This window comes from Lygodium microphyllum, chromosome 22, assembly GCF_053477565.2.
Source record: "Lygodium microphyllum isolate KBCC chromosome 22, Lygodium_microphyllum_v1.1.10, whole genome shotgun sequence".
NCBI classification, from domain to species: Eukaryota; Viridiplantae; Streptophyta; class Polypodiopsida; order Schizaeales; family Lygodiaceae; genus Lygodium; species Lygodium microphyllum.
Window position 1 is genome coordinate 110671297 of NC_141156.1, and position 72089 is coordinate 110743385.

The following is a 72089-nucleotide window of genomic DNA, read 5'->3' on the forward strand; positions in this document are numbered from 1 at the left end:
CGTCCGTGAAAGATTTCTTGATTTTGAGGAGTTGATTGCTCTTCTAATTTCTGAGGAGCAGAGAAATGGTGGTGCATCTTCTTCAAGAGGAACTTCAAAAGAAACTGTCTTCTACTCAAATGCTGGAAGAGGTAGAGGCAGAGGTAGAGGAGGCCGATCTGGAGGCCGTGGTAGAAATTAGAATATGCTGCAAACTCAAGAAAACTAGTCCTATGGAGGATGACATGGTAACTCTAGAGGCAGGGGGAGCCAAAGAGGTCGTGGTGGATGGCAAAGAGGCCAAAATGCAAACACCAATGTTGAATGCTACTACTGTGGTAAAATGGGTCATATGGCTAAAGACTGCTATAAAAAGAAGAATGACATCATGAATGGAAAATTGCAACAAGGGAATTATGCATCTTCTAGTAGATAGGGTGATGACAGAAATGAGCATTTGTTTATGGTGCAGCACATGAACAATTCTGTACAAGTGCAGAAGAAAGCAACGAACTGTGGTATGTTGACTCAGGTGCGTCAAACTACATGACAGGCCATGCAGAATGGATGCAGGATGCAAGGAAAATGGAAAAACCAGGATTAGTGGAGACTGGTGATGATACTGCACATCCTATTGTGCAGATTGGAAAATTTTCTTTGTCTATCCAGGATGGGAACCAGAGACTTAGGATGCCTTGCAAATGAAAGACACCTTGCTTGTCGTTGAAAACTTGCAAATGAAAGATACCTTGCTTGTCGTTGAAGAATTTTGGCATGTAAGACCAAAATTTTAAGTGGCCTTTGGACAAGAAATTATGGATGGAAGTAGGCAAGAAAGGTGGGAATTTTTAATGGGAATTTTGTGAAATTTATGAAGTTGGAAAGAACTGCCTCTATAGAAGAGATAGTCAGCTATGACTTGTGAAGATTTACAGAGTCTATGTATGTCATAGAGTAAGAGAAGATGAAGTTGATTATGTAAGTGGTAATGTAACTTACTTAATAAGGCTTTAAGCCTTAAAAAAACTTGACGTTTTAGGACAAGAGGACGTCGTGGATGCTGCCGTGGCGTCAAAATTTTCAAAATCAAAATAGAGCTTAAGCTCTTGATTAAGCTTAAGCAAAGCTTTTAATTAAGCTTTAATGAAGCTTGCTAATCACCTTGAAGCTCTAGTTCTTCACAAAACATGGCGCCATGATGTAGGAGTGGGTCTTCTTCAATGTTTGGGAAAATAACATAATTTCTTGACTGTGATAGAGGGGTTGGGGGTTTTGAAGTTGCTATGCTTGCCAGTCATATGCAAAAAGGGTACTAATTCCAGAACCTGCTAAAGCCATTATTGCCTATGGACCCTTTGAGAAGTGGGGTTTGGATTTTATTAGACCTTTTCCTAGTACATAAATAGAAAAGTATTACATCATTACTGTAGTTGATTATATGACCAAATGGTCTGAAGCTAAGGCTACAAGAAATTGCAAGAAAGAGGATGTAACTCAATTCCTCTTATAGGATATATGCTAGTTCCTCTTATAGGACATATGCTGCAAATTTGGGATACCACTAGAAATAGTGATAGATCAAGGTCCTGGATTTATAAATAAGCTATTGAGAGAGTTAACAAGGAAACTAGACTTGAAACACATTTTTGCTACTCCTTATTACCCTCAGTGCAATGGATTGGTGGAAGCATTCAATGGTATGTTATAGAGGATTCTCTTTAAGTTGGTGGAAAATCATCCTAAAGATTGGGACAATTATCTACATCAAGCTTTGTGGGCTTGTAGAACAATGTAGAAGACAAGTACAGGATTCACCCCTTTTCAGTTAGTATATGGTCAAGATGCTTTATTACCTATGAATGTCATGTTTCCTGCGATGGAGTTTGTAAGAAAGCATCAATTAGATTAGACAGAAATGGGAATTGACAGAGGAGTGAACTTGCATACCCTATAGTTGGATAGGCAACAAGCAATGAATTGTTATGAAAAACAGATTGTGAAGAGAAATGAATGGTTTAATACACAGTTGAAGAAGAAGGATCTTGCAGAGGGAATGCTGGTTATGAGATATGATCGTAGCTTGGACTCTACTTTTCAAACCAAGTTTCGACTTAGATGGGAAGGACCTTTCCTCATAAAGTAGAAGTTTGAAAATGGCACTTACTTGCTACAATATTTAGATGGGATTGTTCACAACAGTAGAATCAATGGGTTCCGTCTAAAGAAATATATATGCAGGATCCTGTAACTCAAGGGGATGTAAGTAATGTACATACTGTACATAAAGTAGGTTGCTTCCAGTTTATTGTTTGGGGCAGATTCAATTTTTTGAAATCTGGTGTTGATCAGATGGTTGTAAATGATGGAAAACATATTCAAAGTGTGCTTTGACACCTACTAAAGGTTTGGTGTTGATCCGAGCAAGAATGCAAGAGTTATGGTCTCTAGAAGGTTGATGTCTAAAGTGGACTCTGCATGTAGGAATTTATGATTGCAAAATGTACAGAGCTGTTTCAAGACATCAAGCCAAGGAATTTGACTTTAAATTGTTCTGAAGAGTTGTAGATTGGAAAGAGAGCTACAACTTTCCTTTTGGAAGCCCAACAATCTGATGTCTAGTTAGAAAGTTATGAGCTATTCTGTGATGTGCTCTATGAAGCATATTTTCAGAAAAATCTTTTTGTCTTTGTTAGACGTTTTTGAAGCTTTTAATAAAGGTTTGTTCACACTTTCTATTCCAAATCAGGGGGTGGCTAATCATGGTGAGTGAAAATGAGTGATCGGGGACATGATGCTTCATGAAGTCAAGTGGGGTAACACATGCAAATATCATTTTTTTATCTTTCAAACACTTACTCGTAGTAGGAGTCAGGTTAATAAACGGAAATCCCAAGCGGTATCATGCATGTTCGGCACGTGGTTAAGATATTTCATTTTTGAGACACACGCTTCATGTAGAAAGAGAAGAAAATGTGTTCTCATTTCCGTTTTTGAGTCCCCGAGTGGAATTTCACGTGGCAAGGGGCATGTTTGCCTCTAACAATTAAAGGGAAGCAAGGGGTAGCTTGAAAAACTAAGGGAAAAAGCAAAAACGTGAGTAGTTTTTTTTGGGGAAAAAGAGAAGAGAAGTGTTCGACACAATACAACACAACAAGAGAGAGAGAGAGAGAGAGAGAGAGAGAGAGAGAGAGAGAGAGAGAGAGAGAGAGAGAGAATCTTGCAGGTTGAAGAAGGGAGAAATATGAAGCTCAAAAGAAGAAGAAGAACAAATTATCAGAAGAAAGAGACCATGAAGTTGAAGTTATTGGAGTTGAGAAGCAGGATGGCAGAGCTGCTAAAGTCAATGGGCTGATGCAAGTTCTTAGTTCTCAGATGATGGTAATAAGAGTCTCCTTTTTGTCTTGTTTTCTTCTACTACTTTGTGGGGCCGAGAGTTTGCAGATCAGTTCTAGTGTATGGATATGAGTGAAAGACAACAAAGGGTTGTTCTTCTTCACGATGAGAGTGATGTTTGCTAGTCGTTTAGTGAGGCTCCCTGTCAGCAGAGAAGAATGGAAGTGAAAGGTCTCTACATCTGGAACTAGGTATGCAACATGGAATATGTATTATAGTTGAATGTTGAATACACGAGCTTAGGTTATTGGAAAATCCGAAAGGATTTGCAGCCAAGAAGATAATGGATCGGAGTTTGTAAAGTTCAAAGCTCCCGCGACTCTTCATCAATGCAAGATCGTGCTTTTGGAACAGAGAAGTTGTGTTTGTTGTATAAAGCGTGCAGGAATTTATGACTGCAGACTATGCAGAGCTATTTTAGGGCAGCAGATCAGGGAATTTGACTCTAAGTTATTCTGAAGAATCATGGATTGGAAATAGAGCTACAAATTTCCTTTTTGAAGCTTGGCCATCTAAGATCTAGTTAGAAAGTTATGAGCTGTTCTGTGTGTAATGATCTATGAAGCAGTTTCTGTGTTTTATGAGGCAATTTCCATGCTTTATGAGGAAACATGTGAATTCAACAGCTTCTACAACACCAACTTGGTTTCCCTTAGAATTCATCATGATTATCCATTGATATATCAATGCAAACTTGGTTTTGATGCAGTAATGGAATGTCTATAGCTATGAAATGCTTGTAGCATTTGAATGGGCATGAAAATTTTCCGTATAAAGCTTTGATTCCCTGAGTATTTGGTTTGTATTTATGCGCTCTTTGAAGGAAGAATGACAGAGAGGGTCTACAACTGGTTTTGTACTGCTTGAAGCGATCATGCTTTATAGAATAGTTTGCTGTGTGGGGTTGCCATCCCTAAAAAATAAGAGCTATGTGAATCTAAAAGCTCTTGTTGTCCGAGTCTATGCCATGGTTGTTTCTGAATTAGATCTTCTCTAAAAGTGGTAAAATCTGAGCTTGAAAGTTTGGATATTTAAGTGTTGAGTTGAAGTCTTAGTAAGGAGAAGGTGATTAGGAATTTTTGATCATGTGTTCAATGGAGTTCTCTCTGGGTTTGCCACAAGCTTTCGGGATGGCACCGATTATAAAAGGGAGAGGTGAACAAAGTGAAGGAACAGTGTCTTTGACGTTGTCGGCTTGACGAAGGTGGGGGAGTGTGAACGAGGAATGGACGAAACGAAGCATGAATAATGAAGAATGAAGGGCATAGAAGAAGAAGACCGTGCTTAAGACAAGAGAGAGAAGACAAGACTGTCAGCTGGCACTTGAAAGACGATGAGAGCATTACTGACGAAGCTACGGAAAGGAAGGAAAAGGTTACAAGTGTTGAGAAATGTGCAGTTACATCCACCATAGCCTCTTTGTACACATCCACCATAGCCTCTTTGTACGGGACAAACAAGGCAAAGAAACATACATTTAACAACAAGAAATAGAAGCTAATGACAAAGAAGGAATTGGAGGACAACATTGCTATGAGGAAGGCGGACGAAGGCATTGAAAAAGGTGAAATCAATGTGTTGAAGAGAGCCAATGGTGACAACGTAGTGGGTGTGCTCATACGATGAGAAGAAGATCAACGAGGTTTGCTACGATGACACGAATGGAAGAGGACGGAGAAGCATCGTAAGCTGCAGACGAACCAGAAAGCAAACACGACGAAGAGAACGAGATGCCAGCCTGTTGTTCACTTTTGAACATGAGCTGGCTGCCAATATATGTCCATAGAGAAAAACAAAATCCTCTTCTAATTGCGCTATTTTGGTGACCACCCTGAATTACCGCTTCTCACTACCACCCCTGGTAATTCATTACCACCTCTTCAGCGCGATGATGGCACAATGAGTCTGAGGAGAATCAAAGAATTGCAATTATTCAGCAAGTAGTGACTTCTGTGCCACACCAAGAGAGTGGTGAACATATTCAAGTTATTATGGTGACTTGTGGAAGTTTAAAGACTAGACCTTCTGGATTCTAAATTGGCAAGTAAAGATGTTCTTTGGCGAATGTGTATGTTGGTGGCTTTTCCAAAGGATAGAGAAGATTCAGAATATTTTTGCTTGTATTTGGGCATCACATAGAGAGAGGAAAAATGAAACTTTTTGTGGGAAGTGTCACCACCAAATTTGGATCAGAATTCACACCATGGAGTATGGAATCTCGTCCTTAAATTTGATTGTTTTAGAGAACTGAATAAAACCAGTGCAATAGTTCTACATGCAAAAGAGATATATGTCACTTTACCAACAAATAAGAGAACTTGCTTATGAGTTTCTACTTGCCTCTTAGAAACGATACTTGATCTACCATCAATTCATCATTGATTTGAGTCACAAGCAAACTAGGAAGGAGTCAACAATCTCTTAAACTACTTCTCAAAGGAAATTCCAATTATGTTTGTACACTTCTTGATTTGATATGAGGGTCATCTCCCCAATTCCTTTCCTTGATCATGAGTTTTAACACATGTACCTCAACCATACCATTAAACAATTAGCTTGCTTTCTCATTCGGCTTGATCTTGATTTACTTGGAATTGTACTTAGAACTTTCTGCTTCCATCTCAAAGCATCCTTGTGGTGAGAAACTTTCACGAACCCCCCACGCAAATTTCGTGTGACAATGGGATAGAAAGGAAGAGAGTGAAATAGAAAAGGAAGAGAGAGGAAAGGAACATAGAGGATGGAGTGAATTTTTGAGATAGGGAGAGAGAAATAGAGAGAGGAAGAGGAACAGGGAGAGAAAAAGATAGAGAGGGAGGGAGGGAGAGAATTAGAGAGAGAGGGAGATAAAGAGACAGGGAGAGAATTAGAGAGAGAGGGAGGTAGAGAGAGAAAAGTGATAGAGAGGGAGAGAGAAATAGAGAGAGAGAGAGAGAGAGGTGAAAAGAAGAAACATTAGGAAGTATTTGGACTAAAAAATGGGCCCTTAAAAATAATATAGTTTAAGATGTGGGCATTTTAAATTGTCCAATAGGAAGGCTACATGTTGACATCCATAGAGAGTGAATTTCCTCTCTCCAAATTTTGGGTTTTTGATTAAAAAAGAGGTAGCAGAGAATTAAGAAAAGGGGTGAATAAGTAGTACATAAATTTTGACTTTCTCTCACCTCGTATCTTTCTCTTCTTTTAGCAATTTTTTAATTTTACTTTTTCTTCCTCTCATTAAATCGTTTGACTTAAAATTTTAACATCAGAATATTTTCCCTCTCTTCTCTATTTTAGTAAATTACTATCTCCATTGAAGGTCTCTCGTAAGAATGATTAGGGTTGAGTATTTTGCTTAGCTCTCCACTTTCTTCTCCTTGCAATTCCAAAAATTAGGTAAACATAAGTGCCCATGTTCTTTTACATTTTCTCTTTTTTATTGTTTTTTCAGTAGGGTTTGATGTCATTTCTTACTATTATTATTGTTTTATTACAGATGTTGTTTTGGGAAGGATGATGCCAGGAGGCATATTCCACGGTGGATTCCATGCCACGGTGGATTTCGTGAGGTTTTGTTGTGAATTCCGTAAAATTTTATTACCGGGGCTTGTACACAAAGTGGATTCTTTGTGCGAGAAGTCGATGGGGACGCCTGTCCTTTTTGGGCGTTTTGTTAATTTTGTGTGTACATGGGTGATTCCATAGCAGGTGATTCCACAAAATACATATTTAAATTAATAAACGTTTATGAGTTTAGAGTGCGCACTCGTGATAAATTAAGGTTAGGATTGATTTCTAACCAATTTGTTTATGTAGCTAAAGACTGCTAGGTATTCACTTTTGTCAATTTAGTTGTATTATTTTTCTAACAATTGTGAATGCTTCAGTTGATGTGTAGAGCGAGCACCGGTGGCATTGGGAAGCATTGGAGGTTAGCGTATATTCAAATTATCATCGATTTTTGATGGGCGTATCTTAGGCATGGCACCTATATTTTGTCGCACTTATTTATCAAGGCACTTGATATTTATTTATTATTTTTATATGCGCATGGGCGCACGATTTAAATATTTGTATTGGACATTGTATTTGGGTACAACCTGACTTCTTAGGCGCCCATTAGCTTTAATTCTTTATTGGCACAAAAGCTAACTCAAAAGCTAAAGCGTGGTATTTTGTAATTTGGGCTATTATTTGAGCTTGAAGATGAATAATATATGAAATACATGCTTTTGGAGCGCTCCCACAAGGCATGGGGGGAGATTGCACCCAATTGGTCTCTTGTTCATGTTGTGCAAGCTTTCTTCATTGATTTTTGTGCAAAAAGTAGAGTTCTTTTGTTCTTGGGGACCTTCTGACGCTCACTACGTGCACATATGGCAACCCGATCTGTGCACTAGTGGTATCAAAGTGAAGCCGAGATCGAGAGCTTCCAATCGCTTACCATCTTGCGCGAAGGCGGAGCTCCTGGAACGATCAAGCTCTACAGTCAGTTTTGTCACGAATGGTCAATACCAGCATGTTCCTGGCGGTCAAGAACCCCCTTCTGCACCCTCTAATCGCGAAAGACCAGCTTCTGTAGGCGGAGGACCACGCGGATATCTCCTTCATCAAAGTCGTGATATACAGATAAGATTCTTCACCATAGCTTAAAATTTTACAAAGCTTAAAGGTTAAGCTTAATAAGCTTTATAAGAAGCTTATCTAAAAGCTTCCATAAACTTTTTTTCAAAACGGCAGCAGCGACATGTCCTGGACATCGTCAAAATGGCCGCCAACATACTCCTATACACGAAAATCACACAGGGATCATAAAGCCTTAAGCTCTTAAGTCCTCCGAGTACTCCAAGCTTCCTTAATCCTGCAAGTCACAAAGATCACTAAAGACTTACTCAATAACTATTTAAGAGGCAGTTCACATGCAGAAGTACACGAACCAATCTATTGCTCTCTGGTAGACCCTGTTCACACTTGCAAACTTGCTGAACCAGTTTCAACAAGAACAGAAGTTCATACGCAGTTTATACACAGTTTCTACGCAACATTATTCTCTTGGACGACGGTTGTGACAAAGAATACCGCAAAAGTAAAAGAGAAAGACTACAAAAGGCAAACAAATTTTACAAGCCTTGTATACCCGCTTTTGAGCTACACTCATCCCGCTAATAAGATTTCGAGAGTGTGAGGTCTTTTGGATTTTGCAGGATGACTGAACAAAACATGGACGATCTTATGGCTGAAGGTGATCTACCCGAACCAACGATGGAGCAAAAGTTGGATTTGATTATGATGTAGCTCGAAGAAGAACAAAGAGCCCGACAAGCTTTGCAAGTTTAATTGGCCAATTTGCAACGATCTACCACCGAACAAGATGGACCGCAACCTAAAGATCTTATAAGACGTACCATCGATGTGACACTTGAAGCCCAATCCATTTGCAAAGAAACAAAGATAAGTAAAAGAAACTTCAAATTTCGTACTTTCAATGGATCACGCGATGGAAAGATTGTACTTGCTTTTATCAGTCAATTTGATGATTACTTCCATGAAGAAACATATGCTAAGAAAGACAAAATTAAATGTGTCACTAACCATTTAGTTGATCGAGTATCCTTATGGTGGACTATGGTTCGCAAGAGCGTTGATTGCCCCACTACATGGGTGACTTTCCAAAAGAAATTTTTGCAGAATTTCCTTCCTCCTCAATTCCATGAAAAAGCCATCAAGCAGTGGGATCTTCTACAACAAAGAGATCACGAACCTATTTCCCAATACATTGAATGTTTCTGGAATGCCCTACTGCAACTACGTATGCTCGAAGATGTACCTGAAGCAACTCATAAACACAAGTTTATGTCTAGCCTACTTGGACATTTCTATGCGGAAGTCAATATGTTCAAGCCAACAACCCTTGAAGATGCAATTTCCTTGGCTCATGACACTGAAGACAAGATTCGAGGACGAGACAAGCGACCACAACAATTTCCAACTAATGGTAATTATGGTTCCAAACAATTCAATTTAAATTTTTGAAGATTCAATCAAAGTCATTTTCTTCCATCTTCATTCTGTAAATCTTGGACACGACCACCTGCCTTGCCATCAAACACCAATCCAAACCCTAAGCCATCCTCATAGTCAAATCCCAACATTCCTAAACTTCCTGCTATTACCAATAATGTATCTAAAGAAAAACCCATGGTTTGTTACAAATGCCATCAACCTGGACATCTAGCAGCCAATTGCCAAACCAAAAAGCCACCTATCCATATCAATTATCTGGGAGCTATAGAAGAAGAAGAACGTGAGGAAATGCCGGACTTTACAGAAGATGATGACGACATTGGTACTACTTCGGATACTTTGCCAGGTATGCCAACTTCCCATTCTTTATTAACAATGAAATGTTTTGTGCATGGTAAAGAAAAGACTATTTTACATGATGATGGGAGTACATATGACTTTATTTCTGCAAAGTTAGTTAAAGAATTGAATTTACAAACCGTTTCTACACATTATCACGTCAAAGCTGCATTCCTAGAAATGAGATATAATGGAACACAAGAGGTGCATAATTTAGAAATTAAAATTGGTGAATATATTGAACGAAGAAATTTCCTAGTTGTACCTTTGCAGTCTAGTGACATTATCTTAGGAATGCCTTGGCGTCATCAATACAATCCTAACATAGATTATTCTACGCATTCAATTAAAACTTATTTTCAAGGAAAACAAATCACATTGCATGGTATGCATGCTTCCAATAACTTTCCACTGCTTACTCATACTCAAGCTAAACGTGCATTATGTAAAAGTAGCAGATCTTATTTAATATGGGTGAATGAAATTCAAGCTTTAAAAAAAACAAATGCATCCTAGGCATACACAATTTCTTGCCCAATTTCAAGATTGTTTTGCTACTGATTTACCACCTGGATTACCACCTTCACGTCCTGAAGCTCACAAAATAGATTTAACTCCTGAAACACAACCACCATGTAAAGCACCATATAGACATAACCAAATTGAACAGAAAGAAATTCAAAATCAAATAGAGAAATTGCTTAATAGAGGATTAATTAGATCTAGTAGTTCTCCATTTGGTGCACCTATTTTATTAGTGAAGAAGAAAAATAATACTTATCGCATGTGCATTGATTATCATGCCCTAAATAAAATTACTGTTAAGAATAGATATCCAATTCCTAGGGTAGATGATCTTATGGATAAGTTACAAGGATCTGCCATATTCAGTAAGATAGATCTTAAATCTGGTTATCATAAGTAAGATTGGACAAATCTGATATATTCAAAACTGCATTTAGAACACAATTTGGACACTATGAATTTCTAGTTATGCCTTTCAGTTTAACTAATGCACTAGCCACATTTAGTCGTATGATGAATCACATATTTTTGAAATATCAGTATTGTGTCATAGTTTTTTTTAATGATATATTAGTATTCTGTAAAAATAAGAATGAGCATTATGAACATTTGTCTTTAGTTTTTAAGTTGTTAAAAGACAATCAATTATATGCTAATCCAGAAAAGAGTGAATTCTTCCAAACAGAAATTGAATATCTAGGACATATTATTTCATCAGAAGGTATTAAAGTCGACCCTAAAAAGATAGAAGCAATTTTAAATTGGCCCATACCCAAAAATGTGCATGAACTACGTTCTTTTCTAGGTCTTGCTAGTTTTTACAGAAAGTTTGTGAGGAATTTCTCATTACTTGCATTACCTTTGACAAAACTTTTAAAGAAGGGTATTGTGTATAACTAGTCTGACAATCAACAAAAATCCTTTGATTTATTGAAACATGCTTTAACTCATGCTCCTGTATTACAACTACGTGACTTCAATAGATCATTCTTCTTAGTAGTTACTGATGCTAGTGGATCTGGAATAGGAGCCATTCTTATGCAAGATTCTCATCCAATAGCCTACTCTAGCTGTAAACTCAAACCTTCTGAACTTAAATATTCTACATATGATAAAGAATTGCTAGGCGTAGTACAAGCCTTACCTCAATGGAAACATTATTTAATGGGATCTGAATTTATGATCAAAACTGACCAACAAAGCATTAGATATCTCCTTAGTCAACCACAAATATCTGACTGACACATTAAATGGGCCGCTTTTATTCAAAGTTTTCATCCCCTAATACAATATTAACTTGGAAAAGAGAATGTTGTAGCTGATGCTTTGAGTAGAAGATTGACAATTCATAATATTTATGTGATATCATTTGATTCCCTTATCCCTATGAAAGATACTTATCATCAAGATCTTACTTTTCAAGCTAATTGGAATAAACTAGTTGCAAATAATTGGATTCCTATCGATTGACTGTCTTACAATAATGGATTCATGTTTTATGAAAAAAGATTATGTGTGACTGTTCCATTTCAATCATTTGTTTTGCATGAAATTCATTGTCCTCCATATCAAGGTCATAGAGGAATTATATCTACTTTGCGTACATTGACGGAATATTTTTATTGGCCACATATGGACACTGATGTATCTAACTTTGTATCTGAATGCTTAGTTTGTCAACGAGTTAAAAGACACCATGGTAAACAATATGGTTTACTAATGCCATTATCTATTCCATCACGACCATGGGAACACATTTCAATGGATTTTATCACTAGTTTACCTAACATTAAAGCTAACCATAATAGGATTTGGACTGTTGTAGACAGGTTTAGCAAACAAGCATATTTTATTCCATGCAAGAAAACTTTAATTGCATCTCAAGCTGCTCAATTGTTTTTGAAAACTGTTTTCACTAACTAACCATGGTTTACCAAAAGTCATTATTTTTTATCGTAATTCTAGATTCTGTAATAATTTTTGGATTACTTTGTTTGCTAACTTAGGAACAAAGATTGGTTTTTCATCTGCATTTCATCCTAAAAAAACGGTCAAACAGAAGCTACTAACAGTACTATTTTAGATCTTTTGCGTGCTTACACCATTTCAAAACCACACACATGGGATACACATCTACATTTACTTCAGTTTGCATATAATAATACACCACATACAACTACAAAGAAAGCACCATTTGAAGTTATTTATGGATATCGATTGCCTACACTTGTTGTATCATTATCAAACAAAATTCAAACTGCTGATGATATTGCTAACATGCATGCCACTATTTTTGATGAAGTTAAAGATATGATTGCCAAAGCCCAGCAATCATATACAAAACAAGCAAATAAGAAAAGACAGGCTATGAATTTTAAAGTTGATGATTATGTTTGCTTACGCATAGAAAAACGAAGATTACAAAGTGTAGATAAACACCCAGTTGTGAAATTAGCACCTAGATTTTATGGACCATTTAAGATCATACACAAAATCAATGACAATGCATTTAAACTACAACTACCATAACATTGGAAAATCCAAAACACCTTCCATATCAGTTTATTACGACCCTTTAGAGACCAATTACCAGTACACCTTGTCTATGAAAACCCTCCTTTGCTAGATGATGAAACTGAAATCCTTGAGCCTGAAACTATTATAGATACTGACTTTATGACCACTAGAACTTGTTGTAGATATTCTAGATATTTGGTCAAGTTTAAAAATCATCCTGTTGAAGAGGCCCAATGGATACACGCTAGAGACTTAAATGCTTTCCCCACTCTGTTAGCTCCACATTGAGCTAATAGCAATTGAGGACAATTGCTATCCCACCCCGGGGGTATGATGCCAGGAGGCATATTCCACGGTGGATTCCGTGCCATGGTGGATTCCGTGAGATTTTGCGGTGGATTCTATAAAATTTTATTACCGAGGCTCATACACAAAGTGGATTCTTTGTGCAAGAAGTCGATGGGGACGCCTATCCTTTTGAGGTGTTTTGTTAATTTTGTGTGTACATGGGTGATTCCATAAATTAAGGTTAGGATTGATTTCTAACCAATTTATTTATGTAGTTGAAGTTTGCTAGGTATTCACTTTTGTCGATTTAATTGTATTATTTTTCTAAAAATTGTGAATACTTCAGTTGATGTGTAGAGCGAGCAGCGGTGGCATTGGGAAGCATTGGAGGTTAGCGTATATTCAAATTATCATCGATTTTTGATGGGCGCGTATCTTAGGCATGGCGCCTATATTTTGTCCGCTTATTTATCAAGGCACTTGATATTTATTTAATATTTTTGTATGCGCATGGGCGCACAATTTAAATATTTGTATTGGACATTGTATTTGGGTACCGCCTGACTTCTTGGGCGTCCATTAGCTTTAATTCTTTATTGGCATAAAAGCAAACTCAAAAGCTAAAGTGTGCTATTTTGTAATTTGGGCTATTATTTGAGCTTGAAGATGAATATTATATGAAATACATGCTTTGTGGAGCACTCACACAAGGCATGGGGGGAGATTGCACCCAATTGGTCTCTTATTCATGTCGTGCAAGCTTTCTTAATTGATTTGTGTGCAAAAAGTAGAGTTCTTTTGTTCTTGGGGACCTTTTGACACTCACTATGCGCGCATACGGCGACCGATCTGTGCACCAAAGGAAGGATAAGTCCTCATCTCTCTCTCTCTCTCTCTCTCTCTCTCTCTCTCTCTCTCTCTCTCTCTCTCTCTCTCTCTCTCTCTCTCTCTCTCTCTCCACCCTCCCTCTCTCTATGTTTCTCTCCTTTCTATTGTTTTTTCAGTATATCTTCATGTAAATACTAACTCTTGCTATTGTATTTTTCTAGAGATTGATTTGGGGAAGATTGGATAGGTGTTCATTGCTTTCTCTCTTCCATTCACTCATACACATTCTCTTTCTTCCTCTTTGTGCTTTTCCTTTTCTATTATCTTTACGGTAGTGTTTGATGCTAGTTTTAACTTTCCGATCAATTGTTGTTGCAACAATTAACACAAGAGGTTGAGCAAAGATTATGTAGCTCTAGGTTTTAATAAACAATTATTCAATTTAATCTTTAGCAAATCAACTTATAGGTAAATTCACCAAATTTATGTTGCTTTTATTCATGCAACTATCTAGATATTTTTTCTTATAAGGGATTTATCAATTGAAAAATCTAGTCATAGTTTTCTCATATCTATGATTTCAATAGGTTTTGATGATCATAAGTTTCAAATCTATTGTTGGTACTACAATCAATATAGTGTAGATATTCTATTGTATAGGTAAATTCTCTCTTTTCTATTGTAAAAACTCATGAATAAGTAGTTATTTTGATTGTCATTGAAGTGCTATGTTTCCGTAACATGCATATGTTGTGCAAGGTTTAGTTGAAGCACAAAACTCTTACTCAACTATTTTGTTGTTGATGAATGATTCCTTTGTACTCGATGATATGGATTTGCTAGAAGAGAATGATTCCTAAAATGTGAGAAGGATTGAAGCTTGCTTGGAAGTGAGCTATGGCGGAGAGCAAGAGCAAGAAGAGAGAGAGACACAAATGGAAACTCCAACAGTCACAATGTGTGACCGGGCCTTCCTTTATTCAAATTGTCTCTAAAGGAATAAAGAATAAAGTGATGGTGACGGGCCCTTGCCACCTGCAGTGTGCAGTGGCGGGTACTATCTATGTAGTAGTACACGGGCGGCTAGGCATAGGCGCCTTTACCCCCAACAACCTCCCACTTAAAGGTGAATCTGCCCCAATGAGGAGTGAAATGAAAAAGAAAAGATAGTACAATGTACACATGTACAATAGGATGACAAAAAACGTCATCTCATCCAATGCCCATCAATCTCCTAAGGAAGGCAAAGCACTCAGTAGTGAGGCTTTTCATGAGCAGATCTGTAGGATTTTCGTTAGTGAAGATCTTGACAAGGTTAACAGACTTGTCCTCCACGACCCCACGTATGAAGTGATACCTCACCTCAATGTGTTTCATCTTCGCATGGAAGACCGGATTCTTGGCTAGTTGAATAGCACTCATAGAATCCAAAGGCAGCATAGATATAGTATCAATCCCAAGGTCATGAACCAAACGGCCCAACCATATGGCCTCCTTGCAAGCTTCAATGGCCACAACATACTCGGCCTTAGTGGTAGAGTGAGCCATACACTTCTGAACCTTGGACATCCAAGAAAGAGCACCTTTAGCATAGGTAAAGACATAACTGGAAGTGGACTTCCTACTGTTTGCATGTCCTGCATAATCGGAGTCTGTGTAGCCCACAACTCCTGTATCCTGGCTGCCATAGCAAATACACATATTTGTTGTTTCCTTCAGGTATCTCATGATACCCTTTACGGCATCCCAATACTTTTTGGTAGGTGTAGCCATATAGGATGCCACAACACCAACTGCAAAGGCAATATCTGGACGAGTGGCTATCATGGCATACATCAAACTACCCCACGACTGATGCATAAGGGATCTTGACCATCTTGGTCCTCTACTCATCTGTCTGTGGACAATCAGCCTGTGAAGCCTTCACATAAGAAGGTAATGGACAACCAACAGGCTTTATGTCTTGCATGCAAAAACGCTCAAGGAATTTATGAATGTACTCCCTCTATGAGAGGTAGAGTAGTCCTTGATGTCTGCCATGCTTAATGCGCATACCAAGAATGTGAGAGGCCTATCCCAAATCCTTTATCTCAAAGCTCTTCTTCAACTGAGATTTAAGAGCATCTAGCTCATCATGAGCTTTCCCTGCTATCAGCATATCATCCACATAAAGTACCAAAATAAGCAATGATCCATTAGGGGCTTTCTTCGTCTAAAGACACGGATCCATAGCACTTTTGATGTAGCCCTGTGACTGCATAAAGGCATCAAACTTATGACACCACTCCCTAGGTGCGTGCTTCAAGCCATAAATACTTTTCATCAACTTGCACACTAGGTGCTCCCTACCAAGTTCTGCAAAGCCCTTAGGCTGCTCCATGTATATCTCATCAAGCAAATCCCCATGCAAGAATGTAGTCTTGACATCCATCTAGTACAAGTCCAAGTCAAGCTGTGTGACTAAGGCCAAAACCAAGCATAGGGTGGTCATCTTGACCACAGGAGAAAAGACATCATCAAAGTCAACTATATGCTCCTGTTTAAAACCCTTAGCAACAAGTCTTGCCTTATAAGCTGGCTTGGGGTTTCTAGGGGTACTTTTCAACTTGTACACCCATTTGCATGGCAAAGCCTTCTTGCCTTGAGGCAGTGCAACCAAATCCCAAGTCATATTCTTATGTAGGGAGTCTATCTCAGATTGCATAACCTTCTCCTAGGAGTGAACCCCTGCGCATAGCCTTATCATAGATGAGAGGCTCTCTTGCATCTATAACCAAGACATAATGCATTGAGGGCTCAAATCTATCACGTGGATGTCTATCTCTAGTAGACCGGCTCTGCAACCAGCGGTCCAACACCCTAGCCATGTGTACCAACTGCTGCTGTGGAAGAAGAACCCATAATGCAGTCCAAAATAGTGCAGACAGTTCAAAACTGCTTGCTGCTTTCTAATGTAAACAACCAAAAATACCACCAAAACCAAGGCAAAATGACCATGGAACTGATAGCTAATGATGCTGCCCACCAAGTACCATCAGAAGTACATAAAATCAGGATGACTTAGCATGAAAATTCCACATCAGTATATACATAACTGCTTGCTATAATAAATTACAACCAGGTACAATGAGAGCAAACTGTAGGCAAAATCAATGCACCAAGTCAACCACTGACTCTCAAAGCATAACTAGTATCAAGCGGGCATAAATCAACATATACAATCATACGGACATCGAGCAAACACCCAAGCATGTCAAACAAATCCGTCAGTAAGTCGGCACATCCCATATGTAATAGGGCAAAGTGTACACAACACTAGCAAGACCCGACACAAAGAGGTGTATGCTTAGGGAGTGCAAAGCCCAAATCAGCACAAGTACATTTATGCGGACCATGGCATATCAACCATGCAACATCCAAGTGAAGAAGATCCCAGTCTTAGAAGCCTCAAAGCTCAATAGCACAAACCACCTGCTCAATGTCTGTCAAACATCCAACAATGTTCCCACTAGCACAAAAGCCGTATGGATCAAGCCAAGAAGCTCAAGAAGGGCATATGAGCTCACCAGTGGTGAAAGATCCAAGACCAGACATCAATAAGACATCATGAGCATATAGGCTCTGTAGCCTCCAATTAGAGCATCCATAGACATCAACTGTATCCCAAATACAACTCTAGCAAGCCAAGAAATATTCCAAGTAAGTTCTTGGAAGGTAGATGCAAGCCAAGACAAGTCACTAGTAGCAATCGGCTCTAAACAATGTAAGTAGCATGTAGTAGTGGCATAGGCCAAGCATGTTAAGACCGATCAGACATAGGTAACATACATGCCATATGTACATCCAAGACAGAGCATCAAATGCATTTCAAAGCCAAGATCAAGCTTAAATGAAGATCCAAAACCAAAGACAAGCTCGATGTCGTACCCCAAAGGTCAATACTTCATTGCATATCCCAAAGACATAGCCCAAAACCAATAGGCATAACCAAACTAGAGGTAAAATAACCTGTCAACCAAGATAGCATAAATCCCAACCAACAACAAAGTTTCCACATCCAAACAAGGCCCAATAGCTCTCAAATAGCATATCCGGGCATAAACCATGATGATCAAGCATCAATACATCCAACAGGACACCCGAATGTCAACAAAGAGCATTATGCATAAGCCGTCCCTAATAAAACCTTGCTGCCCAAACAATGTACATCAGTAAATCCCTGCATAAATCAAGATATGGAAGCTCAAACCAAGTCCCAAAGCATCTCAAAACATTGGGCAAACATCCCCAAAGTATGTGGGCATCAAATATCAAGCCTCGAGAGCATGACATAAGCTAAGAGCATGACATTTTCATATTGTAAATCAACTCAGATCTGTTGCAAAAAATGCTGTGATTAGAATTTGGCAGGTCTGACATTGCCATTGTGTTTGGAGCATGCCAAAACCCAAAGTTAGACTCTTACCTTCCCTAAATCGGGTTTCAGATGCCCAAGATATGAGTAAAAATGGGATTTTAAAGCCAAATTTTGAAACAAGTGCAAAAAACGCGTGAGCTAACTGTGGGGGCTACTGGTATTCTGAGGATGAGGTGCAAATGGGGGCATAAAAGGTGCCCAATGAAGCCAAGGAACACCTACAAAGAGCCTATGAGGGCCAGGGAGAGGCAGGAGATGAAATCTTACCTCGGGGGAAGAAGCCATGGCTGGCGTTGAAGCTTTAAGCTCTAGGTCTTCAATTCGGGCTGAATTAATGCCATGCCAAGCTCCATAGTCAAGCTCTAATCCAAAGCTCTGATACCAGTCTTCTTTTCCTCATCCTTCTTCACTTTGATGCTCTCAAATTTGCTTATTCTTTTTTGTCTTTTATCTTCTGGTCTCCCTCAAGCAAAGAGGTCACAATCTTCAAGTTTTGCATGATGACCACCACGACGACTAAAAAAATATTCAAAATCTGCAATTAAAATCATTGATTTCACTTGGATGTAGGAAACTTCATCCATTCTTGCAAATTTAGCAAATAATCTTTCCATGTAGTGTAAATGAGCAACGGGAGTCATGTTACTCTTTATCTTTAAGTTGAAGAGCTTCCACATTAAGACCTTCTTGTTTTTGTCATTGGCATGACCAAGAATCAGCATCAAATGAATGAGATTAGACCAACAGGAGAGTTGAGAGTGATTGTGTCAAAAGACACAAGACCAATAGTGCCAAATAACTCTAGGTGAGTATCATGAGATATTATGTTGGTTGAGCTTGATGTTGAATCTTGAAGTTGAATTCTGTTCTTTCTAATTTGATATGGTAATCTTGGTGGAAATTCAATGGTAAAATAGATCAGAGTGACAATGGGTTGGTTGAAGTGAGATGAGTGAGAAAATACAGTGAAAAATGATCTTTGAGTTGAATGGCTATGGCTACCATAGTTAGGGTTTTTGTAGTAGGCGACTGATTTCTTGTTGATGGCATCTTGTGGAAGTGATCATTTGATGAACCCTCTACTAGAAATTTGTTGATTGCCCTATGCTCATAAGATTAATCGCATTATGTGTAAATGGAGATGGCTAGGAGTGGTGCTATTTTTAATATAGCAAGCTAATAAATTTGCAATGTTGGAGTGGACGTAGCTTAGTATTGGGCTGCAATGTGATAGAAAGCTATGCCCAAAGTCATGGAAGAAGTCTCTAGAAGAAATCATGCAGAGATATGGCCTATATAAAGAGACCCAAGAGCTCTAAGAGAAGAAAAGGAGAGAGATAAAAGAAGAAGAAGAAGAAGAAGAAGAATAAGAAGAAGAAGAGAGAATTATTCCTAGAATAGATGATTTTCTATGATGAGCTCAAGGGGGCTAAGTTCTTTACAAAGATTGACTTGAGATCAAGATATCATTCTATTTGCATGCAAGAGGGAGATGAGATTAAAACAGTCTTCAAGATTGATCTGTTGAGAAAAACAAATGATGTATGACTAGATGTGTGCCCAAAAGAGGCTTGCCCATAAGTGGCTTTGTAAGGAAGATAGACATATGATGTATACTCTAGGAAGAGATGACAGAATCCCACGCTCTAGATATGTGTTTTTGACATGGTATCAGATCTCAGTTGAGCATGCCATAGCTCCATACACTAATTCTCTAGTCTCTCTTCACCTTTGGTCATCTCTCTCCAACTCACATCCAAGTCATGACTCCATTTTCAACTTCACCTTCATCATCTTGACCTTGTGTCTGCCATAGCTAGCCTACACCCACCTCTGTTTGAGCACTTAGATATATCAAACCAGAGCATATCTCTTCTAGAGATCTCTCCCTTGACTCCTTGGGTAACTTCTTGTCACTTCAAACACGGGTTATAACACCATATTGGGGAATGTGGGAATTTCCCATAAGTTTGGGACATGTGGTCAAATCTTTGTATTTGTAATAACTTGAACAATATAACTCCAAATCGAGTGCTTTATGGCTCAATAGTTTCCATTTTTAAGCGATTTCCAATGATGGGTCACATCATATGGATTTGAGAAACTTGTGGGCATGTTATCCGTGTGAAACCTTTTTAGTATTCAAAAAATGGAAATTGGGAGATTCCCAAACTCACTAATATTGTGTTTTATAGCTCCGCATTGACAAAATTTGAGCTCATTGTTGAAATTGTGCTTGCGCCTATTCGTATTGCTATCATGCTATGTGTAGGCCGCGATTCTCTAGATCTTTGTGGGGCATTTGAAGACCCCCAAGTGGCCAATTGCAAGCTGAAAGGGCTTCCCAAAATTCTCTCTCTATCTATCATAATCTGTGAAACCCTAACTGTCATCTCTGTGGGTAGCCATAGCCAAAGCTTCAAAGCTTGACATTTTCATTGTTTCTTCTCACTGAAGCCTTTGACACTCAGATAAGATTAGTTTCCACCAAGTCAAACCTGAGGAAGAAGATTTGGAGCAACCCACTTGAATTCAAGCAGTCCACTTGAAGATTAAGAAGACCACCTAGAATTAGGCAACATCAAGCGTGAAATCAAGCTAGTATCTCTTGATACTATTTTGCTTGTGTCTCTTGACACATTAAAGTATAACTCTCTTTCTAGATATTCTCAGTTATTTGAAGTTGATTTCCATCATGGAAATTACCAAAATCAAGTTTGTTATGAGGATACTTCTCATTTAGAGAGTGACATAATCATTGTTACTCACTTCAACTACATGGAAGACTTGTTTGACCTACTTGGAGGAAGAAATGTAGCTGCCCATACTAAAGTGCAATCAATGATCTTATTTGAAGACTTTGAAGATATTTCTACTACCTCAAAGATGATGGTACCTTTGCTTGAGGGGAACAAGAAGAGCAAAGTTAAAGAAGCTACAAGCAAAGTAAAGAGTGACAAAGTAAGCAAAATGAAGGACAAGATATTGTATGATCTCTTAGAAGAAAATCCAATGTAATGTCAAGCCATGATTCAAAGCCACATGAAATCCCGAATTCTATGTATCCTAAGATTTATGTAATAGTCCAACAAGTCATGTCAAGTCACAACAATGTACCTATTTGTATCCATCTCAAAATCGCTAAGAAAAAGAACCTTAGTCAAATATGAAGACCATGAAGAAAATACCAAGAAGATCAAGGGCATCACCAAAGGATGCCAAATAAGAAAAATGAAGAAGATAAAGAAATTTCTACTGGTGACAACAAATAAAATTTCCCATAGCAGATATTTATTTTCCATAGTGGATCTCTATTTCCCGTAGTGGATCTTGTTTTCCCATAGTGGATCTTTATTTCTTGTAGTGGATCTTGTTTCCCAAAGTGGATGTAAAAGCCCTTACCAAAGATGTAAAGTTTCAAGCCTTAACTTGACTAGGTTGCCAAACAACTAGTCTCCCGGGCCATGTCATCATTTAGGGGGGGCAAAAGCAACAAGGGTGGTAGAGGCTTATCATTTGAGGGGGGATCTTGAGAAAAACAAATGATGTAAGACCAGATGTGTGCCCAAAAGAGGCTTGCCCATAAGTGGGTATGTATGGAAGATAGACATATGATGTATGCTCTAGGAAGAGATGATAGAATCCCATAAGCACAGTGAGGTACATTGGTACTATTCAAAAGCTATAAAGGCATGTACTTTTTGACACTCATTTCAAGGTAATGGTACTATCAATTTGAGTCATTGTCATTGTCATTGTCTATCTTACACAAGAATGTGTTTATGAGTCCAAGCTTCCATCTTGGATCCTAATTCACTTGTGTAACAGTTATTCTATCCAAGTCTATGTCATCATGAGTTGTGTACTCATCTTCCATCCTCCATAGCTCATGCCATGCTCTAGATTCGTGTTTTTGACATGATCGTGGGTTATATCATTTCTTTGGTGATGTCATTTAGGCTAATCAATGTCCCAATCACCTTCTAGAGTCTCATGAACAAAATATTTCAACCTTTCCTCTATAAGTTTTTTTAAATATTCTTTGATGACATACTAATTTAAAGCAAGACATTGGAGAACCATCTATCACATATGAGGAAGGTATTCCATAGAATCTTTGCTAAGGAAAAGAAGTGTTCATTAATGCAAATAGTGGTGGGATACTTAGGCCATAAGATATGTTATGCTGAAAGAAACCCACAAGGGCTTATTGGTCCTTGCCTCTAAATTTTACTAGACCTTTTCTAAGCCTTGTATGTACTTTTCATAATGCTCCAATCATAAGCTTTGTAAGCCTCATGCAACATGTGCACTATAGCCTCTGGACACTTAGTGAGGCCTCGTGATAGCCTCTAGCTTTCTTTATATGGTTGGTTTTTCCATGTCTACACTTAGCAAGGTTCTAGTCATGATAGCCTCTATATACTTAATGTTTTTTTATGGTTGTGATTAAGGAGGGGTGTTGAGATTTATGCAATCACAGTCCTAAGACAACCTCTTTGTATGGAGTAGTAGGACATGGAATATGCAACAGCCTAGGAGAAGCTGCCTGTATCCCATAGGCATAGTGTGTGAAAGTGCTACCATCATGGAACTATAAAGAAATGTACTTGACTATCATTGAATACAATGCTATTATGCTTTGTACTTTCAATCTTGTCTCCCTGTACTCAAGATTATGTTTATGAGTCCAAGTTAATCTATCTTGGAATCTAATTCACTTGAGTATCAGCTCTTAGTCATCATGTTTCTTGCACTAACTTTCACCTTCCATAGCTAAACCTTGCTCAAGGATCTCTATTTCTCAATATGCAGTATTTTTCACCCCTTCACTATAAGTGCTTTGAGTCTTGTGATCATTGTTTATATGGTAGGTAAACATGTAATTTGCATAAAAAGTATAGTATGACACAAATGGGTGAACCTTTGGCTCTGGTTTATTTAAATATTTGTGGTCCCATGCCTTGAAAGTCCTTAGGTGGTGTGAAGTATTTCATTACCTTCATTGATGACTATATGCATAAGGTCTAGGAATATCCTATTAAGTAGAAATTGAAATTCTTGGCTACATTTCAATGTTGGCTTGCTTTGGTTGAGAACTAGTCTTGGTATAGGCTGAAATTCCTAAGATCAGATAATGGGGGTGAGTATACCTCTAAAGCCTTTGAGTAGCTTTGTGATGAAACAGGTATTAAGCTTCAATTGATTGCCCCATACATCCCACCCCATAATGGTATGACTAAGTGCATGAAAAGAATAATTCAAGAGTGATTCTACAGTATGCTTAGTGAGACAAGCTTATCACAACATTTTTGGGCTAAGATATTTACTACTATCATACACTTGATTAATCGGTTTCTATGTACTACTCTTGACTATCAGATTGTAGAGGAGGTATGGTTTAGAAAATCTTCCTCATATGCCCATTTGTGTATATTTGGTTGTGGGGCTTTCTGCCATGTTTTCAAGGACAAGCACAATAAGTTGGATTTTAAGTCTAGAATACATCTTTCTTAGTTATGTAAATTTACTTGAGATGGTCTATCACCTATGGGATCTATAGGGTCAGAAGATTATCTGCAACCATAATGTTATTTTCCATGAGGAGAAAATACATAAGCAACCTAAGCATGTTATTGAGATATATAAGGTGATACTTCAGGAGGAGCCTCTTGCTACTATGTAGCCACGTAGATAGCCAATAGTAATAGTAATTGTTGATAATCCAAAGGATGTACATACCCCACAACTTGTTTGGAGTTAGTCTACTAGAGATCAATGATAGCCTATGTAGTTTGAGTCCTCCATGGATTATGTTATGGATGGTGACAAATGCTAGTGAGTTTCTTACTTATGATGAGGCCATGTGCAGAGGTGATAGCCACTGTTGGGAGAGGGCCATGCAGTCTAAATATCACTCACTAGACAAAAATAATATGTGGGATTTGATTCCCATGCCTAGTGGAAAGCGTGCTTTGCCATGCAAGTGGTTGTACAAGTTGAAAAGTATCATTGGATATCCCAAACTAGCATACAAGGTAAGATTGGTTGCTAAGGGTTTCAACTAGGAGCATTGCATGGACTTTGATGAAGTATTTTCTCCTATTGTGAATATGACTATCCTATGTTTGGTACTGGATTTGGCTACTAATGGATCTTTATCAGATGGATATCAAGATGGCTTTTCTTCATGGGGACTTGCATGATGAGATTTATATATAGTAGTTTAAGGGCTTTACAGAACTTGTAGGGACTACCTAGTGTCCAGATTGAGAAAGAGCTCTTATGGCCTTAAGGAGGCACCTAGGAAATGGTACCATAAGTTTGATGCTTTTATGCATTCACAGGGACATTCTTATAGTGATATGGATCCCTGTATATAGAGATGAAGAATCATGATGGCTGCCTTATGATTTTGTACTTTATATGGATGATATATTGATTACTAGGAACACTCATGACTAGCTAGATGCCTTGAAAGGTAATCCCAAGAAGAGCTTTGAGATGAAGGACATGGAACATGACTCACATATTCTTGGGATATGCATTACGTGTGATTGCTCTAAGAGGCTTCTTTACTTGTCACAGAAGGAGTACATCCAAAAGCTCATTGAGTGCTTTCATCTATAGGATTTTTAGCCTATTGGTTATCCTTTCCCTTATCATGTGAAGGTTAGTCAGGTTGATTGTTCAATAAGAAGGAGGACAAGATGGTCAAGATCCCTTATGCATCTATAGTGGGCAATTTGATGTATGCCACGATAGCCACTTGCTGTGACATAGCATTTGCAGTGGGAGTTGTTGCATGCTATATGTCTACACTAGCCGATGGCATTGGGATGCCATGAAGGGTATCACGAGGTACTTGAAGGGAAAATTACCTATGTGCATTTGTTATGGTGGTTAGGATATAGGAGTCATGGGATACATTGACTCTGATTATGCAAGACATGTAGACATTAGTAGAAAAAGTCCACTTCTAGCTATGTCTTCACCTTTGCTAGAGGTGTTGTTTCTTGGATATTTAGGATGTAGAAATGCACGGCCCTATCTACTACTACAAAGCAAGAGTATATTGCAGCCACTAAGGCTTGCAAAGAGACTCTCTAGCTAGTCCACCAACCTTACCATTGCTAATGAGGTCCCTACACTGCATTTGAATTCTATGAGTGTTATCTAGTTGTCCAAGAATTTGATCTTCCATGCGAAGAAAAATCACATTGAGGTGCATCACCACTTTATTTGAGAGGTCATTAAGGATAAGTCCATTAAGCTTGTGAAGATCTCAACTGACCAAAATCTTGTAGATCTTCTCACTAAAAGTCTCTTAGTGGAGCATTTTGCCTTAGGAAGTTGATGGGCATTCAATGAGATGATGTCTTTCCTCATCCTATTGTACTTATGTACATTTGTACTTTCACTTTTTCTTGTTCTCTTCTCACTAGGGGCACATTTGACTTTAAGTGGAAGGTTTTTGGAGAAATGTGCATGTACTTAGCTGCCGGTGTATTAGTTACACTGATTGTACTTGCATTATGTATTAGTTATCCATACACCAGTACACTGCAAGTGGTGGGTGCCCATCACTATCACTTAATTCTTTATTCTTTTAATTACATTTGAATAAAGGGAAGGTTAATCATCATAGATTGTGATTGTTGGAGTTCCCACATCCTCTCTCTCTCTCTCTCTCTCTTGCTCCTTCCACCATAGCTCTTACTTCTGCTTCATGCTTCCACTTCAAGGCTAACTTAATTCACTCTTCTCCACACATGCATGGAAGCTCTACCAAAATACATCGAGATTCTCCCCTCTTCTCTACAAAATGTGGAAGCTCTACCAAAATTCACTAAGCTTCTTCCCTTTTCTCTTCACATGTACATGGAAGCTCTACCAGAGCTTCTCCCCTCTTCTTGACACATACAAGGAAGCTATATTGAAATCCACCAAGCTTCTTCCCTTCTCTCCACACATGTGTGGAAGCTCTATCAAAATCCACCAAGCTTCTCCCCTCTTCTCCACATATGTGTGGAAGATCTATCAAGTTTCTCTAAGATTATCTCCCTTCTTTTCCATCATGCAAAAGCTCTATCGAAATCAACCAAGCTTTTTTCCTCCTCTATAAAACCATGCAAAATCTTTGTTGAAATTTGCCTAGATTTTTCCTCCTTTTCCACAATTGTGTGGAAGCTCTATCCAATCTATCTTAAACGATTCCCTCAAAGACATTGTGAAGGAAGGAACGTCATTCAAAAGGTACTTCTTGAAAACTCAAGGAAGAAATCACAAATGAAGAATGTAAAATATGGCATCTAAGATGTAAACCATATTATATTGAGTCATGATAATCAAGTTTGAGTTATTTTTTAAATAATTGCTTATACTTATTAGATTAAAAGATTCCTTATAATTTTTCTTGTGAATTAATAAGAAGATAAAAGAGGACATGTGGCAATTGGATTTGTGAGACCAAAAAAGCCATTGGTAGTTGGACCAATCCCATGGTCCAATGGAAATGCCAAAGTGATTAACATAAAATCTAGAGGGAAATGCTTAGTATTTTAGGGCCAAGAGTTATATGTTGGGAAAGGCCAAGCACATTGTCACTACATCACCTTAGGTAGAGGAACTTAGAGGGGCTTTAAGCCAATAGATTCCTCAATGGCTTGTAATAGTGATGTAGGGATTCATGATCCCCATCATTGGCTTCAGGAGTGGATAACTTGAATACTAGTCAAGAGGTGGAATGACCTTGAGGGGTCAAGAGTCCTCATGGGAGACTAAGAGGGCTTCATGAAAGTTGAGATCCGCATGGGGGATTGTAATAAAGGAATTGAACCCTAATTAAAATCTCAGGGGGATCACTCATATATATATATATTACCTGAGCTCAAAATAAGGGATTTTTAAAACATCTTTTACATACAAATGGGTCTCATATAAGGGGGTTACTTATAGATCGAATAAAAAAGGGTTGTATTCTATTCAAGAAAAGTTTATAGATAAAGATACATATAAATAAGCCTTGAACACATATGATATAGAGGATAAATATAGTAAATCAGTCGAGATTAAAAGAAACTACTTTTCTTATGTTTATGTCTTGTTTCTAAGTTATGTGGAATGAACCTTATGTGATGGGATAATAAAACTAAAGTTGCTTTTATATGTTCTCACAATATAATAGTATACTTTGCTATTAGATAATGTTGAGTGTTGAAATGACTTGTTTTTTGGCTGATTTTTGTTGTTTTTGAGAGCTGAATGGTTGATTTTATGGGATGATTGATTGATTTGGAAATGGTTTGAGAGTGTTTTAGATGATATTGATTGTGTTTTGGAAGTTTGTGATGTTTGTTGGTGGTTCTGTGATGTTCTGATAGGTTCTGAATGGTTCTGTATACCTTCTGTTTTGTTCTGTTTTGCTCTATTTTGTTCTGATTGTCTTCTGTGAAGAGGGATGGAGTATTGATTGATGAAGAATGAGATATTGAGAAAGTTTATTGAATGGTTTGTGAGAGTTTGAAATGGTTTGAGAGTGAGTTATGAGGTTTTGATAACCTTCTGTAACCTTCTGTAGGTCTTCTATAGAGCTTCTGCTTCTGTTCTGTTTCTGTTCTGTTCTGTACTGTAGTTGTTCTGGTACTGTTCTGTAGACTGTTCTGTATGCTTCTGTAAGTGTTCTATGGAATGTATGTGTGACTTTGGGAAAGTTTTCTAGCCTTGGAAAGAGGTGAATACAAGTGAAAAAGAGCTGAAAGAAGTGGAAGAAGTAGCTGCTAAAGACTCAAGAGAAGACTAGAGTGAAGTGACAGTAGTGAGCTGTGAAGAGACACTGTAGTGGCTCTGGTGACCCTTCATATCAGACATACCTCTTGGGATGGGTATCCACGACCTAAGAGTGATTATTGAGAGTAATTTTGAGAGATTGTAATGAGGATATAATGTATTATTGATAGAGAGATAGAGAGAGTCAGAGATAGCCAATTCTACAAAAACAGAGTGATTGTATATGAGAGATTGAGAGAGAAGACTATGAAGATATTGAAGATGAATACTATGTGATGTATTTCCATTTAAAGATGGTGTATTTCTTTGCTTTCTTTGTTCTATTGATGGATTTTGTGAAGATATTGAAGAATATGGTTGATTCTATTAAAAACCGTGGGAGATCTACATGATGCTGCATGAAGATTTGTTGTGCCTGGTGTTCTTTTCTTCATTGTGATCATATGAAACATGATAAACAAGCTTGTTGATGTTACAAGATAGATTTTCTTGCAAGAGAATTCCTTTTCCTTGGTGTTCCTCTCGGGGCACCATGTTTTTGGTGCGCAGCCGGGGAAACTTGCCATCAACAAGCACTAGAAGAGGCTGAAAATGAAGGAAATGGCATTGCCAAGAAGAGAAGAATTCAATGGATGTTTGTAAAATTCCTTCTTCCACTCAAGAGTTGGAATTTCTCATAATCAAAGCTACTTTCCACAAGAAGTTCGTCCCACAATGGCGGAAACACATCACCATCATGATGCATGCTCTATGTGGTGGACAGTTTCCTCTTCCTATTGAAGCGGCAGAAACTTACATCTTGGTGGCAAACTATTTGGGAACGAACTAAAGAGCAGAAACAGAGAGAATGACCATCCATGGAAGATTTGGCATTCATTGAGAAGTTTCCAGATAACATCAAGTGGGAGATTGTGAAGAAGCTTCAGGAGTCTTGGTCTGTAGAGGTTCACAAAGACAAGAAGGAAAAGAGTTGGAATTTGTTCCTGGACGCTCAACAGCAAGATACATGGGATGCTTGGTGTACTGATAATCTTCTGTTTGTTCAATTAGCAACCCACTGGAAGTTGGTAGACAGAGTGTTTTTCACAACATACACTGTTGAAACCATCAGAAGCTGGCATTACTATGATGATGGCACCACCACCATGCTCAGACGTATGCATTTTGACACCTTCAGAACTGAATACCTTCCTCTGTGCAGTGGCATGAAAGCAGAATTCAGGGACGTTGAAAAGAAAGAAGTAGAAGAAATGTTGGCAACAGAGTCCTACAGAGACTGAAGTCTTCTGATAACCCTCTATGGAGCACTAACAACCTAGTGGAGCCAACCCCCTGATGAATGATGCAATAAAGAGGCAAGCGTTAGAACGAGTCCAGAGGTACGTGAGAAGAGAGAAAGCAAGAATCAGAGCCGAGAGCAAGCTCGCAGCAGAAGCCGCCTTTGACGCCCTTGCGGGACTCTTTACAGAAGTCCCAATGGCACATCAAGCCCTTCCTCCTCCTGCTGGAGGTCCACTTCCAAGCCAGATCCGTCCTGGAAATATTGATGACAGGCCAGCGAATGTAGTTCTATTGCTAGTTTTTAAGGGAGAGTACAATGAAGACCCCGATCTTCATGTAGCAGAATTTATGGTAGCATGTGTGGCTAACAATGCCAGAACCCCTAAGCATTGGTTAGCAATATTCCCCGCCACATTCAAGGGCGCGGCGTTTCAGTGGTATGAGAGACAAGCAGCAGGAACTTTTGGCACATGGGACGACCTGAAGTTGGCCTTCCTCACTAAATTCAGGCGTGAAGGTTTTGAAGAGCGGATGAGAGAGGAATTTATGAACCTAAGTCAGTCTTCTGGAGAAAGAGTGGAAGCTTATGTCTCAAGAATGGAATCCATCCTGAAGAGATGGACTAACCATAATCTAGACGATGGCATTCAAAAGGGGGTGTTTCTCAGAGGATTACAACCAGAAGTTCGTAAGTTTGTGGAGCTACAAAGACTAGCCACCCTGCAAGCTGCAACAGAAGGTGCAAGACTGTACGATGAAGTGGAAGCTCGATTAGCAATGAATACAGGAAGAGGAGTCTTACCTCCTCTGATGCCAGGAATGATGTACCCACCAAATGCAGTCCCAGCGACTGTTTCCTACCCCTACCAACAGATGCCCTCGGTATCACAGTACAGTGCACCAAATCCACAGTGGCCACAATCCATGCCTCAAATGATGGCTCAACCACAACAACAATGGTCCCAACCAATTTCCTCAATGAAAAATCAGCAGCAATAGTGGAATCCTACCAACTGGAGTCAACAGCCAACAGTTCAAACAGGGGCCCTGAATCAGAACCAGAACAGAGACGCCTCTGCACCAGCCCAACCCCTTTATGCAGTGATTATAGAGACTCCTCAAAACCCTCCTGCCAGTACGTCAGGAGGAGAAATCTTGAAGGATTATTTATCCAACTCAGTTGCAAACATAAAAAAGGAGTTGATGGATGTGATTACAGAACAACTACAGACGCTGAAAGTGAATACCGCTAGCATATCCAACGTTGCAGGAGCAGGAAGAGACGTGATGCGGTTAAACACTTGGTGTGGTAAGTGTCATCAAGCAGGCCATTTAGCCACTGAATGTACACGAAAACCAACTATTCTTGGAGCCTTCTGTTCCTACTGTTTGCGGAAGAACCATACAGAAGACATTTGCTCTCTGAAGGAGATGCATGATAGGAGAAGAAAGGAAGAAGACACAAGATTCAACTTGCTGGAATCCAAAATGACAACACAAGATATTGGACCCAAGCCTAGAGATTTTGGTCCTAATTTCGGACCCAGAAAATTTCCCTCTCAAAGTTACAGAGGAAGACAGTCTGGCGGTGGTCAGAGATCAGAAGTGGAATGTTACAGATGCGGAGAAAAGGGACACATCTCACCAAATTGTCCAAATCCTTGAAGGTCAGTGGATTACAAGCCCTTATGCAGTCGATGCAAAGGAGAAGGCCACACTGCAAAAGACTGTCCAAGCCCAGCCTTAGTGAAAAACAGTGCTACTGATAGTCCGTCCAAGGCTCAAGAGCCTACCTCCAATTTGGTGGAATTGGAAGTTGCTGCCATCACGCGTGCAAAGCAGAAGGAACCACCTATCCAGAAAGAAAATAACCCTCTTGCCAGAACAATGAAGTTCAATCTTCCACCAGAAGAACAGAACAGAACAGAGCCTAACAGTGCCGTACGGAGCCCTACAGTGCCATAGAGAGTTACAGAGACAGTTACAGAGACAGGACCAGAGGTCCAGGATACAGAAGAGGAGGAAGTGCCACAAGTGGCAGATGAAGTTCCTGTAATTCCTCTGTTGGAAGAAAGAGGGAAAATGAAAATGGGTGTTGCCCCATTCCCTAATCGGTTAGAGAAGCCAGTGGATCCTATTAAGGAATACGATCTAGTTAGAGATCTAGATATCTTTAGACCAAATCTCACATTCCGACAATTATTGATGTTGTCTCCTAGTTGCCGGAAAAGGTTCAAAAGTATACTGACAAGAAGACGTGGTTTAAGGATTGCTCCCTCAACAGCAACAAAGTCCAACAAGGCTCTAGAGCCTGTAAAAGAAGTGGATGTAGCTAATGCTTTCCTGGATCTAGGTACTCCAGAGACTGGCGTGTAGATAGAAGGTTGCTTCATTGCAAATGCACTGATTGATGGTGGTTCATCAGTAAACATTATGACGGATATTACAATGAAGGATTTAGGCCTACAAGGTATGCAACCCACCCAATGGCTCATCAGACTGGCGGATCAGAGTAGAATCAAGCCGTTGGGCATTCTCCCATATGTGAAGACTCCAGTGGCTGGAAAAGATTATTGGCTAACCTATCTGGTGGTGAAGCCAAACTCTTATGGTACATCCTATCCTCTGTTACTGGGCAGACCATGGCTTTTTGAAGCCCGAGCAAGGACGGATTGGTTCAAAGGAACCTTGACCTTGGGTAGAGGGCCCAATAAGGTAGTGCTGAAACTGTATGGTTCTCAAAAAGGACATGGATCCACCTCCTTGGAATTATCTTCTGACTCCCCTAATGAGGCTACAGATGGAACATCAGCAGACGAAGATGTTGTCAAACAGATCCTTCCCAAGAAAACAGTGGCACATTCCTTAACAGTGGATACTGTAAGCCGACTTCCAAAAGATGCAAAGCCATTATCAATGGGTGAATACTTCCTGCCTGAACCAGAAATGACTTTTGAAATCACTTCTGACAGTGAGATAGAAGCATGGATGTACTGCTCTCCCTGTTACATGGTCACAGCAGGAACAGAAGCAGAAGCAGAGACAGAGACAGAAGAGGAAACAGAGAATCTGTTCTTCTGTTACAGAGCTCCTACAAAGCCAGAAGCAGAAGCAGAAGCAGAAGCAGAAGCAGACGCAGAGACAGAGACAGAGACAGAAGAGGATGGATATGATATGGACGAAGAGAATGATGAAAGTGAGCCAGAAGAATCTATCCCACCTGAAGAGGATATATTTGAGGAAGAAGTTCCAGAAGCATCAGAAGCCGACGAGCTCATGCTATGGGACATAATGGTGATGGTACCATTTGGTCTCGTAAATGGATCTTCTCATATGCAAAACCTTTATAAGACATGGATTAAGAAGAACAAGCCCTTTTTCAGCAGTGGCTCCTGCCGTTCTAACCCATCTTTGCCTAAGAAAGATGATGATGATGCACCATGTCAACAAGCACCAGTCCCACCAACCCAACAGGCATCAGAGGGTCCCTGTTATGTGACGTTCCTGGATGTGTCATCATCAGAAGATGAGTCTTCACGCCAAGAGGTAATTAATCTTGAAACCAAACCTGAAATGGCTCTTATCCCATTCCAACATCTTAAGGAGCAACCTAAGTCTCCACCAAAAGAAGAAGTTGGTTCTAGTGGGACATCAGACGACGACACTACTCCCTTGAAGGAGTCGGATCTCTACCCAGAAGCAGTCCGTGGGACCTTCATCCGTGAAGTAGAAGGTGAAAGGCAGTTAACCTTTGTGGATGCAGAAGGCACTGAACGCCACTTGAAGGTGGGTAGCAGTCTCCCAGAAGAGGAGTTGTCAACCTTGTACAACTTGTTGAAAGAAAATTTGGACGTGTTTGCATGGTCCTACAAAGACCTAAAGGGGATTGATCCCACAATATGTCAACATCATATTGACTTGGAGCCTGATGCCAAGCCAGTACGGCAACGACAGAGGCGAATGAACCCGAATTATTCCACATTGGTGAAAGCGGAGCTGCTCAAGCTTTTGGAAGCCGAGTTCATCTATCCAATGGCAAATAGTGAATGGGTTTCACCCATCGTGGTTGTACCCAAGAAGAATGGAAAATTGCGAATATGTGTGGATTTCTGAAAGCTTAATTCCAACACAAAGAAGGATCACTTTCCAATCCCTTTCACAGACCAACTGTTGGACACAGTGGCAGGACATGAGCTTTATTCCCTTTTGGATGGATTCAGCGGATACAACCAAGTCCAAATCGCAAAAGAAGACCAATCCAAAACAACCTTCACCACAGAATGGGGGACCTATGCTTACCGAGTGATGCCATTTGGGCTCTGCAATGCCCCTGCTACTTTCCAACGAGTCATGATGGCTGCATTTCAACATCATCTACACGACTTTATCGAAGTATATTTGGATGACTTCTGTGTCTATAGTTTGATCAATGAACACTGGGGACATTTGGAGCAATGCTTTGACCGATGCCGGGAGTATGGGATTTCCCTCAACCCCGACAAATGCATCTTTGGGGTCTCTTCTGGAGTTCTGTTGGGCCACATTGTCTCTGCACAAGGGATATCAACGGACCCTGCAAAGATTGAAAAGATCGCAGCTCTGGCAGCACCCACCAACCTCAAACAGTTGAGGGGATTCCTAGGCCATGTGGGTTACTACAGAAGGTTTATAGCCCATTTTGCGACAAAGGCAACTTCCTTGCACAAGCTTCTGAGGAAAGATGCAGAGTTTACTTGGACGGAAGAATGTGACAAAGCCTTCCACACTCTGAAGCAGTGTTTGATAGAAGCACCCATTCTGCAACCTCCTGATTGGACGAAAGAGTTCCATGTACACACTGATGCATCAATTGAAGGTTTAGGTGCTGTCCTTTGCCAGAAGGGCTCCTCAAAGTTGGATCAACCGATCTATTACGCAAGCCGAAAAGTCACTGATAGGGAACGGAACTATACAGTGACCGAGCTGGAGTGCTTGGCAATGGTGTTTGCCCTAGAGAAGTTTCGTCATTACCTCCTATCCACCCACTTTAAATTTTATGTGGATCATGAGGCCCTCTCCTTCTTGATGAACAAAGCAGATGTGAAAGGACGAATGATGAGATGGCTCCTTCTATTCCAGGAGTTCGACTTTGAGGTGATTACTAAGCCTGGTCGTTCCCATGTTCTGGCTGATCATCTGTCGCGTATCCCACAAACTGCAGACGAGGAGCAAGATGATCCAGTCTTCCCTGATGCTTCCCTATTCTTGGTAGAAACTGTCACTCCATGGTATGCAGACATTGCCAATCTGCTGGCAACCCAACAGTACCCTCCTGGTATTTCTAGTCGGGAAAGGAAGAAGCTCATGCTAGAATCAGCCCCATACACCCTGCTAGGCAGTGCACTGTACAAGAAAGGTAAAGATGAAGTGCTCAGAAGATGTGTTGCAGGAGAAGAGATTGGGATTGTTCTGAAGGCTTGCCACGACGAGCCATGTGGAGGCCACTTTGCAGGAGAAGCTACAGCCAGGAAGGCTCTGCTAGCAGGATATTGGTGGCCTACAATTCACAAAGATGCCTATGATTACTGTAAAAGATGTGATGCTTGTCAAAGAATGGGGAAACCCACGAAGACAAGTGCCATGCCATTGCAACCTATCCTTCCGTTGAAGCTGTTTGAGAAGTGGGGCATTGACTTCGTAGGCCCGATCGACCCTCCCACCAGAAGGAAACAGAACCGATACATCCTCGTATGTACGGATTATGTCACAAAGTGGTGTGAATCTAAAGCCCTAAAGCGGGACGATGGTAACAGCGTGGCCCTGTTCATGTACGAGAATATCATCACCAGTTTTGCAAGTCCCTTAGAGCTGGTAAGTGACAGAGGCACTCATTTCCTTAACAAAGTCATGGAAGAGTTGACAGAGTTGTATAAGATCCGCCATCGCAAGTCCACTCCCTATTACCCCAGAGCCAACGGCCAGATCAAAGTCACCAATCGCATCCTCTGCTTGATCCTGACAAGAACAATTGCTGCACATCGTCGTGATTGGGACGATCGACTTACAGAGGCCCTCTGGGCATACAGAACCTCCCATAAAGCAGCAACGGGACAGACACCTTTCCAGTTGGTGTATGGTACGGAAGCTGTTTTTCCTGTTGAGCTAGAATTGCCCTCTTTGAGAGTGGCTATCAAAGAGCGTTTGGGGGATGATGATTCACTTCAACGCCCTCTCCTGCACTTGGAATGTTTGGACGAAATTCGTAGGATGGCTCTACAGTGCATGGAAGCCACGCAAGCTCGACGCAAGGCTTACCATGACAGCTTCATCAAGCACAAGGAGTTTAAAGAAGGTGATTTGGTCCTAGCCTATGATTCACGATTTGGCAAGTTTCCTGGCAAGCTCCAACAACGGTGGATGGGCCCCTATAAGGTACTTGCCGTCAACCCTAATGGCTCTATCCAAGTACAGACCGTTGATGCCTCTGATGATCCCTTTCTGATCAATGGATATCGCCTGAAGAAGTACTTCCCTCCTTCGGAATCTTGACAATTACGGTCACTTGATCTTTTCCCTCGTTGGCGCGGCACTGTACTTCTTATGATGCTACTTCTGATAGCCGTTTTTCAATCACTTCTGATGAAGTGGGCGCAACCCTCTGTCCCCTCAAAACCACCCTCCAGCCTTGATCTCTTATCCTCTATTTTCCACCAGCGACAGTGGCGAGGTTGGTCTTGATACATGGTCTTTCTACCATTCCCTTGCTCAATTTGAAAAAAAAAAGAAAAAGAAAAAGAACAAAACATATCGGTTATGGGAGAAAAGGACTTAGGTCCCTGTCATGCCGACCTATTCTTCGAGAAAAGGTGGAAACACCCTCGAGAATAGGGAAAAATAAGAAAAAGAAAAAAAAAACAAAGAACAAAGAAAAAAAAACAAAACAAATCTGTTATGAGAGAAAAGGAAGCAATTCCCTGTCATAGCAGGCCTCGTGCCAAGAAAAGGTGGTAAACACCCTTGGGCGAGAGGCTGGCTGTGGAAAAGGTGGTAACACCCAGCAGTCCAGAAAGTGGATTCATTAATTGATATCCCTAGGATCCAATTCCGAAGCTGCCTCCCTTGGTACGCTGTGTCCTGGGTCTCTCTGTAAAGTGTCTAACTGTCCTCTAGCAGACGACATGTTCTTGTCCAACACAATGTTCGATTTGATGGCTACCTCCCTGGGTACGCCTCTTCAACAACTGATGATACGATCTTCATCGACAAACAATCGAGTGATGTGAGCTTTCATCCTAACCGGATGGGGAAGTGAGTAAGGTTACCCTCTGTAATTATTAACAGAGCGTGAGACAGAGGGTGGGGCGAGAGACCAGTCTTTTCCCTTCAAATCAAATGAGAGGTGAGAAGTGTGAATGAAGTGTTGCATGCAGGGATGGGCCTCTCAAAGCACAAAGCACAATTTGTTTCTGTGCACTACACCATAAGGCTCCCTTGCCTTCCTTCTTGCACCGTATGCCGGCACAGGGCGGAATGCACTGTTGCACCATCAAATGCGCACAAGGCATACAACCTTTGCACAAGCGACCGTGAGGATTACATCAATGGGTTTTAGGAAAAGGCTGCCCTTCTGTATCTATCAACAGAGAGTGAGACAGAGGGTGGGTTGAGTGTGACTGGAGTTTCTTCAATCAATTACCGAGAGGTGAGATTGAGGGACGTTACGACACTTGGAGTCAGGTATGTTCCACTTTCCCTATGCACCCACGGGATGGGTCTTTGCCGTCCTCACAAGACACTTCACCCTATTCTGTACACTGCACTGTAAGGCTCCCTTGCCTTCCTCCTTGCACTTATGCCAGACGGGTTGGACGCACTAATGCACCATCAACTATGCACCCTGGCATACTCCCTTTGCACCATTTCCCCCTTGTTGATTCCTCAACCGGGTATGAGTTATGGGTTTTAATCATTCTTCCGCGAGTGATATTAGTCATGGGGCGAGTGACTGTTCTTTCATTCCAATTGAGTGACTGTGAGTTGAGTGTAGTATCCCTCCTCATCATCGACGAATTTCCTGCGATTCCTTCCATCAGCTACCTCCCTGGGTACTGCCGCGTGGTCCCTGCCATGACGAACGTGCGCTGTAAAGATGCCTTGGTCCCTCCAGCGCCGACAACCACCATGGACGTGCCATCGACACTCAACCTTGATTATTAACGAAACGGGCCAAGTTTTTCTAACCCTACAACTTCTGTTTCTTAGTGATGTTCATGTTTTAAGTGTGGGGAAGTTAGTGGATGGTCTGTGGCATGGTCCTAGGTCCCTGTTGCTCGATTAACCCTATCCGTTAAGGTCTTAAGTGTGGGGACGCGTCCCTGCGCGTCTACCGTGCATACCTTTCTGCATCTGCCTTAACCTGTTCCTGCATGTATGCCGTGACTTGCTTTTACCCTCCTGGGATCCCTTCCCAACCACCCGGTTATGTTCCACCCACCCTTGGGGCTGTTCCCTTCCAGTTTTTCTTCATTCCCCCATTTTGAGGTTTTTCCATGTGAATGTACCCTACGTTCACCAAAATCCAAATCCAACCTTATAGCCGTGATCCCCCCATTGAACTGACCATTTTTCCTTTTTACCTACCCCTATTCCGGTGCACGGTTTTTGAGTTATTAATTTTTGAAGCATTTTGTGCAATTTAGCCGATTTTCCATGTGAACATGCTTTTCTTGCTTCGAAACTAGGATCTGATGTCCTAACCCTGCCAACCACTTTTCCCCTGACATTTTTCCTTTTTGTTCGGCATCATTCCGATACACGGTTTGTCCGTTATTAATTTTCCGGTTTTTTAAAGACTTTTTCATGCGTATTTTTGACATTTTTCCATGTGAACCTGCCCTATTCGCATTGGAATTCCAATTTGATTTGACAGCCGTGTCCCCCATGCCTTCCCCTACCTTTTTCCTTTTTCCTCCACCCTTTTTCGACTTCCGAATTTTTACTTATTAAATTTTAAATGAGTTTTTGGGAGTATTTTTTGTGTTTTTTGCATGTGAACCCCTCCTCCTTCCACCGGAACTGTGGTTTAACATGATAACCCTGTGCCACCCCTTCCTGCAGACATTTTTCCTTCTTACTGCATGTCATTCCGGTGAATGGGTTGTCCGATATTAATTTCCGATCCCATTTTCGGGTTGGTTTTTTGGGTTTTTCCCATGTGAACGCGTCTTATCTCCGTCGAAATTATGTTTTGATGTGATAGGATTGTCGGGCACATCTTTCTGCACAGTTTTCCTTTTTTCTGCACCTCATTCCGCTGCACGGATTTTTCGATATTAATTTTTAATTGCATTTTTTGGTTCGTTTTTTGTGTTTTTTGCACGTGACCGCCCTTTACCCCTCCCGAAACTTTTGTCATATGTTTTCCCTGTTTTTCCCCTGTCGTCCTGCCCACTTTTTGTTTTTACGCTATTTCGTTTTGACGTCCGGATTGGGAGTTATTAATTTTTCTTTATTTTTACGTTTTTTCTCGCGCCCGTTTTGCGCATGAACGCGCCCTTTTTCGATTTTACGAGTCTCCACGCGCCCCGGTCGTGTCCGCATAATCCGTACCGTCATCCCAGCGCCATTTCAATCCCGTCACGGCAAATTTATTTACCCCGCCCCACGCACGTGCGCGGGACGGGGGTACGCACCCATCCCTTCCCAACCTTACCCTTCCCTCGGGCACCCCCTATCCCCCTTGGACCCCTACCCCGCCCATAACCCTATCCCTACCCCGCCCATCATCCTACCCCTACCCCTTCCCCTACCCGCCCACTACCCTGCCCGCCCGACCCTTCCCCCCTAACCACCTCTTCCCCTCCTCCCTTCTCCCCCGACCTGCACCTCTTCCCCTCCTCCCTTCTCCCCCGACCTGCGACCTCCCCTCTCCCTTTCTCCCACCACCTCGCCTGTCAGCCTCCTCCCGCTTCTCCTCGCCCTCGGCCACCCACCTCTGCGGACTCATCTCCCCGCTCTCCTTCGCTTCCCGTTCCCTCCACCTGCTCCTTTGCCGTCGCCTGTCTGCGGCCCTCCCCTCTCCTTCACCGCTCGCCCCTCTACGCGGCCCCCCATTACCTCCTCCCTCTTCCTTCCCCCAGTCGATCTCTTCCCTCCTCCTCCCCCAGCCCGCCAGCCCGCCAACTTCCTCCCTTTTCTCCCCTCTCCCTCCTCTGCCGCAGTCCTTCCCTTCTCTTCCCTCCTCCTCCCCCAGCCCGCCAGCCCGCCGACTTCCTCCCTTTTCTCCCCTCTCCCTCCTATGCCGCAGTCCTTCCCTTCTCTTCCCTCCTCCTCCCCCAGCCCGCCAGCCCGCCGACTTCCTCCCTTCTTTCCCCTCTCCCTCGTCTGCCCCCGACCCCCCGTTCTTCTCCCCTCCCCCGCCGTTTTTCTCCCCTCCCCCCGCCGTCGTCGCCGCGCCCGTGGAACCGCCGTGCCGTGGAGTCGCCGCCGCGCCGTGGAGCCGCCGCCGCCGCCCGTTCGGCCGCCCTTGTCGCGCCTCCGCCGCCGCCGTCGCCGCCGGCCACACCGCCACACCTCCCCTTCCTCCTCCTCCTCCACCTCCTCCTCCTCCCTGTACCTCCAGGTCCCCCACTAACTCCAACTAACTTACTTAGCTTAATTAACTTTCCTAAGTTTAACTAACCCCCTAGTTAGTTTAACCCTAGTTAGGTTAGTTACCCCCCAATTAACTAACCCCCTAGTTAGTTTAACCCTAGTTAGGTTAGTTAACCCCCCCAATTAGTCTAACCCCCCCCCTAGTTCATCCAACTGTAGTTACTTGAATCCCACCCTCTCGTTCAACTAACCCTAATCCTAACTAGGTTTACTAACCCTCCCCTAGTTAGTTGACTAACCTAACCATAGTCAACTTAATAACCTAACCCCAACTTAACCTAGTTGACTAACCCCTACCTAGTTAACTTAACCTAGTTGACTAACCCCTACCTAGTTAACTTAACCTAGTTGACTAACCTTAGCAACCTTGACTAACCTGACTTGACTTGGGCAGACTAACATGACTTACCCCCCACTAACCAGACTTAACTGACTTATGCCTAACTGACTTATCTGATTAATGTGATTTAGGTGACTTAATTAATCACTACATTAATTTTTCCATTAAAAAATTCAAAAAAAATTCTAAAAATTCCTTTTGCTTTTTGCCAATTTTTGGGAGATTGTCCGCTGGCCATTACCTACCCTATAATTTCTGAAAATTAAATACTTCCTACTTAATCCCCCAAATTGCCAATAAATGTAGAAAATTCATTTAAAAAATTCTAAAAAATTCTTAAAAAATTCTAAAAAATTCCCCTCACCTCCCTTCATCATTTTTCCTTTATTCAACCATAAATAATCACAACTTAACACCAAAAAAAAATATAAAATAAAAAATAAAAATCAACATAAACAACCAACCACAATCAAATCCACACATCCGCTAAGGTGTTGTTTGTTGTTTCATCAGTGATCTTTACTTTTCCTTTCCTAGATTCCCTTCTTTTGGGCGACTCTCCTGTGCGCATTTCTGCATTACATACACACCCCTTCCAGGTATTTATTTTATGTGCTTTATTTCTTTTTATTTTCCCCCTTAATCACAAATTAATTGTTAAAATGAACCCGTTAATTCACCCACAGTTTCCACGCGCATTCGCGCTAAACACACATACTTTTTAAATTAAAATAAACCAACCGTTCACTTAGCACGCGCTACGTGCGCTACAGAGGCACTTTAATTTTTTAATTAAAATGAACCAGCCGTCACATGAGCACACGCTGGCAAAAAAGCGCTCCACATCACCTTAATTTGTAATCAATGAATTGCATTTAGAGACCTAGTCGGGAATCGAAGTCCGGGAATCGAATAACTGCACCGTTTAACTTAATAATGGGTAATTTAATAACTAATAAGGAACCGCCGTTTTCTTGTTAAGGTTTATCACCTAATAAAAATTCGCCCATTTTTAATAATTGATTAAAATCAACCCTTCATTAAATTAATTCCCCCCTCACTGCACTTAATTCCCCTTTTTAATGAACCGTTTCGTGGGATGGGTATGCGCAGTCCTGCGAGGTTTATCACAGATATAGTTTTGATATGTGTCGGATATGGTATGGTTTTGGTTTCCTGTCTTAGTTACGGTTCAAGGTACGGTATGCAGTTTTTTTTTCTTTTATTGCCTGATACGGGGTTCATGGTGTTTGTCTGATGCATCGCATGAAGCTTTCGGTCGCATTTGTCTCAAGGTCATGTCGAATTTTTTTTCTCGGATGTGGTTTGCTTGGGGTTAGTAGGTCGTGTCACGTTTTATTGGTAATTCTCTTATCCTTGGTTTTTGTCTGTTGCTTTGCAGGCATTCTCCTTGATTGTCTGTGTTTGTGGTGTGTGTGTAACCATCTGAATGGCGCCTTCTCATGCTCCTCCCCCTATCCAGTACGTCCCACTAGTTAGTAAGGATTACTCTTCCCTACTTACTTTTGAGCCTCTTACGAAGGCGGGACTTGCTGCTTTTGTGGCCACTCCTTTTCCATTGCTTCCGGAGGATCCGTCGTTATGTGATGAGTTCCTGGCCTCTTACAGCAAGAAGACAGGCGTAGTCCAAGGCCTGTCTATGACATTGACATCTCGAGGCTTAGGGAAGGCTCTGTCTCTTCCCTTCAAAGGAGAACCTTTTGTGACCACTCGTCAGCTCTTCTCTAATGAAGAGATTCTCAAGCTGTTGTAGAAGCAGACAAGGGAAGTCTTTGATGTTAAGAAAGTGATAAACTCTTCAGGAGTTCCCTTTTCTATGATTACTGATCCCGTATGGAAGACGATGTGTCAGTTCCTTCAGGACAGGTTTATGCCTGCCAAAATGCCATTCCACTATTTGTCCAAAGAGCTTTTCACAGCTTCCAGGATGGTGTTGAAAGGAGTTGCTATTGATTGGAGCACATACCTCCTCACTAAAATGGATCAGCATTTTGTTAAAGTCACTAGGGGTAATGTTACCAATGTTACATACGGATCATATTTGTCTGCCTTCTTGACCTATTCAGGTTTACAGAAGACTGTGCCTCCACCTCCTCCATCAGATCCAGTACCTCCTCCTCCACCTTCAGAAGAGTCAGAACCTATTGACATTGAGGATGATGATTCTCCGCCTCCCCAGGTCATACAGCACAAACGCTTGAAGAGGGTAGCGGATAAAGCCCTTGCTGTACTTCCCTCAGTACCTATCCCTGCTACTTCTGGCAGTGAACTCCCTGGGTATCTCACTTGTAATAACCTGTTCCGAGCACATCGAGAAGGATCTTTGGAGATCTCAGTTCCCTCCCTGAACAGTCTCGTCTCAGGAGATGCCATTCCTTTCCTCTGCAAGGATATTCAAAGTTCCATTGAGTTGTCAGTGACAGCCTGTGTTCAACAGCTGTACGCATCTTTCTATGAGGAGCTCATGCAGTCCAAAGACCAATTGCATAAGGCAACATCTGAGTTAGCTTCTGCTCAGGATACCCTAGCAGATTTATTTAAGCAAATGGAACAACAAACCCAACTGGTTGCCATCCAAAGCGATGAGATTTCTTCATTAAAGACCCAGTTACTCGAAGCTCAAACACAAGTTACTAGCCTTTCAGCAGAGAAGGAGAGGCTGTCCAGCAAAGCGAAGGAATTCCAAGCTATATTAGATGACAAGCTTTCAGCTTTACAGATGGCTAATGACACAGTGGCCAACCAAGCCTCCCAAATCCAGCAGTTGCAAGATCAGCTTACAAAGTCTCGCTCTGTTCCATTAATTCCTTCTCTTTCACAGCAGGATTTGGCTGCTCTACAGAGACAGGCTACTTTGTGCCCTCTATTCCAAGATAAAGTGGAAAGATTGCAGTCCAGAATGGACTTGTTATGGTCTACCTTTGAACAGTTTCAGGACTATGTCTTACCAGACCATTCTTTCTTTGTCCACTACCACTTACAGAAGTTGGTCTTCTATATGAAGCTTTCCACGATAGATTTACCTTTTCCAGAGGATGGCTGGAGTGGGGCTTGGTCTGTTGAGTTGTTGACAGAGGTAGTCAGAATGGTCTTTGAAGATTCGGTCACGCCAGACACCATGTTGATGTCATACATGTATCTACGAGGAGATTTGTAATTCCAGATGAGGTAGATATGGCATGGTATGTGGGGGATGTGGTCTTACAGGCTGTTTTATATGTCAATCATTTGGAGTTGCACATAGCTGATATGTTCCAAAGTTATTCCTCCAAAGTAGCTGATTGTCAGGATAGTTCGTGGCATCCCATGATTGATTCGGTGGTCCTAAATCAAAGACAAAACACAGCTCCTACCTTTGCCCAGAGTACTAACCAACTCAGGATGGATCTCTTAACCTATCTTTCCAAACATAATCCATTTGATGCTACCTTCTTTGATGCCTATCATAGACGGTCTCTCTTGGGACCTTCTGTTCCTACTCTCCTCTATTACCAACAAATGGCTCACCGCTATGCTATATATATTTCCCTTTGTCAGTCTAATTCCACAATTATTTTACCTCTTCTTTTCCAACCTTCAAAATTCCCTCAAATTCCTATTTTCACTTACTGTTCCTTTATTGAGGATAGGGTATTTTCCCCTTCTCCACCCTGTTCTTCACCCCTCATTAATGTACCCTCCACATTTCCTATTTATCAGTTAACACCATTCCTTAGTGATTCCTTACAAATTTATGCCACTCCTTCTTTAACCTTTTCTTCTTTTTATGATTTTTCCTATCCTTCCCTTCATCCACTTTCCCTTATTCCACTACCCTCTCCTAACACTTCCATATCTCAACCACCTCAGTTGGTTAGTGACTGTGACGGGTTTGATAATCAGATTTCCAGAAGAAGGGGATGGAGTTCGGATGATTGCCTTACAGGACCGCAGATTAATTGGCCAGTAATTCTAGGAGAATGGACAGCTTCTAGTCAAGCTTATCAAAACTATGTTCATTTTGCCCAGCAGTATTCACAGTCTGCAGATCCCTCAGTGAGATTAACTGCTCACTTTGCTTGGTACCTGGCGTATATGCATAGGCACTCTCATACTGATTCAAAGCCTATTCCAAAGTTGTGCATGAATGTCAATGTTAGGATTGATTCCCAGGAGCTGGAGATATTGTATTTTCATGCCCTCTGTTTGCCTAGCAGATACTTGGTCCTGTTGGAAAGGATGTGCTGTCTCCAATTTTTCCAAAATCCTCCTAAAAACTTTGTAGATGAATCCTTATCTATGGATCGATTCCGATAACATCAATCTTTTAAGAGGGATCATCTTCATTGATGCCTTTCCAATGTATGGTGGAAGCTTTTAATGAACAACTCTCTTTTTGAAGAAGTCATTCAGATGGTTGTGTTGTGTATTAGTGTTTATGTTGTGAGTTCCTTTATGTCAAACGAACGTGGTGGTTTCCTATTGGATTTCGTGTACGAGCTATGTTTTGGAGATTTGTAGAGATGGGTTCGTGGATGGAGAGTTGAAGCTGATGCTGATGAAGAAGAAGCAAACTCTTATATCCTTTACAAATTTGTGGTGATTTTTAGTTTGATAAGAGGTGTTAATGTATAAAGAGTTTTCCTTTCTTTATATTTTTATATCGAAACAGGTTATAAGTTGGGGTCGTGGTGGATGGATTCTTTGTGAAAAGATATTGAAGATCAAAGTTGAGCTTTTCCCTGAACTTGTATTCCCTTTTTCCTGGTTCGCGAGGACGCTTCCTTATTAAGTGTGGGGATATGTTGAGTGTTGAAATGACTTGTTTTTTGGCTGATTTTTGTTGTTTTTGAGAGCTAAATGGTTGATTTTATGGAATGATTGATTGATTTGGAAATGGTTTGAGAGTGTTTTAGATGATATTGATTGTGTTTTGGAAGTTTGTGATGTTTGTTGGTGGTTCTGTGATGTTCTGATAGGTTCTGAATGGTTATGTATACCTTCTGTTTTGTTCTGTTTTGCTCTGTTTTGTTCTGATTGTCTTCTGTGAAGAGGGATGGAGTATTGATTGATGAAGAATGAGATATTGAGAAAGTTTATTGAATGGTTTGTGAGAGTTTGAAATGGTTTGAGAGTGAGTTATGAGGTTTTGATAACCTTCTGTAACCTTCTGTAGGTCTTCTGTAGAGCTTCTGCTTCTGTTCTGTTTCTGTTCTGTTCTGTACTATAGCTGTTCTGGTACTGTTCTGTAGACTGTTCTGTATGCTTCTGTAAGTGTTCTATGGAATGTATGTGTGACTTTGGGAAAGTTTTCTAGCCTTGGAAAGAGGTGAATACAAGTGCAAAAGAGCTGAAAGAAGTGGAAGAAGTAGCTGCTGAAGACTCAAGAGAAGACTAGAGTGAAGTGACAGTAGTGAGCTGTGAAGAGACACTGTACTGGCTCTGGTGACCCTTCATATCAGACATACCTCTTGGGAGGGGTATCCACGACCTAAGAGTGATTATTGAGAGTAATTTTGAGAGATTGTAATGAGGATATAATGTATTATTGATAGAGAGATAGAGAGAGTCAGAGATAGCCAATTCTACAAAAACAGAGTGATTGTATATGAGAGATTGAGAGAGAAGACTATGAAAATATTGAAGATGAATACTATGTGATGTATTTCCATTTAAAGATGGTGTATTTCTTTGCTTTCTTTGTTCTATTGATGGATTTTGTGAAGATATCGAAGAATATGGTTGATTCTATTAAAAACCGTGGGAGATCTACATGATGCTGCATGAAGATTTGTTGTGCCTGGTGTTCTTTTCTTCATTGTGATCATATGAAACATGATAAACAAGCTTGTTGATGTTACAAGATAGATTTTCTTGCAAGAAAATTCCCTTTTCCTTGGTGTTCCTCTCGGGGCACCATGTTTTTGGTGCGCAGCCGGGGAAACTTGCCATCAACAAGCACCAGAAGAGGCTGAAAATGAAGGAAATGGCATTGCCAAGAAGAGAAGAATTCAATGGATGTTTGTAAAATTCCTTCTTCCACTCAAGAGTTGGAATTTCTCATAATCAAAGCTACTTTCCACAAGAAGTTCGTCCCACAATGGCGGAAACACATCACCATCATGATGCATGCTCTATGTGGTGGATAGTTTCCTCTTCCTATTGAAGCCGCAGAAACTTGCATCTTGGTGGCAAACTGTTTGGGAACGAACTAAAGAGCAGAAACAGAGAGAATGACCATCCATGGAAGATTTGGCATTCATTGAGAAGTTTCCAGATAACATCAAGTGGGAGATTGTGAAGAAGCTTCAGGAGTCTTGGTCTGTAGAGGTTCACAAAGACAAGAAGGAAAAGAGTTGGAATTTGTTCGTGGACGCTCAATAGCAAGATACATGGGATGCTTGGTGTACTGATAATCTTCTGTTTGTTCAATTAGCAACCCACTGGAAGTTGGTAGACAGAGTGTTTTTCACAACATACACTGTTGAAACCATCAGAAGCTGGCATTACTATGATGATGGCACCACCACCATGCTCAGACGTATGCATTTTGACACCTTCAGAACTGAATACCTTCCTCTGTGCAGTGGCATGAAAGCAGAATTCAGGGACGTTGAAAAGAAAGAAGTAGAAGAAATGTTGGCAACAGAGTCCTACAGAGACTGAAGTCTTCTGATAACCCTCTATGGAGCACTAACAACCTAGTGGAGCCAACCCCCTGATGAATGATGCAATAAAGAGGCAAGCGTTAGAACAAGTCCAGAGGTACGTGAGAAGAGAGAAAGCAAGAATCAGAGCCGAGAGCAAGCTCGCAGCAGAAGCCGCCTTTGACGCCCTTGCGGAACTCTTTACAGAAGTCCCAATGGCACATCAAGCCCTTCCTCCTCCTGCTGGAGGTCCACTTCCAAGCCAGATCCGTCCTGGAAATATTGATGACAGGCCAGCGAATGTAGTTCCATTGCCAGTTTTTAAGGGAGAGTACAATGAAGACCCCGATCTTCATGTAGCAGAATTTATGGTAGCATGTGTGGCTAACAATGCCAGAACCCCTGAGCATTGGTTAGCAATATTCCCCGCCACTTTCAAGGGTGCGGCGTTTCAGTGGTATGAGAAACAAGTAGCAGGAACTTTTGGCACATGGGACGACCTGAAGTTGGCCTTCCTCACTAAATTCAGGCGTGAAGGTTTTGAAGAGCGGATGAGAGAGGAATTTATGAACCTAAGTCAGTCTTCTGGAGAAAGAGTGGAAGCTTATGTCTCAAGAATGGAATCCATCCTGAAGAGATGGACTAACCATAATCTAGACGATGGCATTCAAAAGGGGGTGTTTCTCAGAGGATTACAACCAGAAGTTCGTAAGTTTGTGGAGCTACAAAGACTAGCCACCCTGCAAGCTGCAACAGAAGGTGCAAGATTGTACGATGAAGTGGAAGCTCGATTAGCAATGAATACAGGAAGAGGAGTCTTACCTCCTCTGATGCCAGGAATGATGTACCCACCAAATGCAGTCCCAGCGACTGTTTCCTACCCCTACCAACAGATGCCCTCGGTATCACAGTACAGTGCACCAAATCCACAGTGGCCACAATCCATGCCTCAAATGATGGCTCAACCACAACAACAATGGTCCCAACCAATTTCCTCAATGAAAAATCAGCAGCAATAGTGGAATCCTACCAACTGGAGTCAACAGCCAACAGTTCAAACAGGGGCCCTGAATCAGAACCAGAACAGAGACGCCTCTGCACCAGCCCAACCCCTTTATGCAGTGATTACAGAGACTCCTCAAAACCCTCCTGCCAGTACGTCAGGAGGAGAAAGCTTGAAGGATTATTTATCCAACTCAGTTGCAAACATAAAAAAGGAGTTGATGGATGTGATTACAGAACAACTACAGACGCTGAAAGTGAATACCGCTAGCATATCCAACGTTGCAGGAGCAGGAAGAGACGTGATGCGGTCAAACACTTGGTGTGGTAAGTGTCATCAAGCAGGCCATTTAGCCACTGAATGTACACGAAAACCAACTATTCCTGGAGCCTTCTGTTCCTACTGTTTGCGGAAGAACCATACAGAAGACATTTGCTCTCTGAAGGAGATGCATGATAGGAGAAGAAAGGAAGAAGATGCAAGATTCAACTTGCTGGAATCCAAAATGACAACACAAGATATTGGACCCAAGCCTAGAGAGTTTGGTCCTAATTTCGGACCCAGAAGATTTCCCTCTCAAAGTTACAGAGGAAGACAGTCTGGCGGTGGTCAGAGATCAGAAGTGGAATGTTACAGATGCGGAGAAAAGGGACACATCTCACCAAATTGTCCAAATCCTCGAAGGTCAGTGGATTACAAGCCCTTATGCAGTCGATGCAAAGGAGAAGGCCACACTGCAAAAGACTGTCCAAGCCCAGCCCCAGTGAAAAACAGTGCTATTGATAGTCCATCCAAGGCTCAAGAGCCTACCTCCAATTTGGTGGAATTGGAAGTTGCTGCCATCACGCGTGCAAAGCAGAAGGAACCACCTATCCAAAAAGAAAATAACCCTCCTGCCAGAACAGTGAAGTTCAATCTTCCACCAGAAGAACAGAACAGAACAGAGCCTAACAGTGCCGTACGGAGCCCTACAGTGCCACAGAGAGTTACAGAGACAGGACCAGAGGTCCAGGATACAGAAGAGGAGGAAGTGCCACAAGTGGCAGAAGAAGTTCCTGTAATTCCTCTATTGGAAGAAAGAGGGAAAATGAAAATGGGTGTTGCCCCATTCCCTAATCGGGTAGAGAAGCCAGTGGATCCTATTAAGGAATACGATCTAGTTAGAGATCTAGATACCTTTAGACCAAATCTCACATTCCGACAATTATTGATGTTGTCTCCTAGTTGCCGGAAAATGTTCAAAAGTATACTGACAAGAAGACGTGGTTTAAGGATTTCTCCCTCAACAGCAACAAAGTCCAACAAGGCTCTAGAGCCTGTAAAAGAAGTGGATGTAGCTAATGCTTTCCTAGATCCAGGTACTCCAGAGACTGGCGTGTGGATAGAAGGTTGCTTCATTGCAAATGCACTGATTGATGGTGGTTCATCAGTAAACATTATGACGGATATTACAATGAAGGATTTAGGCCTACAAGGTGTGCAACCCACCCAATGGCTCATCAGACTGGCGGATCAGAGTAGAATCAAGCCGTTGGGCATTCTCCCATATGTGAAGACTACAGTGGTTGGAAAAGATTATTGGCTAACCTATCTGGTGGTGAAGCCAAACTCTTATGGTACATCCTATCCCTTGTTACTGGGCAGACCATGGCTTTTTGAAGCCCGAGCAAGGACGGATTGGTTCAAAGGAACCTTGACCTTGGGTAGAGGGCCCAATAAAGTAGTGCTGAAACTGTATGGTTCTCAAAAAGGACATGGATCCACCTCCTTGGAATTATCTTCTGACTCCCCTAATGAGGCTACAAATGGAACATCAGCATACGAAGATGCTGTCAAACAGATCCTTCCCAAGAAAACAGTGGCACATTCCTTAACAGCGGATACTGTAAGCCGACTTCCAAAAGATGCAAAGCCATTATCAATGTGTGAATACTTCCTGCCTGAACCAGAAATGACTTCTGAAATCACTTCTGACAGTGAGATAGAAGCATGGATGTACTGCTCTCCCTGTTACATGGTCACAGCAGGAACAGAAGCAGAAGCAGAGACAGAGGCAGAAGAGGAAACAGAGAATCTGTTCTTCTGTTACAGAGCTCCTACAGAGCCAGAAGCAGAAGCAGAAGCAGAAGCAGATGCAGAGACAGAGACAGAGACAGAAGAGGATGGATATGATATGGACCAAGAGAATGATGAAAGTGAGCCAGAAGGGTCTATCCCACCTGAAGAGGATATATTTGAGGAAGAAGTTCCAGAAGCATCAGAAACTGACGAGCTCATGATATGGGACATAATGGTGATGGTACCATTTGGTCTCGTAAATGGATCTTCTCATATGCAAAACCTTTATAAGACATGGATTAAGAAGAACAAGCCGTTTTTCAGCAGTGTCTCCTGCCGTTCTAACCCATCTTTGCCTAAGAAAGATGATGATGATGCACCATGCCAACAAGCACTAGTCCCACCAACCCAACAGGCATCAGAGGGTCCCTGTTATGTGACATTCCTGGATGTGTCATCATCAGAAGATGAGTCTTCACGCCAAGAGGTAATTAATCTTGAAACCAAACCTGAAATGGCTCTTATCCCATTCCAACATCTTAAGGAGCAACCTAAGTCTCCACCAAAAGAAGAAGTTGGTTCTAGTGGGACATCAGACGACGACACCACTCCCTTGAAGGAGTCGGATCTTTACCCAGAAGCAGTCCGTGGGACCTTCATCCGTGAAGTAGAAGGTGAAAGGCAGTTAACCTTTGTGGATGCAGAAGGCACTGAACGCCACTTGAAGGTGGGTAGCAGTCTCCCAGAAGAGGAGTTGTCAACCTTGTACAACTTGTTGAAAGAAAATTTGGACGTGTTTGCATGGTTCTACAAAGACCTAAAGGGGATTGATCCCACAATATGTCAACATCATATTGACTTGGAGCCTGATGCCAAGCCAGTACGGCAACGACAGAGGCGAATGAACCCGAATTATTCCACATTGGTGAAAGCGGAGCTGCTCAAGCTTCTGGAAGCCGAGTTCATCTATCCAGTGGCAAATAGTGAATGGGTTTCACCCATCGTGGTTGTACCCAAGAAGAATGGAAAATTGCGAATATGTGTGGATTTCTGAAAGCTTAATTCCAAGACAAAGAAGGATCACTTTCCAATCCCTTTCACAGACCAACTGTTGGACACAGTGGCAGGACATGAGCTTTATTCCCTTTTGGATGGATTCAGCGGATACAACCAAGTCCAAATCGCAGAAGAAGACTAATCCAAAACAACCTTCACCACAGAATGGGGGACCTATGCTTACCGAGTGATGCCATTTGGGCTCTGCAATGCCCCTGCTACTTTCCAACGAGTCATGATGGCTGCATTTCAACATCATCTACACGACTTTATCGAAGTATATTTGGATGACTTCTGTGTCTATAGTTTGATCAGTGAACACTAGGGACATTTGGAGCAATGCTTTGACCGATGCCGGGAGTATGGGATTTCCCTCAACCCCGACAAATGCATCTTTGGGGTCTCTTCTGGAGTTCTGTTGGGCCACATTGTCTCTGCACAAGGGATATCAACGGACCCTGCAAAGATTGAAAAGATCGCAGCTCTGGCAGCACCCACCAACCTCAAACAGTTGAGGGGATTCCTAGGCCATGTGGGTTACTACAGAAGGTTTATAGCCCATTTTGCGACAAAGGCAACTTCCTTGCACAAGCTTCTGAGGAAAGATGCAGAGTTTACTTGGACGGAAGAATGTGACAAAGCCTTCCACACTCTGAAGCAGTGTTTGATAGAAGCACCCATTCTACAACCTCCTGATTGGACGAAAGAGTTCCATGTACACACTGATGCATCAATTGAAGGTTTAGGTGCTGTCCTTTGCCAGAAGGGCTCCTCAAAGTTGGATCAACCGATCTATTACGCAAGCCGAAAAGTCACTGATAGGGAACGGAACTATACAGTGACCGAGCTGGAGTGCTTGGCAATGGTGTTTGCCCTAGAGAAGTTTCGCCATTACCTCCTATCCACCCACTTTAAATTTTATGTGGATCATGAGGCCCTCTCCTTCTTGATGAACAAAGCAGATGTGAAAGGACGAATGATGAGATGGCTCCTTCTATTCCAGGAGTTCGACTTTGAGGTGATTACTAAGCCTGGTCGTTCCCATGTTCTGGCTGATCATCTGTCGTGTATCCCACAAACTGCAGACGAGGAGCAAGATGATCCAGACTTCCCTGATGCTTCCCTATTCTTGGTAGAAACTGTCACTCCATGGTATGTAGACATTGCCAATCTGCTGGCAACCCAACAGTACCCTCCTGGTATTTCTAGTCGGGAAAGGAAGAAGCTCATGCTAGAATCAGCCCCATACACCCTGCTAGGCGGTGCACTGTACAAGAAAGGTAAAGATGAAGTGCTCAGAAGATGTGTTGCAGGAGAAGAGATTGGGATTGTTCTGAAGGCTTGCCATGACGAGCCATGTGGAGGTCACTTTGCAGGAGAAGCTACAGCTAGGAAGGATCTGCTAGCTGGATATTGGTGGCCTACAATTCACAAAGATGCCTATGATTACTGTAAAAGATGTGATGCTTGTCAAAGAATGGGGAAACCCACGAAGACAAGGGCCATGCCATTGCAACCTATCCTTCCGTTGAAGCCGTTTGAGAAGTGGGGCATTGACTTCGTAGGTCCGATCGACCCTCCCACCAGAAGGAAACAGAACCGATACATCCTCGTATGTACGGATTATGTCACAAAGTGGTGTGAAGCTAAAGCCCTAAAGCGGGACGATGGTAACAGCGTGGCCCTGTTCATGTACGAGAATATCATCACCAGTTTTGCAAGTCCCTTAGAGCTGGTAAGTGACAGAGGCACTCATTTCCTTAACAAAGTCATGGAAGAGTTGACAGAGTTGTATAAGATCCGCCATCGCAAGTCCACTCCCTATTACCCCAGAGCCAACGGCCAAATCAAAGTCACCAATCGCATCCTCTGCTTGATCCTGACAAGAACAATTGCTGCACATCGTCATGATTGGGACGATCGACTTACAGAGGCCCTCTGGGCATACAGAACCTCCCATAAAGCAGCAACGGGACAGACACCTTTCCAGTTGGTGTATGGTACGGAAGCTGTTTTTCCTGTTGAGCTAGAATTGCCCTCTTTGAGAGTGGCTATCAAAGAGCGTTTGGGGGATGATGATTCACTTCAACGCCCTCTCCTGCACTTGGAATGTTTGGACGAAATTCGTAGGATGGCTCTACAGTGCATGGAAGCCACGCAAGCTCGACGCAAGGCTTACCATGACAGCTTCATCAAGCACAAGGAGTTTAAAGAAGGTGATTTGGTCCTAGCCTATGATTCACGATTTGGCAAGTTTCCTGGCAAGCTCCAACAACGGTGGATGGGCCCCTATAAGGTACTTGCCGTCAACCCTAATGGCTCTATCCAAGTACAGACCGTTGATGCCTCTGATGATCCCTTTCTGATCAATGGATATCGCCTGAAGAAGTACTTCCCTCCTTCGGAATCTTGACAATTACGGTCACTTGATCTTTTCCCTCGTTGGCGCGGCACTGTACTTCTTATGATGCTACTTCTGATAGCCGTTTTTCAATCACTTCTGATGAAGTGGGCGCAACCCTCTGTCCCCTCAAAACCACCCTCCAGCCTTGATCTCTTATCCTCTATTTTCCACCAGCGATAGTGGCGAGGTTGGTCTTGATACATGGTCTTTCTACCATTCCCTTGCTCAATTTGAAAAAAAAAAAGAAAAAGAAAAAAACAAAACATATCGGTTATGGGAGAAAAGGACTTAGGTCCCTGTCATGCCGACCTATTCTTCGAGAAAAGGTGGAAACACCCTCGGGAATAGGGGAAAATAAGAAAAAGAAAAAAAAAACAAAGAACAAAGAAAAAAAAACAAAACAAATCTGTTATGAGAGAAAAGGAAGCAATTCCCTGTCATAGCAGGCCTCGTGCCAAGAAAAGGTGGTAAACACCCTTGGGCGAGAGGCTGGCTGTGGAAAAGGTGGTAACACCCAGCAGTCCAGAAAGTGGATTCATTAATTGATATCCCTAGGATCCAATTCCGAAGCTTCCTCCCTTGGTACGCTGTGTCCTGGGTCTCTCTACAAAGTGTCTAACTGTCCTCTAGCAGACGACATGTTCTTGTCCAACACAACGTTCGATTTGATGGCTACCTCCCTGGGTACGCCTCTTCAACAACTAATGATACGATCTTCATCGACAAACTATTTTATCCAAGAAGTTTTGATATTTGACTTTAAGAAATTTGTTTCAAGGTATAGATCCCTTGGATCTATTTGAATATCCCCATTTAAATTCCTTTTTATATTTCTCTTCTCCAACTGATTAAAATCAATTCTTTTTATTTATTTAAGTGATAGCAAACATTCAAAACAAATTTTCTAGCGTACCATAAACCCATAATTTTAATTCCTTATAATGTTTCCCCTCTCCGTATTTGCAATTCGTCGTTGCTTTTAGTGTTTAGATAATTAATTCATTTTGCGAGAATAACGTCCTTTCTTTCTTCTTCTTTACTAAATACCAATCAGGATAAAAACAGGTTCTCTCTACACTCTAACGTAAACACATACATAGTTTATTTTAAATCCCCATATTTCCCTTTAATTTATCAGTTAGTCCTAGTGGCCTTCCACTCGTAATTCTTTCAATAATCTAATTTCTCTAAATGTAAATAAAATGTAGATATTTAATATAGACACTGAGACTTCATCTCATGCTATCTAATCATTAAATTATTAATTTTTATGTTGCTTTTAATTTAAACCAAATATTGTAGCTGAAATCTGACATTAGTAATTATTACAAAGTATTATTAAGATTCTTATTCTTACCCTCCCATATTTCATAAATTTCCACACCACGGATAATCTCTATTTATCAAAACCAAAACACCATATCTTTATGCAAGATTTTCTTTAAGTAAAACATTATTAAATTGTTATTTCTTTCCTTTTGATCCTTACAAAAATTCAATAACAACTCAAAAACTATCTTTTCAGTCTTTTAGTAGGAATCCATAATTTTCATTAATAAATAACACATTTTATTTAAATGAAAACTATGATTTTTCTTTAGAAATAGCACTTTTTGAATTTTTAAATATATTAAATAGTCTTTAAATATTATGAAAAAATTCAGTAAATTTCTAAAGACATAGCCTTTATCAAAAAAATATCATAAGTCATATTAAATCAACCAAAAATTTGGTAAAAATTCATATATGTAAGTTTTGAACCATTTTAAAGCATTTTTCACTTTTTTTAATAGAAAATAATTTCAGGTGCACATAAATATAGACAATCATTCAGCACAAGAAAATAGGTTTCAAGGCATTTTCTAAAAATACTAAACTGAACATTTACTAATACTATATCATTTATTTTAGATAAATGAATTAAGACGCTTGCGTGTTAAACCACGGGTCGTCGTCACATCTTTGAAGACCGTGTCCTCATGCAGTCCAGCCAAGGGTATCCTCTAGCCAATCATCTTGATCATGAGCTTATACCATAGTCTTTTACCTCCTTCAATCTCTCACGCTCTATTGCTCTTTAACTCAATGTAAACCACCCTTAAAGGGTTTAGAATGATTAAACTCTTAATGAAGAGTTAATTTTAGCTATGGTTTTAAGTTGAGGAGGCGACGACTTATGAGGGAGATGGAGACTAATTCAATATCTTTTTAATCTGCCCACCAAATCCTACGCGAGATAGAGCGATTTGATGAGAAGAAATTCTTCTACCAGCCTATAAGCTCAGATCATGTGGTTACATCGATGCTCCATTTTGGCTATTAAAGAGAAAGCATGGCGATGAAGGTAGATATGAAGGTTTTGATGTTGTCTTTCTCCCCTGGCTTTGCCTTAATGCAGTTAAGATCTCCCTCTTCACTATCAAACTGATTTTGGGTATCTTCTATCTCTTCCTTTCATGGCTCCAAGAAGGCGCCTTGTCTTCTATTGGCTCTTCCACATGCTGCTGAATTCAAAAGTTATGTCTGTCCATCCATAGAAGATTCACATATTATCTATCCATCAATCTTTGTTGCCCTCCTCGATTTGTTTGTAGTCTACAAGGTGCTCTGCCTTCTGATTTGAAGTGTTTTGTTGGTTCCTTCTTTAAAAATTTTATTATGCTTCTTATCTTGGAAAGAATCAAAAGGATGAGAAGATTGCACTGCGCGAGACCCTGCGCCACACGTACTTCTCTAGGCGACAGATTGGCGCTCCTCCTTCGACTGGTTCATGGTGTGTAGGATTTGGTTTCAAAGCAAAAATCGACGGCCATTGAAGCAATAGATTGAACTCAAATATTTGGCCCTCTTCATTCGCAGGTGCTACGATGCAGCATTCATCTCAAAAATTAGCCTGTATAGCATGGCATGGGACTCATTGCCATCCTATCTCTCCATTGACCAGAAAATTGGCGCCCTTTCTTTTTTCACACCCCCCAAGATCACATGCTCCCTCTTCACTTCTCTTCCTTCACGACCTTTCTCATAACCACCTTTGGGCATGCCCATCATGGACATACCTCTACTGAGCTTCACTCCAAACATAGGATAGTCCTTATCAAACTTCTCAAATATCCTTGCATAGTTGACCTATCCAAAGCATGCTAGCTTCATATACAAGATCTAAACATGTTGTATTAACACCACCCTTTTTCACCAATCTTCAACTACACTTATAAATGTGACTAATCATGGAAATCTACATATATATATATTTTTGCTTTGGGCCATCTACAAAGGCAAGTATTTTCTAAATCCACCCTCTAGCGCAAAAATCCTTCAAACCAAGATTTTCCCCTTGCGAGACTGCAAAGACAGGTCCTCCAAAACAGCAACAATGAGCACCGTATCTGTAGTAAATTAATGGAAAATTTTGGTAATAAGGTGTCAATTGTATACAATTTTGCCAAAAATTTGTTGCAATATAGGTATTGTTTTTAGGTGTTGTCATTTGTGAGAGTTGTAAGAGGAGAACATATATGTGATAGGTACCTTAAGCGTCTACTATGCCACTTAATCTGCCCCACAAACCTCATGATCTCTTTTACATTATTGGGAGCCTTGGCCTTCTGCACAACTACAATCTTCTTGGGGTCTATACTCATACCCTCTTCAAATAGTATATGACCCAACAACACACCTATTTTGGTTGCAAACACTAACTTGAAAGGATTTAATGACATACCAAACATCATTGGATAGTCTAGATTGTGTTCGCTAAGCTGGCACAACACTGCTCCCACAGTAAACTTTGAGATATCAATGTGGACATGGAAGGTTATGGTTCTGCATCTCTAAAAGCATAGTCTGAGGTGGTTTAAGTGTTCCATTTTGCTACCAAAAACACAAAAATCATGAATGAATACTCTCATAAAAGTTGTTAAATATGGTTCAAATGTTTTGTGAGGAGCTCCTTGAAACTCAGGCGGTCCATTCTTCCCAATCCAAAGTTCATAACTATGCTAACATAAGCTCCCCACTCTGTAATGAAAGTTGTCTTATCCATACCTTCTAGATCCATCTTGATCTGATTATATCCTAAAAAACCATCCAAGAAACTGTACGTCTCATGACCTGCTACATCATCCAGAAGAGAATTAGTAAAAGGAATGGGAAAGGGATCAGTGATAGTAGCTACATTTAATTTCATGTAATCCACACAAACGTTGATCTTCCCATTCTTCTTTGGCACTACAACAATAGGAGATAACCAAGTAACCTCATTAACCAGTTTGATAAACCCAACTCTCAAAAGCTTGTCAATTTCTTCCTTGACCTGTTTGGCATAGCTAGGATTCATTCTATACCTCTTCTTGAAAATAGACTTAGCATCTTCCTTCAAATTTATGATGTGCTGACACACAATTAGATCAAATCCTTTCATATATGTATAATCCCAAGCAAAAATGTCTTGCAACTCTCTACACAATTGAATTAAATCCTGCTTGAAGTTGTCTTCCACAAAAATACTAACCTTGATAGGTTTAGGCTCTCCTTCTATATTCAAGTTAACCTCCTGAACCTCATCTTCAATCACTCTTGATGATCTTCTCATTGTATGCTCATATCTTAGTTCAGCCTGAACAATAGCTTTCTGCCCTTCTTCATCCAATGCACCCGAACTGTCCATAAAACTATCCATATTAGTTTGCTATTTTTTAGGTATTTCTTGCTTAGAAACTTTAGGATAAGTTATATTTTGGTCCTGCATTAATTTATTTTGCCGAATTCCAAACCTATCCTGAAATACAAGCTGCCCCTAATCTTCAGGAAGACCTTCCGAATTCCACCCTGACTGATTTTGTATTGCAGTTTGAATAGTTTGCTATTGCTGGATTACATTTCCAGCCATATTGGGCTGCTCCTAATTCTCTTTTATAATACCATCAACATCTATTTCAAAAATGGAAACCACAGAAGGATTTTCTTGAAGAAATAATTCCTCATCATCATCTTCTACCTCATCTGTGAAATTAATAGCTTGAGCTACTACAGCTCTAGCTGAACTTTTCAAAATAACCTTATTTACTATGGATAACCCGATTTCCTTAAGTCCTCTTGGGATGCACACATAGTCATTTCCTTAATCATGCTTACGTTTAGCCAGTCTGAACCATGGTCTTCCTAAAAGTGTTGTATAAGAGTCTCCAATTTTGGACATTCTCAAGACCACAAAACTAACCCTAAACTTCTGGCCAACTACTCAAATTTGTTGATTTCTAAGGATACCCAAATGCTGTAACCTCCTTTGGTCTGCCATCCGGACTTGAAATGGGGCTAGGAATAACTCTTCTTGCTTAGTTGCCAAATATGTATGTTCAAGAAGTATATTAACTCCTGAATCTCCATCTGATAAGACATCATCATGTTTTCTTTCTACATACTAACCTTGAATGGTGGGTACTTGATAATCCACAACTTCCTATTGAGTTGGTAAGATTGCCTTACAATCAAGAATTACCTGATCTTGAACTGTTATACTTTCAAGAACTTCTTGTTGCTTATGCCTGATCTTCAGGAGTAATTTCTCCTTAAAACTCAGCATTAGATCCAAAATTTGCTCCAAGGTTAAATGCAAAGAACTCTTTGCTAAAGCTTGAAATAGCTCCCCAGAGCCTCCTTGCTATAATTTTCTAGCATTTATGCTCTCAAGAACCTGCTCCTTATCATCAGGAGACTGATTCCACTGTTCAAGAACATACTCCTGATATTCAAGAAACTGGTCCTGTAGTTCAGGTTTCTACAGACCTGAATCCCCTACATCATCAACTTGATTAGATTCAAATTCTTCAGCCATTTTTTGCATTTTTCTAACTTGTTTTGTTGCCTTTTTCCTTGTCCTCTCTTGTTCCTGCCAATCAAGCTTCATACCATCTTGGCTCCTAGTTACTGCTGAAACCATTGGTTCCTCTTAACATTCCACAATTTCAATACAATTAGAACAATCACAATGAATATGCATACTTGTAGCATTAATATTACTTGACACCTCCTTTGCCTCTTCTTGAACCTTCTCTTGCTGAATTTTCCTACAGCCAACAGTTCCTACACCATCAGGAGATTTCCTTTTCTCATATTGATTAGGTAACTCTATAAGGATTGTTGCAACTAGGGTAGGTGGATGCTATTGATGAGATGCCCTTGCAAGTCTTCCGTCATTGCGGGACCTTGCTACTAGCGTTCCTCTCTCAGTCCTATATCTTGCCCAAAGTTCACAGTTTGGTCCAACAAAGTGTCCTTGACCTCCACAATAATGACATGCTCCCATTTGGGTCTGTGCGTGAAAATTTCCCCAAGGCTCTCTTGCATGCATTCTTCTAGGTCCTCTGAAGGGTCTCCATGGTATGGTGTCAAGAATAATGTTTACTACAAGTGGTTGAATAGGTCTTGTCCTAGCCTATGCATCACTGGCATCTGTTGTGCCATCCTGACATTAGGATTATACCAGCAAGTCCTAGTTTCATGACCCTTTCTTTGACATGTCTCACAATACTTTTCCTTCATCTTACTTTCAAAAATATCCAAATATTTTAGCTTTTGTTTTATCATTTTATCCAACTTGATGTCCTCTGACTTCTTCCTATTTTTGTCCTTTTCTTTCTTCTTTTTGGTCTTGGTTGATCCTGATTTCTTCTTCTTCTTCTTATGTCTCCTTATACTAGAGTTATCCTCATCAGAATCACTTGAATCATCATGTGAATCTGAGCTGTAATCAGTATCCTCAGCATCACTATCTGTGTGTGAATATGATTCTCAATCTACATTAGAAGTTGAGTCCAAAGAATCCTCATCTTTACTGTTATTAGATCTAGAGGTACCAAGTCTTTTTTCCAATCTCATAGCTGCCCTAATCAATGTGTCCAATGTATCATTCTAATCCATCTCAACATTGGCAATGGGATTTCAAATCTTACCTGTCAAACCCTTCACAAAGTAGGTGACTTGCATTTCCATTGAAGGTGTATCATCAGCATCTAGCCTATTCAATAGGTTCCTAAATTTTTGGGCATAGTCCTCCACCAACATAGTCTTTTGTTTGATCTTCTTGATCTTATTTAAAATATCTCTCAGAGTTTTGTCCTTATAGAACCTACCTAAAAATGTTGTTTTTAAAGCATTGTATGAATTGAAGGCTACCATACCATAATTGGCAAACCAATCCATAGCCTTTCATTGAAAGGTGGTAGCAAACTGTTTCTTTTTGACATGGTCCCCATACATTTGGTTAAAGCCACTAGCTGTCCATCTTCTCTCAAATTGTGCCACATGGAAATCATGGTCTTCTTTCTTCTTGCCTGAAAATTTGGATGCTCAAACCTTTGGATTAACTAACTAATTCTGATTCATTATGATTTTCTTATTGGTCTTCCTTTGATGTGGTAATGGATCAAAATTCAAAACCCTCTGAGATGAAATTCTAACCCTTCTTAACAAAAATGTTCTTCCCAGCACTACATGTTATAGCCCCTCAAATGCCTGCCTAGGAGGGTATCTTGCTATTCAAGAGGTAATATACCCTCATCATCGCACAAATTTGGAGAGTCTGTTGAAGTGGCTGGAGAATGATAGGTTGCATGTGAAAAGCTGACCAGACAGGCATTGCAATTAGTACACAATCGCAACGACAAAATAAACACGCTTTGCAACTTAGAATAACATCATCTAACCAAGAGGAGAATGCTCAACGAACAACTCTACCTGCATGAGGACCAACACATCCATGGGATCATTGTCCTCAAAAAAGGTCCTAGGTATGAAGCCATAGTTGTGTGGATGCACGACTAAAGAATACAGCACCCTATCTACCACAGCTCAAGATTCTCGATTACTTGTTATCAACCCCTAGCACGCAGGATAAGGGGAAGAGTGTAGATCAAGGCCAGGAGCTAGCCAAGGTGAGAATGGAGCTAGCACGATTGTAGGAATTGGTGAGGAAACCAACATGACCACACGTCCAATGTGTGCATTGTGGCAACAACCACCTCCCAACCGAGTGCCAGGATCCTAGATCTAGGCCTTGGACAAATTCTAGTAGGTAGGAGATTCCCCTATGTCCAGCAGTAGAGGATTTTTGTCTTTTAGTGAGATTTTAGTAAGGAAAAACTATTTCTATTTTATTTCCTAAGGGTTCAACCAGTTATTGGATTTTTCATAAAAAAGACAGATGGGTGAAATTGTGTGTGTCACAATCGCTATTGACAGGCTGAAAACTACACTTTGAACTAGAAGGAGTGAACTCAGAGATCCCTGAGTAGGTGTATATGTTAATCTACTGCTCATGAACCCATCCTACCAAGCTGTTTCCTTCAAGCTAGAGTGATTGGACTTATGCCATGAAAAGAGTTATGCTACTCATGACGATCTAGAGTTGTTAGAGTTGTGATTCACGCCCTTCCAAAATATAGTCAGTCGGGACACCAAGGCACAAAACTGCTCATAACCTTTTATCCCTAACTCAGATCGTTGAGGTCTCTAGAGGAAAGTTGTAGTTTCAATTCCAAAATACAACTAGATGACATCAATGTCAAATTTCAAAGACTTCAATCTCAAAAAATCATTGCATAGTTTGCAATTTTAAGCTTTACTATCCCATCCTTAATCAAGTCACATACATAGTGATAGTGGATCTCAGTGTGTTTGGTGCATGCATGAAAAACTAGATTTTTGGAAATGGTGATGTAACTTTGATTTTGCCACATCTTAGCATTTTTGGATCTTCATCATGTACTTCCATATGCCATAGGATTCTCCTTAATCATATTGCTTCACATTCAACAAAATAGGCTACATTGCAATTTACCTTGGTAGAAGATATTGTCACGGTTAGTTACTTCATTTAAATTCTTAGTCTGAACTATAGGTGATAATATAGTCAAGAGTTCCCTTCAAGTATATGATCACTTGTATCCCAACTTTCCAATAACTTTCTCATGGTTTGTTTGAGAACTTGATTAAAACACCAACAACAAAACTGATATATGGCATGGTGTTACACAAGTAGACAAGACTATTGACCAACATCTTGTAACTCTCAATGTCTACTAGTGTTGATGTATCCTCAACGGGTATCTTCACATTGGCCTCCATAGATGTAGCTATCTCCTTATACTCAATCATGCCAAATGCTTTCAAGATCTCCCATGCATATTTATTTTGAGAAATGAAGATTTTGCCAAGCTCTTGCTAGATTGCAATCCCCAAAAAATAGTGCAATCATGTCAAACGCAGAGCTCAAAGCCTTTCGAGTATGATGGATCATATCTTCATAGTCATTATGATAAGGTCGTCCACATATAGGACAATCACTATAGACTTTTTTCCATCCCTGTAAACATACAAGTTAGCATCTAAAGTAAAACATTTGAAATTTAAGCCTAAAAAGAATTTATCTATCCATCGATTACCATACTCTACAGGCTTGTTTCAGCCCATACAATGCCTTTTTTAGCCTACAAATTTTGCTCTCAAAATGGGGGACCTCAAAATTAGTGGCAGAGCCATGTACACATCCTCCCTAAGCTCACCATTCAATTGATCTAACATCCATTTGGTAAACTTGCCACTTCTTATGAGTGGCCCATTGTAAGTACCATGTGAATAGTGGTCATTCTAGTAGTTGGAGCAAATGATTCTTGAAACTCAAATCCTTCAGCCTATGAAAAACCTTTTGTAACTAATTTGGCTTTATACTTTTCTAAGCTTCCATCAACCTTGTTCCTTCTAGACCCACTTGGTGCCAGTAATCTTTCTCTTTTGTGGTGGCTGATCCACTAGCTCCCAAGTATCATTCTTCATTATGATGTCATACTCGACTTGCATAGCTACTCTTCATGCTAGATCAATAAGTGCGTCTTCCAAGTCTACTAGCTCCATTACTTTTCTCATAATCTTAGCCTCCATCAAGGCCATATTGACTATGTGAGCAAAAGTCTTTCTTTGCTCCTCTATTCTCTAAGACCTCTTTGGTATATCTGCCTTTTCCTCAATAGTAGTAGGCATAAGATTATTGTGATCATAGAGTTGCTTCACCCATTGTGACTATAGGTTTTCCAATGGCATGATTGTTGAGATGACAAGCTCAACACATGCGGACATTGATGATAGACCGCCTGGTTAGATGGGTCCACACGTCTACACTTAGCACCTCAGTTGTCATTATGACTCTCACATGGCCACTGACTCATTACTTATTATATTCAGGTTGTTACACCTATTTACGGCTGGCATAGTTATAGCGCCAGTCGACTAGTGTAGTCGGTTATGCATTGTTTGACTTAGTAGGCCACTTTCCTTTATGTTGTATCTTATCTATACTTTGTGTACATTGTAAAGAGTGTGGAAGAAGAACAAGAAACCAGCAAGAAAACGTTTGGCCTCCATCTCTCTTCTTGTCTCTTGAGTGAGCTTCTCCTTGTGCATTCTATGTGTGTTTAGCGCAGCATCTTGAGCAACTCCCCCCCACCACGTGATTCTTGACATGGTATCAGAGCCATGCCACTGAGAGAGGCTGATTTCGAAGGCTGAAGTGAAGGAGAAGAAGCAAGGTTCGAGCAAGCAAGCCACGGGTAAGAAGCTCTCCCATCCTTCCACTCTTTCTCTTGGATAGTGCCTATGGACGCACTGGAAGCAGGGCAGAGCAAAAATCTCAGATTGCAGTGAGATTTGGTGTGTGGAAGAGCGTTGTGTATTGTGCAGGGCTTACCCGCAGTTATTTTGGGCATCTGAGGCCGTTTCAGGCCCCGTTTTAGAGCCACAAGGTTGCGGACAACAGTTTCAGGGTACACTATGATTTCGGCTGTTTTGACCGAAAGTAGGTGCGTAGGTTACAGATTCTGAATCTGTACTTCTTGATGTGTTTGCAGGAAGAAAATATAAGGTTAATCTATAAACAAGTTGCAGATTGCATGTATTGTTGAGTAGACAGTGAAAAAGGTTGTCTGGTGTATTGCTGTGCACTACAGGTCAAGGGTTGCAGAAGATTTGCTTGCTGTTTGGTATTAGTTTTGTGATAATGGCAGAGAACAGTGAAAGCCCCATCATTGAGAAGCTCGACAAGAACAACTACCCTTCATGGAAGTTCTGTGTCACGAACTTCCTTATTGGAAAAGGCCTCTACGAGTTTGTTTCAGGTGAAGAAAAGGAGCCGGAGGTGAGTGACCCTCCAACTGCAAAAGAGACAAAGGCACGGAAGGATTGGAATGCAAAAGACAAGAAGGTCATGTATTGGCTATCTACATTAATTGACAATAATATGCTGGGACATATTAGAAATGCAGAGAATTCATATGCAGCTTGGACCATACTTGAAAGTATGTTTTCCATAAATACAAAGGCACGAAAGATTCAACTCAAGCAAGAGTTGAATACATTGAAGAAAGGGAAGATGTCTATCAATGAGTATGCACACTGAAGGTAAGGAGCATTGCAGATGCATTGGTAGCAATTGATGCAATGCCCGATGATGATAATTTGGTGTCGTCTACCTTGGGTGGACTTAACAATGAAAAGGCTTGGAAGTCTTTTGTAACTTCCATATATATCAAAAAGCCATTTCCAGATTTTGATGAGTTGGTCTCCCTTATGATCACTGAAGAGATCAACATGCAGAGTGAGACATCTGAAAGAAGTGGTGAACAGGTCCAAGCTTTCTACTCCAGTTCAGGAAGGGGACACGTCAGGTTCTCTTCAAGAGACTGTGGTACAGGATGTGGTAGTGACAACCAGCAAAACAGATTGAATCAGCAATTTGGCAATATGCAGATTTCAGGAGGTTGTGGTAACTTTAGAGGCAGGGGGAGCTTTAGAGGAAGAAGTGGATGGCAAAACAGAGGCTCCAAAAACTTTGGTATTGTGTGTCACTACTGTGGAAAAACAGGTCATATTGCAGCCCAATGTTATGCTAAGAAAGATGATATTTTCAATGGAAAGTTGCAGCAAGGAAACTATGCATCGTCTTCACGACAGAATGAAGACAAAAATGAACGTATGTTTGTTATGCAGCATATGCTGATTGCTGTTACAGGAAAGGAACACATGATGATGTTTGGTATGTTGATTTAGGTGCATCCAATCATATGACTAGCCATGCAGAATGGTTTGGAGAGATGCAGGATATGCAAAATGCAGGTTATGTGCAGACGGGTGATGATTCATGCCACCCAATTTCACACATTGGAAAAATTTCCTTGTCCTTGCATGATGGTAAGACAAAGAGTCTTTCAGATGTATTACATGTGCCATCTATTACAAAGAACTTGGTGTCAATCGGTCAAATGGTAGAGCAAGGGCTGCAAGTCAGATTTAATGCAAAGGGCTGCTTTGTAGAAGACTTCAATGACAAGTGCAGGTTGGTAGCAACGGGAAGTAGAGTTGGATTGGATGTATGTTTACTCTGGATGCTGGAATTCCTACTATGAATGCTGCTATGTATGCTAAAGGAAAAGGTGTTATTGCAGACATTGAAATTTGGCACAAACGTATTCGACATGCAAATGTACAAAGGCTGAAATTAATGTAGTCCAAAGGGTTGGTTATAGGTTTGCCTACATTTAGAGTTGCATAATTTCATAAGGTATGCGAAGCATGTTAGTTTGGTAAGCAAGCAAGACAACCCTTTTCACATGACAGAGATGTAAGAAAAAATATCCTTGATGTCGTGCATACAGACATTTGGGGACCTACACAAAATGTATATCTTGGAGGCAATTCATACTTTGTCACATTCATTGATGATTGTTCTAGAAAGCTGTGGGTATATTTTATGAAGGAAAAGAGTGAAGCATTTGAGCACTTTAGAACTTTCAAGGCTGCAGTTGAAAGAGAAACTGGCTTGAAAGTAAAGTGCTTGACGTCAAATGGAGGGGGAGAGTACCTCTCGAATGAGTTCAGTGATTTTCTAAGGTCTTATGGGATAAAGAGACAGTTCACATGCAAGTATACCCCACAGCAAAATGGGGTTGCAGAAAGGAAAAACAAGCATATTGCAGAAGTCGCACGTGCCTTGATGGCTAAAAAGAATATGCCTAAGCATTTTTGGTCTGAGGTTGTTCATACTACTGTTTATATTATGAACAGAACTCCCACAACTGCAGTTCATGGGATGGCTCCTGAAGAATGCTTTATTGGCAAGAAGCGTGATGTATCGCACTTGAAGATATTTGGCTGTGTTGCATACGTTCATGTGCTAGATGAGCTACGGAAGAAGCTTGATCCAAAGGTGGAAAAATGTGTTTTTATTGGATACTCTTTAGAGCAGAAAGGGTATCGCTGTTATAACCCTGTCACATGTAAGTTCAAAGTGAGCAGGGATGTCATCTTTGATGAAATGAGCAGTTGGTATGCATCTAGTGGTGATGCATTGGATGATGATGATGATCATGACACTCATGTGCAGGCTGAAAAGCAAGAATCATGGACTCTTAGTGGACCAGAGACATCATCTGGTAGTCCTTGGTCTGGGAGATTAAGGAGTACCTCTACATCTTCAGGTGCATCTAGTAGCACTACAGGTAAAGACAAAGGAAAGAATAAAGTGTCAGATGGCATTGATGCAATTCTTGATGGAGACTCCAGTGGCTCAGAGAGCTTGGATTATGAGCTTGGTATTCCTTCTGTCAGGACACCAGGTGTACAGAGAGCTCATAGTAATGTAAAGGCTCCATTGAGTGATCCGGTGATACGCAGATCTAGCAGGTTAGATACCCTATTAAAAGATTTGGGGTTGAAGGTTATGCAGCTCACCATTATGCTTATATGGTGAAACTAGTTGAGGATGTTGAGCCCATATGTTTTGAGGAGGCTGTTGGTCATGCTCATTGGGATGCAACAATGGATGAGGAGATGGCTGCATTAGAGGCCAATAAGACTTAGGATCTAGTATCATTGCCGAAGGGCAAGAAAGCTATTGGATATAAGTGGGTTTATAAGATTAAGCACAATGCAGATGGTTCTATTAGTAGGTACAAAGCCAGGCTCGTTGCAAAAGGCTATGCCCAGACATTTGGCATAGATTATGATGAAACCTTCAGTCCAGTTGCTAGGATGGCAACTTTCAAATGTGTGATTACTTTGGGAGCAGCCAAAGGTTGGACGTTGCAGCAAATGGATGTGAAGAATTCCTTCTTGCATGGTGATTTGCAGGAAGTAGTGTATATGGATCAGCAAGCAGGTTATGAAGATTTAGAGCATCCCACATATGTGTGTAGGTTGAAGAAGGAGCTCTATGGGCTCAAGCAAGCACCTATCTTGTCAATATTGGCTTTTATGTTTCTGATGCTGATCACTCACTTTATGTGAGAAAGGGAGATGCAGGTTCGGTCATCATAGTCATCTATGTGGATGACTTGATTATTACAGGTGATAGTGATAGTGGGATTGTTGAAGTCAAGGACTTATTGAAGAAGAAGTTTGAGATGAAGGATTTAGGTGAGCTAAGGTACTTGCTTGGCATTTGAGGTGATCAGATGTGATGATGGTATATGGTTGTCCCAAAGACAATATGGCTTGGATATGTTGTCCAAGTATGGTATGATAGCATGCAAACCACTTTCAGTCCCGTTGGAGCAGAATGTAAAGTTAAGTGCTGATGTTGGGGATGAGATAGAAGACCCTACTATGTTCAGGAGGATAGTGGGGAGTTTGATCTACATGATCATTACAAGGCCAGACTTGAGCTACACTGTTGGTCTTGTGAGTCAATTTATGCAAGTACCTAGAAAGCCGCATTTGGATGCAGTCAGACACATATTGAGATATGTGAAGTCCACATTACATTATGGACTTTTCTATGAGGCAGGTACAGATGTACAGGTGTTTGGATACACAGATGCAGATTGGGCTGGTAGTATGTCTGATAGAAGATCTACCAGCGGATACATGTTCTCTCTTGGTAGTGCAGCAGTTGCTTGGAGCAGCAAAAAAGCAATCTACAATTGTTTTGTCGAGTATAGAGGCTGAGTATAGAGGTGCTGCTGTTGCAGCATGTGAGGTAGTATGGTTACAAAAGTTAATGGCTGATTTGGATGTGCAAGTGGAAGGTCCAGTTGTCATTTATTGTGACAACATGAGCAGTATACAGTTGGCTAGGAACCCTGTGTTCCATGCCAGGACAAAACATATTGAGGTACACTACCACTTTGTGAGAGACAAGGTACTAGCAGGTGAGATTGACTTGGTGTATGTCAGCACACAGGATCAGATAGCTGACATCTTCACGAAGGCATTGGGTACAGAGAAGCTTCAAAAGTTTCGAACCTTACTTGGAGCTGCAAAGATGCAGTTGAGCTTGAGGGGGAGTATTGAGATGACAAGATCAACACATGCGGACATTGATGATGGACCGCCTGGTTAGATGGATCCACACATCTACACGTAGCACCTCGGTGGTCATTATGACTCTCACATAGCCACTGATTCATTACTTATTATATTCAGGTTGTTACACCTATTTACAACTGACATAGTTATAGCGTCAGTCGACTAGTGTAGTCGGTTATGCATTGTTTGACTTAGTAGGCCACTTTCCTTTATGTTGTATCTTATCTATACTTTGTGTACATTGTAAAGAGTGTGGAAGAAGAAGAAGAAACCAACAAGAAAACGTTTTGGCCTCCATCTCTCTTCTTGTCTCTTGAGTGAGCTTCTCCTTGTGCATTCTGTGTGTGTTTGGCGCAGCATCTTGAGCAACTCCCCCCACCACACGATTCTTGACAATGATTACAAATTGGAGAAATTTTTCCTCATCATCCAAAGATGATGCTTCCTCCTCCCTGAGGGTAGGGACAACTCTTGGGATAGGTTCATACGACATCATGGCTTAGTATGATCTTCGTTGCCTCTTGATCATATAATTTGTAAGCCTTTTAACAACCCAAGAAGATATATTTTGTGCTTTTGGTTTTAACTTGTTTCTCTTATACTTTGGAACACGAGTATAATATTCACATCCAAAAGTTCTAAAGTGCGAGATGATAGATGGTTTCTTACTAGAATAGGCCTCGTGAGGAGTTTTTTCCTTAACAGCCTTTGTATAACTCCATTTGATAATGTAGAGTGCAATATCAATAGCTTTTGCCTAAAACTAGCATGGCAATTCCTTTCCCTTAAGCATACACCTTGCCATTTCATCTATCCTTAGTAGCAAGGTGACAAAAAGAAGAAGGGTGGTAAGAAAAAGGAGAGTGCTTCTACTGCAAGAAGAAAGGACATGCAATTACAACTTATTATGCCAAGAAGGAAAATGAGAAGAATGGCACCATGAAGACTAAAGAGAAGGAATAGCCAATACAATTGAAGCAGAGTTGGAGTTATTCATAGCAACCATTAAGGAAGTGTATTCCTTGGTGCAAGATGTATCTACCACCACTGACCCATGGGTATAGGATAGTGGCACTTCCCATTATATGACCAATAAGAAAGGTCTATACATTTGTATGCAGCTTCCACAATAATGGCATAGTGAATTTTCTAAGGATAGATAAAGTGGCATAATGAATGTGCCATAACTAAGGTTGGAGTTTGTGGGTGTAGTCTAGCTATACAAACACAAAATTTAACAAGGTTTTTTGGCATATCCTCTATGTTGGCAATTTAATATGCTAATGAGGAAAGTCTTACTATATCACCAAGACATGTAATGGATGCCAGTTCATGTGGAACTTGATGTCTCAAAACTTGTAACCCAATAATTTTAATCTCATTTCTCTTTAGACCTCCATAATAAGCTATAATCCTTCTTTTGTGAGTGTAAGCCCAAAAAATTAAGGGATAAAATCTTGAATTTAGTAGTGGTAACCATTTTATTCCTCAATGAAAATCTCCTTTGTTTACAATGTAGCAACAATAGTGCAATCCAATAGAGGATTTCTTTAGGTTTATGAGGGACACTTTATCCTTATGTTGTTTTTCAACATTCTTGTTCTTCCATTTCTCTAGCAAAGCATTCCTTCCCTTTCCATGCTGGATAACCATAAGAGATGATATCTTCTCTTGCATGGCTTAACTGGACTCATATTTTTGTGCTTGCCAACTTTAATAAACCCCTACACATCTTCCTTAGTTCCAAACTTACTATGTGCCACCCTACAGTCAATATGCTACTGCATGTTGGTGGATTCTCCATCTTCTTTACTACAATCCAATTGGGCTTTAGGAAATTTGAATAGCAACAATGGGTTAATTATATCCTTATGCTTTATAAGGACAATCTCTTGCATCATGGCATGCTCCCTTACACATGTAACAAGGGTTAGGGAAAGAGGAGAACTTGATCTCTTTGTACATCTCAATCCCATTAGTATCCTAAACCTCCAAAACTAAAAAGGGACCATTTTAGCAATCCAGCACACAGACAAGCTTCTCGAATCTACAAGGCCTAGTGGAAGAAGGAGTATTCATCCAATTTGGGATAATAGGGAATATGACTAAGAATAGGTATTGATACTACAACAACTCTTGTTGAGAGAAGTTAGTTGACCAAGGGATAGTGTAGGACAAACCCAATGCCCTAGCCAAAGGGTGAACATCCTCATTCATCCTGTTTGAAAGAGTGGGGAAGGTGATCCAAACTCAGCACTCACATTGCAATAACTTTTTCTAACAACTTTTGTTGAGAGAAGTTAGCTAGCCATCTAGTTTGAAAGAGTAGGGAAGGTGATCCAAACTCAACACTCACATTGCAACAACTTTTTCTAGTAAATTTTGTTGAGAGAAGTTAGCTAACCATGGGATAATGTAGACCAAGTCACTTTTGTGTCTAATGATGCTCGTTACTCTCCAAGCAAGCTAAATAGAAGGTCACCACGATTGGTGAACCTATAATGTCACAATAATTCCTTTCGTAATAGGTTTCATTAAAAAAATGCTTGAACTCAAACTTACTAAGGGGCTCCCCATAAAATAGAACAAGATCATTGAATGAGAGTATTCAATGTAATGGTTGTGATGATTTGCCTAAGAGAATGTGATTGGATCTCAAAGAAACTTCTTCTATCCTTTATAAGCTAGCTATCGGTTTCTTCTTTCATTGTAGGCATGCATATCTCCACATGTAGCCTTCTCATTATTCTCATGATTTGCAAGCATGGACAACCTTTGAGGAGTACATCAAAATGGCATCCTTGAAGTTCTTATTGGATTTCTCCCTATGCTTGCTACAATCGCAATGGTGTATAGTAAGCTCAATAGAATTAGCCCCTTGCATGCATGCAAGATGGGGGAACTCCAAATGGAGAGTCAATAAATACTATTAATTCATCTACCACTTCTACTATGGATGCCCACCACTACTCATAGTCCTTTCCCAAAACCCAAGGTATCAAATTTATTTTAAATGACTATAGCTTAGGTTGAGTAGCCTTATGATTATGGTGTATTTCCCATAGATCAAGTCATTAAATGACAATGGTAGAAATATATTTCACATATAGGCAAAGTGTTCACAACATAACAAGCCCTTTATCTAAAGGGTGGCTTTGTCAAACAACAAAAGCACACTATTTTAATACACTCCATTGCATGGGGTGCTCAAATATGCATGTGTGCACATA